The 72,089-nt window shown below is 40.9% G+C and overlaps 1 protein-coding gene across 2 annotated transcripts; it reads left to right on the forward strand.

Moving 5' to 3' along the window:
- Nucleotides 1-17,856: 17,856 nt before the first annotated feature.
- CHRDL1 (chordin like 1) lies at nucleotides 17,857-56,733 on the forward strand. 2 transcript variants are annotated; one of them, XM_017815775.1, is made up of 12 exons: nucleotides 17,857-17,913; nucleotides 20,762-20,907; nucleotides 22,811-22,923; nucleotides 26,886-26,979; nucleotides 42,227-42,372; nucleotides 43,129-43,222; nucleotides 45,305-45,372; nucleotides 46,643-46,817; nucleotides 50,094-50,288; nucleotides 51,947-52,114; nucleotides 53,194-53,283; nucleotides 54,114-56,733. In XM_017815775.1, exons 2-12 carry the CDS (start codon nucleotides 20,811-20,813, stop codon nucleotides 54,242-54,244), a joined length of 1,371 nt encoding a protein of 456 aa, XP_017671264.1. In that variant the 5' UTR covers nucleotides 17,857-17,913; nucleotides 20,762-20,810; the 3' UTR covers nucleotides 54,245-56,733. The 2 variants fall into 2 exon arrangements, with proteins under 2 accessions (XP_017671264.1, XP_017671272.1); XM_017815783.1 differs by having other exon boundaries at nucleotides 51,950-52,114.
- Nucleotides 56,734-72,089: the final 15,356 nt, after the last annotated feature.

A 72,089-nucleotide genomic window follows, 5' to 3' on the forward strand; every position in this document is an offset into this window, starting at 1 on the left:
AGATTCTTCTAAACTCTGCTACAGGAGTAACATCAGATGATGCTCATGTTCAGAAGAGATGACTGGGACACTCTTTACTGAGATCTCTGTTGACCCCAGTAGTCACCTGCTCATTGTGGTGAAACTTAACCCTGGTAAAATTCTGGTGCTGCCCCTTCTTCCTTGTAGAAACAGTGCAATGGTCAATGATGCTGACATCTGTTTTGTCCAGTGGCTCATTTTGGACCTGTCATTCTGGGCTGTGCAGATTCATTTCTGTGCTCAGTTTTGTGTTAAACATTTCCTTCCCATCCCAACAGCAACACAGTTGCTTAGTCAGCTGCTGCATCTGTCTCACAGCCTCAGGATGTCTGCAGCCTCCACACTGCCAGGGGATGGCTGAACAGCCACGTCAGCAGAAATGCCCTCTTCCAGGCAGGACTGGCCAGAAGATTGCACCTCATCCTGAGGAGTGCACACGTGGACACACTGGTGCATAAATTGTGTCTTGCAGTTTAATTACTGCAACTCCCTGTGCTTTGAAATAAACCACAGCTGGTGTTAAAATACAGCAGATGTCTGCTTAGCAAGAGAGAGCAGCCTGGTGCTTTGCTCACCCTGGTTTCTTACTAAGTACAGACTTTGGTCCTCTTTTCTGATATCCAAAGCCCTTCATAATCTTCCACAGCCAGCTCCTGCTGGAGCACTGCAACCATTGACCAAGGGGTAAGACAAGACTGTGGGAGTTTCATCTTTCCCAGGCAGAATTTCTGTACTGTGGAACTTACTTTGCCTCATGGAGATACAAATAACCCGGATCTCAATGCAGGCTGAAGCAAAAGCAAAAATTCTCTCCTCAGCTTCATTTCTTCACACAAAAACATGCAGAGAACGCTAGTACACAGCCCAACAAACCCAAGCCCTATAAAGTAATCAAGCTATTCCTCTTAGTGGCTAGCTAGAAGGAAAGGCAGAGAACAAAAAAGCGTTTTTCTGTTTTAAAATACTTGGGAGGCACACAGGGACCACAGAGATGGGAACCATCTAAATATATATAAAGACAATCCATCTGTTGTAATCCAGCAGTTTTATAAAACCAATGAAAAAAATTGACAGTTTCATGAAACCACTAAAGCACTGTTGATACTTTCAAGTTTTTTAAATTCGTCTCCAATGTGTATGAATGTAGGAAATCAACCATCTTCTGTCAGATTCCTGAACTGCACAGGAAAAGAAAAAGACTGTGCATGAAGCTGATGCAAACAAATCCATGATGTAAATTAAAGCAAATTGCCATTAACAATCAAACACAAACTATTAGAAATCGCTGTTCACACCCCAAAATACATTTCTGATTTTCATATGTCAGCGCACACATCCATCACTACCCCTCTTCCATCCCATGGATCTCAAAGCATCTCACAGATGGTGCTTAAATGAAGCCTTACAACACCTCCAGTCTTTCTCCACAGGGAACAGAGAGGCACAGGGATGTGCTTATTGTCTAGCAGGAAGTATTAGAACGACCGGAAAGATGTTGGTGTCCTATCTGCACATAAGCCTTGCTCTTATTACTAGATAGCACTTCCAGTGCTTGTCTGCTCATAATTATACGAAGTTGTTCCTTTAAAGACTGCCCTGAGCTATCCACTGACAGCTTTGCAGGCAGAGCAGGGCACAGAAGCAGTTTTGCTTCATCCCAATGGGTGGTGCCTCTTCTCCGCTCTGTGTCTGAGGAGTCACGTAGCAGCTATGGAGCAGCACTCATTAATATACTGTGAATTTACACCAGCTTTGGTTGGTTTCAAATGCTTGTCTTTTGGTACAGCCAGGTGATAGGTATGGGAAACAGCTACAGGTTTCCATACATCAGGGAATCCTACAAAACATATAGGAAGAGTATCAACCACCATCTCACATGTTGATGTGTGTTCTGAGACCTCCCAGCAAAGCAGGTTCGTCTGGGAAGTAGGAAAACAAATATGCATTAGCCAGAGAGCTGTAGTAGCCCAGTGAAGTACCTTGAAAGTATTTCCCATTAAATGTTCAGGCAAGTTCAGCTTCCTCCCTTCCCTCTCCTCTTCAATATATGCACACACTCCATCTCAGTGTGATTTATGGTCCAGTCCTGCTATGATCTTTCTTTGGGTAAACCTCTGTGCCCAGACTGCAAGCTGAGAGCACAAGTATGAGGAACAGGCAGCACAGAAGATCTGACAGTTTAGCCCCTAAAAATGTCTCCATTTAAATTACAGAGATACTCACAGACCTCAGAGAGCTACCAAAGTATGTGTCCACCAACACTACTTATTAAAAAGGCACCAGTGTTCAAGTGAAAGTACCCAAAAATCAGTCTCCCAGCCCATAACCAAAGCCCTGCCTCGGTATGATGGTAAATGGAGAGCATTACATATGGAATATGAGACTACTGTGGCTATGGACATCATATATGATAGAACAAAAGAGGGAGTTGGCCATAGCTGGTCACTTCTGGAGATCATCTCTGGGTTACCTTTGTAATATCCTCTTCTACTTTCCTGGTTTTGAGTTTTTCTTCTATAACTTGGCAACTGATGTCTCACTGTTATTATCAGTATTTTATTAATGATATACTGTCAGTGTCTATAAAAAGTACGTATTTCAAATGATAAATGCTACAATATGAAAAAACAATCTGCTGTTAATAAAACACAGATAAATTCCCAAAGGAAATAAATGGTCTTAAAACCCACAAACTTGAAGTAAAAAACCACTCTGCTGCGTTTGAAGTAATTACAAGAGAAAAATGATGAAGACTGTTTCTTCCCAAAACTTGGCAATTTTTATGTCATGCTACTGATATTATTATTGAAAAATGGTGCTTTTATTCACTACCACTTCTTTTACTTTGGCCAGTGCTGCAGCCAAACATCTGCTTGTTAATTTAGCAGAGTAAATTGATGGTTAGTAATTCAGGAGTTTCCAAAGAAGATCCCCACAGACATTTCCTAAGGAAAATCCTCTCTAAAGCTTTGTAAGGATGCACTTAGGAGGGAAGAAGAGTGAAGAAACAGAAAGATCCAGACAAAGCATCCAAGTGAATGTTTGGACAAGTTGGGCTCTTCTCCCGAAATGTCTCAGTGGAGGTTTGGGGACAAGTTTTCAGCTGAAGGCATTCCAAAGCTCAGAGTGCAAGCTTCACACTGAACATGCCACCGTGACTGAAGAAAGCTGTGAGTGCAGGAAATGAGGCTAAAAGCAATGATGAGGTAGCAGATAGTTCACTGCTCAAAGGATTCGTTTCTTTCCCTTCTGTCTTTAGAGAGTGGCAGAGGAAAATTAATCATGATTGTTATAGTTACACATTGTGAGCCTGTTCCTGCAAGCACATTGACCTGTCTCTATGCTGGAAAAATTCTCAGGAGGCAGCCCAGCTTCACCAAATATATCCCAACAGACGGAATCCTGTATATCCAGGATTTAAGAGACAAATCCCCCAAAATCCTACTGTCTAAGCAGATACAACCCAGACAATCGTCATCAAGCCTCCCAGGTCCTTGGCTTACACTGTCTCTACGTGCCGTGCCAGGGTAATGGAGAAGTGTCAGACCTTGGGATCCTCCCGGAGCAGGTACAAAAAAGGCACATTACATCACCACACTCTGGCAGCATTCCCACCAAATGCCCTTTCATTCATACTGCTGACAATCAGTTATCATGCAACAGGGTTGAGACAAAAAAAAAAATACTACTGGCAAAACCAGTGTATTCACAGAATGATTTTAAAAAGATCTAAAAGCAGCTGCAAAAATAAAAGTGTAAATAGTCTTACTATACTCACAAGGCAATTGCATCTGTTAGGCTGAACAGATAAATGTAAAAAATTTTTAAGTAATAGTGAGTTTCTTGCAGGCTAACTACACAGCCCTGGAGACTGAACCCTCAGACTATCCACAGACCATGGCAGCATAGAGGAAAAGAAGCATCTTTCCGGCACTCTCCAGAGCAGTGCCTGAAGCCCAGGAATGTCTTCTCCCAAAGGCAGTGAGGAAACCTGGGTACTAAGAAGAAAAATTGTATGTTTTTTTGTGCCTGCGACACACCTGCCCAAACACGCTCCAGGTTTTTTTCAGCAGTATGAACTGAAGGTGTTATTTTCTTACAGTATGAGGGTGTCACACTGTGAGTTCAGCAGCACTGGTGTAAAAGTGAGGCATTCACTGGGGTACAAACTATGTCAGGATCAAATTCTGTACTTTTCAGCCTGTTCTGAAAATAAACAGCCTCTGAGTACTGCTGGCCTTCTTTTTCCAGACTCCATTAGTTAAATGTACAATGTTAGGACATAACTCAAGGCTTTGCACTCTCTGGGCTGCTATTTATTGCTAGCAACAAAGACATTCACCACAACGTGCACAAGTAATTGTGCAGCTATTTCCTAAGCAATACTTCCTCACCACCACTAAGGGACAGTGTTTCCTACATTTCTACTGAAAGGAATGCCATATCTGCAAGTTTAGTTTTAATTATCAATGGGTAATGCCTGCTTTTAGTGCTTGAAGTGTTTTACATTCTATGTTAGGTTTGTTTAATAAGTAAGTTGTTCATGACACAGTGAATTACAGGCCCATTTATTGTACTTTCACTACTGCTAGAAGGTTACACTGACAAAACAAGTATCTTAGGGAAAGTAATTCCTCCTATGAACTTCTAAGCCTAAGAGGATGGCTAGTTTAAAGTAAAAGGTTTACAGTGAGGTGTCAATCAAAAGGAATAAACGGCTTCACAAAACACATCTCTTTTTGCATATTATTATTTTCCAAATACCTAATTTTTGTCTGTGAAAACCTCTTAAACTGTCCTCATCTGTGCTGACAATTCAAATATTGGTAAATGTGCAACCTGATTCTCTTTGATAGGTACTGATTCCTTTTCTATTTATACCAGACACACTTCAGCCATTGGCTTCACTCGGAGTGAAGATAAAGCCTGCTATATTCAGAGGCAGAACTTCACTAGCAGTCCCATTTCTTCAGGCATATTTTGTGTTTTGGAAAATAGTTTAACCAACTTAAAAGACTCCATTAAGTAACTTTCTCTCAATTTGTGTTTCTGAAAAATACTCTGAAAGTCCCACTCTCACCAGAAAGTAATTCATGTATGGAAAGGCTCTGGCTTATTACAAAAGGCCAAGTTTTTACAGGACAATATAACAGAGGTACCTGGTTTTCCTTATTTTCGTGCTCACACAACTAAGGAATGTCCATGAAGAAATTGTTACAGTGATAACAAATTACTGTATCAAGCTCAGAGCTGTATGATTTCAAGACCATATCCCAACACTCTTTTTGGTACCTCAAATATTTAAAGACATTCAAATTTGATGGCTACAAGATTAACAGCTGTACACTCAAGCTGATAGTGTAGCTGCACAACCAAAATCCAATTCTCTTTGTTTTCTCTTCAGTGAGAGAAAGCACAAGGCACATCATAACCAATTAATAAAGAACAATTAAAAAAAATCATGAGTCCCATGAACAGAAGTCTTCCCATATTCTGTACTCTGCTGAATAGTACATCTAACCTTATCTGTGCAGATAATCCAGTGCAATTAGCCCCAACTGGTGCTAGCAGGGGACAGTGGCATAGCCAAGAAATGGATATTTTTAGTACCCACCATCTAGCCCTGCCCTGTAATTAACTGCAGAGCCCCACAGATTTCTGCCTGATTAGCTGTTCAGCTAATGAGAGGCTCCAGACTCAGCTACCATGAACCCTGAATTACCTGCCATTCATGGACCAGTCTCTGTGACTGCCCAGAGCCCAGCACAGGTGCAGAGCTGGGCTGCAGGAGGGGCACAAAGAGCAAAAGGGGGCCCCGTGCAAACCGTGCAACTCCTCTGACTCCAGTCACACATATTGAATGCTTTGGATGGTTATGCACATGGGAGAAAAACCTGGCAGTTCCTGTATGGTCATTACCCAAGATATAAAATGTTTGGCTTTTAATTAAGATCTACAATATCAATGTCACAAAATGAGTCTGAAATTACAAGAGCGGGAGCTGATCTGATTGTAAAAAGCTCAGCTATTCAATTGAAGGCCAATACTTGGTCATAACCAGAGAAAAGTTGAGGTCAGGAGTCCAAGTTCAGGAGTGGAGAAAATAAGAAGCTGAAGGAAACATTATATCCTCCAATAATCCTCGCAGGAGATATGATTTCAGCATGAAAGGATGCAGTTCAGCTTTCAAGTTTCCAAGCAAAAATCGTTCTACTATAACTCCACTGTGAGATAAAAGCAGACATGTGATCTAGCAATACTGGCCTCTTTCACTGGTGTTTTTATTGGTGCTGCCCTCCATATTAAAGAAAACAAACACTCTGCTTTTAATATTAAAGATAACTCCAATAGGTCTCCTTTAGAGAACCTTTCTTTGTTAATCCATGCTTTGTAATACAGTGATCCTTGTGTTAGTTTGGAAAGTGGCCTGTAAAAGGAAAAGCAAGCACAGGATTGGCTTTTTTAAAAAATTCTACCCAGTTTGGAGGCTTTTGTTTGGGTGTTTTGGGGTTTTTTTCTGTATCGGCTTCTTCTTCTTTCTCTTTTAAAGGGTCATGGTGGAAGAATAAATAAGGCTGTCACCTCATATGTGGTTCTCCTATTTCTTAACTAAGGAAAATGGAGATTTGGATCCTCCTGAGACCTGAAATACCCAAAGGAATGCATAAATACATGAAAGAGCATGTTTTTTAATAGCAATATCACTTGGTAGCACACTAAGATGAAACTCAGGAGACGAGGTCTGTGGTAATTCTACTCTGAGCTGATGGGCACCTCCACAAAAACCATTTCTGTGTCTCAGTTTCTAAAAAAGATAACCTGAAATGTCCACAAGTTTTAAAGTTTCTTCAGATATGACAGTGCAGTATAATAACAGTGCCAGCCATGAAATCATCAGATGAGCTAAGCTGTGGTACCCCCCGGTCAGCAGAGCCTTCTGTCATCACATGGGGCACCTACATTTGGGCAGTCCAACACAGAACACAGAGTTGCTGAAGTCCTGCTCCCTGCTCTTGCTTCATAATGTCTCTGGATTCAAATGGAAAGGGTTGTTAAGGATGCAGCATTAATTTTGCTCTCACTGTACTGCCAGATGGCAGTTTTTGTAGGATCACAGAATGGTTTGGGTTGGAAGGGACCTTAAAGACCAACTCATACCAACTCCCCTGCCATGGGCAGGGACACCTTCCACTAGCCCAGGTTGCTCAGAGCCATATCCAACGTGGCCTTGAACACTTCTATAGATGAGGCAGCCACAGTTTCTCTAGGCAACCCGTGCCAGTGCCTCACTATCCTCATAATGAAGAATTTTTTCCTGATATCTAATACAAACCTGCCCTCTGTCTGTTTAAAAACATTCCCCCTCAACTTATTAATTTTCTTGTATTTAAATCAAATATTGTTAAACATTCCTTAAACTAGTTCTGTCAGTTAGTCAAAAAATGTGGCACAGAAGAACCAAAAAAGCAACTAATTGCTGATGTTAATGAATTCAAGTAAATTGAACTGACACTTTCCTGCCTGCTTACACTAGCCATGAATTTTGCCTGTAAAATGTCTCATGATCAATCAATGGTATAATACTTGTAATTCTGAATGCACAGAATAGGGTGGGGCCCTTCAGTGATAGAATCACCTCATCAATTCTCCTCCTGAAGCAAGATGAACACACTGACCGATACATCACTTTTGCTTTCGATATGATCCTGCCAACAGGAAGTCTTGTTAATAGTTATGGATGCCAGTGTCAATAGGAAAAAAAAGTGTATTTGCTGAAACAGAGGTTAGAAATATTTTCATTTCTCTTTTTTGTCTGCCAGCTGCTTATAGCAATGGATATCACAATTTACATCACTGATGCATACTTGGATGAGCTGGACCACAAGATAGGATGCTGTTGACCTGATCATTTCTGCAACCAAAATAGGTCACACATAACTCTGCAACATTAGTAACATCCAGATTCCTGTTTCCCACAATGGAGTCCTCATTACTGCCTAAAGACAGCGTTTAACACTATGTATTTACCCATCATGACAACAATCTGGGGAGAAGGCAACAAATTAAAAATGAAAACACTGAGGAAACCATCTCCTCTTTGATTAGAGTGCCACAGCTACTGCCCCGAACCATATCCTCCTAAAGGAGGGAGACATTGGCCTTGGTAATTAGCCAGACATCAAAACCTTCCTAGGGAACTCCTCCTCCTGAGAGGCACATGAAGATCAGGACAGGCTGTCTAAACACAGCGAGCCTCCTCTCCCTTGCTGGGTTATTTTCCTTCTCTGTAGGGGAGCTCCAGCCAGGGGAAACTCCAGCTTTAACAGAAGGTGGCTTGGTTTCCTCCCTGTTTTTATAGCAAGAACAAGCTACAAAGGCACCCTTTCGAAAATATCTATTTCTTCAAAGTCAAGTTCTCCACGGTAATGAAACATTTGAAACTTCAGTTCTGCTTTCACTGCAGTTTTATTCAGCTACTGTATTTCTAACACAGCTGGAACACCAGTACCCCAATCTGAAGTGTACTGATGTCAAACAGCAAAAGACACCTCATGACTCCATATGCTCTGCTCATTCCAAGGAAATGTCTAGAGCCTCACTCACTCATGAAATACTGTTTTATGTTCAACAGGTCAGAGATGCAACATCAGCAGGGACCAGAGACCCAGTCTGGGCTTTCCACCTCTAGGACAGACAGGGACCCAAAGGAATAAAGGTCTCATCTGCTGGGACCTGGGCTCCAAACAGTTGAACTCCTGCTCACTGCAGTTCAGATGCCATGCCTTATAGGTACTTATAGGGAAATTGTATCAGCATTAAAAACATCAAAATTGGATTATACTTGGACACATGCTGGCAAAGTATTTGCAATGGATTCAGAATAGCTGGAGATTGGCCACATCCACATAATATTCCTGAAGCTGGATAAAATTTAACAGCAGTAAATTAGGAAACTTTGCCAACTCCAAAGCACTACCTCAAACTTGGGCCAAAATGATGCACTGGCACTCAAATGCTCTAGAAAGATTTTTCCCTTCTGCCAAAAACTGTTGATCAGATAAGAAGATCTGGGCTGTGGACCACAGGGATAGGGATGCTGTTTCTGGAGGAGGCTGGGCTTTGGAAAAGGGCCTTTTTGGCAAAAACTAAGGAAGTTGGAAACAAAAACCTAAAATATTTGCAGAGCTCTTTGTAGAGGGCAGAGGAGTGGGGCTGTTGGGGCATCTGTAAGTCCCAATGAAGAGCACTGGGGACCATGGATACTCTCCCTAACCACCACTCTGTGTTTCTCAATGATGAGGAAAATGGAAAACTGAATTGTTACAGTGCATAGAAACATTCCTTCCAGAGAGATATTTAGAGCACAATGAGAAGTGAGGGAGAGTGTAGAAGACAGAAGGAACAAAAAAGTATTAAAAGGGTGATACAAGTTGTTGGCACCTCTGTCTTTTGCCACATCTCAGTCCTAGTGCCTATTGAGCTAAACTGTGAAATCCGTATTTATTTCACAGACCTGTGAGGCTGCTCACGCCTGGCAGTGCTCCCCCCAGGCACTTCCACACTGCCCTGCCTGGCCCCCTGGAACCCCACAAACCAACGAGACCATATGCAACCACCCCGGAGAAGCAGCACAGCCTGAGAGAACCATTCTCTCTTCTTCGGGATTGTTCAGTGCGATATTTAAAAGATTCTCCCCATCTCTTAGAAGTGAAGCGGGGGGAGGATCTGTCTGATTGTATCTGTGACCCTGGCAACTCTTCACAAGCGGAGACAGCTGAGTCACTAATATTTAGAAAAATAACATAATTGACTGTATTCAGGCCTGTGGAGGACCCCTGCTGGGTATTCACAGTTAAACATTAGCAACTCGGTCATTCCTGGCAGCCTTTGTGAAGGGTTGCCAGGGCTGTAGATTCAATTAGATGACCTCCGACAAACTGATTTCCACTGCAAATATCTTTAAAAAAATATATTAAATCCCCAATAAATACAGTGAAATTGGAGGAGACAGCCCTTCCTACCTCATTGAATGTCCCAAATCACCCCACAGCCCCAGCTAGATGCCTGCCTGGATGTTCTGCATGCCCGGGCTCTATTATCACTGCTGCCTAATGTGATTTAGCCCTGTCTGTGGACTGCACTCTTTAAATCTGAGAATGTGACAGTGTCGCGGTTGGATGCAGATTAGGATACAAAATGATATTGAAAAGGTAAAAACATTTGCATGTATCTTTCTTTTCCTTGTCACTGGGCAGGGGTGACAATTCTTTTACCACTACTTTTTATCTTCAGACAGCTTTTTTTCCATTACTAACCATTGAATCATTTTGATGTAAGAGGAACTAAGATGAATCACTAGATCCAGCGTTTTGTACTACTCATTGCAATACATTGTGCATTACACTGAGCTGAAATATTTGCTTTATTCCCAGTAATCTATACTAAAGGTGATTCATGTGCCACTAAGGCATCTGGGAATGAGATTTTTAAATTCTGGTTTATGCATAGAGTTTTATGATAAGCCCTACAATAAAACAACTTGTGTGGACACTGTTTGTTAACACTATCATAATAAAATCAGCTAACACCTAAATTACACTTTGTAATTGCTTCTCATAATGTCTGTCTCCTCAGACTACAGGATTTCATTTCAGTCAACATACTCTGCCCTGGTAAATTGGTTCTCAGCTCAACTTTTTTGTTTGCTGCTTTTCTATCCTAAATAATTCTGAACAGCCACCAAATCCTCATCTTTTTTGTACACATAAATGTTTGAGGAAATATAAAGAAGCAGAGCAGTGCTGGATTCTCAATATGTCCCTCCAGAGAGAAGCTTAACAAAACAATGTTTTAAAATAATATATCCCATTGTTGGAGTTACAATGAGATATTAATTCAGCAACAAAAAAATTGTAATAGGATAAGAGGTACTATGAAATGATTATCCAGAGAGCCACTAACTAGCATTTTGTCACATGGCATTGTAATTATTCTTTGTACATGGTGCTAAAGAATATACTAAGGGTATTTACAGAGAAGAAACTTTTCTTTACATATAGTGTAAATTGGTATATGGAACAGAGACACTGCATGGAGTTAAGTCTGATTTTTTTCCCCTCAATGTTCCCTGCTGAGCAGTGCCACAATTAATCAAGCTTTCTAGGTTTTAGTTAATTGCTGGACCCCAATAAATTGGTTTGTACTGGCACTGGTCCAGGTCTGATAATTTCACAGCCTTGCAAACTGCTGCATGTTCACACAAGAACCTTGAAAGCAGGGAGCTGGGATAAAAAAAGAATAAAAGAAACTCTTGTTCTGTGACGTTCCATTAATACTTAAAAAGCCAGCCCACAAGCAACAGTGTCTTCACTGTTTGTTTTACTCCATGTGTTTTATACTGATGCTTTTAATGATGAAATGAAATCCCCCCTTTCCTCATTTTAAACTTTTTTCTGTAGATAGTTATTCACAAAGAGCCATTTCTAATTTCACCAGTGTCCTCTTGGACGTTTCCACTGTTCCCATCCTCTGCTGAAAATTCATTGTGACTTTTTGACACACCTCGGCTATTTCCACCCCCTCTCTCTACAGTTTTGTTCATGTGAAAGGATCACCATCTTCTGGTGAAGAAAAGTTCAAGACTGGCTTTATGAACTAAACAAGAGAGATGAGTGGTCCCCCAGTCTGGTCTAACTCAGTGCTGGTGAGTGCCCTCTCAGTCAGTCAGATGCTGCAAGGCAGAGGACAGCGGGGCTTTTCCTAAGCCTGCAGCCAGAACCAAGCAGGCTGGAGTCACAGTTTAGTGTTAGTCAATGCATTTGGGTCTGTTATGAGTAAGCACACAATATTGTCACCAGTGGCAAAGACAGCTCCACAGCTATTAGTTCATTTTACAACTGAGCTCAGTTACACGGAGGCCTTTGCGTCCTCGGCTGTCGCTGGTCGCAATGGGATTTGCGAGTGCTCAGCCCCTGGCAGGCTCTGGCTCCATGCTGGCACATATTTGACTTTGTTCTCCCTAGAGAAGGCTCATTTGGCAAGTTCAGTTTTACTAATGGGTTTCAAAAGCACTCTCACACCAGCAAGTTCCTAAGCAAAAGAATTACATAATACCTGAGGTGTTCGGTAACCTCGTTGTTATTGTCTTTGGCTTACCAAGGCGAGATTAGCAGCACTAATCACGGTTTATAAAAGTATATTTGAATTGCAATTGGAGCCTCATTCAGCCTGCCTTGACTCCTTCTGTCATGCCTTGGGAGACAGGACTGACTGGGTTTATCTGGTGGATCTCAGCTGCAGAGAAATGCCTCAGCAAGTGGATCTTTCTCATGGTATGATCAATCTGTAAGATTTGTTCCTGCTTTTCTCATGCATGGTTATACCCTCAGTAAGTGCAAAACTCCAGCAAATTTCTACCAGGTGTGATTCTAGTCAACAATTGCAATGGCAAAAAAGAATGTCTGTTGTTTTTATGTGGACTATACCATCTTCTGCTGCTTTCAAGAATGTGTGGTAGTGAAAAAACAATGAAGGTGAAGCTGCTCCCAGAAATCAGAAATAATCACTTATACAGATTCTTTGATGCTGCTTTTCACTTGCTGAAAATAGTCACTGAGGTGTTGTTGCATGCTACCTGGATTTACACTTTGGTGGAAGCATTAATTGTAAGTAGTGCAGGCTTCCTGCCCACAAAATGCTGTTCAGGCAGGAATTATAGATGAGAGTTTGGACTGAAGATTTGGACTTCCTGTCTCGAGAAAAAAAATGGCCCTTTCGGTTTTTTGAATCAACTAGGAATTTAGAGCTTTATTCTCAACTATTTTATTGATGTTGTGCCTCCAACAGTCATTACATTCAATACAAGATTAAATAACACAAAAGGAATTCATTACTACTATGAATGCTAGAAAAAGACAAAAAGCCAAATCTGGCACAAATCTAGCTACATAATCTTTTTTATAATAGGTAAATTAGATTAACACAGAGAATAGGTTAGAAATCACTGGTTTCTGTCAAAGATTACAATGTACTGTACCTCTGACAGTAAGATGTACCTGTTAGAGAGTTCCTGAATTGGACATTCAACTCTCTGGGCAAGAAGGTACAAGAAAAGAGATGACAGAGAGGAAAACTTTCTGTGAATGTAATAAAAATCAGCCCTTTCACAATTTCAATGTAGTTTGTGTAGATTCCTTGGGCTCTTTTGAAAGTCTGAGTAGCATTTGCTTCTACATATCTTGGTGATGACACTTTACTACTATTGCACTCTCAGTAAAGCACTGAGTAGTAGTGTTTTGATACACAACAGGGAAGCTCATGCAGCTCATGAATATACCAAAAAAATGTATATTCCTACAAATTGCCTTGCAATCTTTCACATTACAGATATGAAAGAGAATGATAGAATCATAATTACAGCTGCACACACTCTGTGGTGGTAAAAGGTATTTTATTAATATCTGGAATTGTTTAGATTAGATTAGATTAGATTAGAAAAGAAACAGCTGCAGATAAGCACTTCGAAATCAATGCAAAATTCAGGAGGGCCTCACTTCTGAGTGCATATATCTATTCCATACCAACACACTGGGATTCTTGACACCCCACCCAGCAAAGCATCATTTGCTCTATGATGGAATGGAAAATTGTGTGGTTCCCTTCTCCCGCATTTTCATGTTTGCTGCTGGCAGCTCTTGTGACTCTCTTCTCACCTGGGTATTTGGAAGGGGAATTTAGAGACCTGTCTTTTATTTGCATTTTTTCACAGAACAATGAAAGATTTTCAGCTAATCTTCAGTCCCAGCTGAATATATCCACATCAAAGTAATGAGGAATTGGGCTGCAATTTGACATTTTATGTAATGCTGTTGTTGTTTAGCAAACTGAATTGAAATCTCAGGTTCACTTCATCCATCTGTCTCACTGGTAAATAAATTAATTAATTTCTAGTGCTAGAGGACTGACAGCCCACTGCAGATGAAGTCAGTGCTAAGAATGAACAGGAGGGTGGAGAATGCTCATGACCATCCTATGCCATAATCACAAAATTATGCACATCTGAAGCCCTCTTTGTTGAACAGTATATGTGAAGTCTGCTTGGGGAACATCCAGATTGTATTCCCAGTATAATAGTTGGGAGGGTTGATCCAAACCACAAAAACTAATTTAGAATTTTTTATAAAATCCTGGGAATAATTTTTAGCATCTTAAGATTCATTTTCCAAAGAGCTTCACTGAATTTATAGGACTGCAAAAACCAAAGGAATTCATTACATTAAGAACTTCCTTTCATACTTTTTTAGAGTGAAAATTTGACCATATATAAACAGAACAAAAAAAAGGACAGGGAAGTAAATGGAAGTTGTGTCGTGTCTAACATCTCTCAGAGCTCAATGTCTGTTCCAATTAAGAAAACTCCACATGGTGTGTAAACATGTTAGCATTGGCATGAATCTTTTATCCTGTTTTTTCCCCCTCACACAAACTGAGAAATAATAGCAGGATACCTACATGCTGCTCAGTCACTGTGAGGCACAGCACAGGGACACGGACTTCTACTGTCAGTGTCCCATTATTAGCTGCTTAACTTCCATTATCTGTAATGAGAATTACATGGTTAAATCTCTGTGCTTTTAAAAATTTAGGGCATCCTTGAATCTCTAATGCTCACTATGAGGAGCAATTCTTTCCTGTCTGGACAACTAGGATGCAGAGCATATTCAAGTAGTGAGTTCTGGGTAGCACGAAGGGTAACAAGTACATATCAGATGCCTTCCAGAGCTGCCTGTGTCACATGTGTGCAGCAGCCCTGAACTTCACACATTGCAGTAACAGCCCACTGCTGAGCAAGAGCATGGGGCAAGGTGTCTGTAAGTCCCATCAGTGCTGTGGTCTAAGGGGAATAAGACAGACCCCCTAACATGGGGTTGTATTAGCTGTGAGACAGGACAAAGCATAACAGGCTGTGGTGAGACACAAAGGGTAGTGGTTTGTACTTGTGCTTACTCCTGGGTGAGGCTTGGGCAGAGCTGGGAAAAGAGGAACAGCTTGGGCACGGGTGCAGCACTACCAGGATCCACGGGCACTGGCAAACCCTTCCAGCTCAGCAAGGATCAGTCATTGAGAGGCCACCTGTGAACATTCCATTCAGGCACAATGTCCAGCATGTGCCACATTATGCTTTGGCCTAACAACCGTAACCCTCGCTGTGACACTACGCCATGGGAAGATGAATGACAAGACACAGAGGCAGCCTTTGTACGTGACCAAGAAAGAGGCAGATCCTGACAATGTTAAACTGCGTCATCACTCAAAAGCCCTCAGGGACATCCCAGCAACTGATGAACAGCACAGCTTGAGCAGCAGGATCAGGACTAGGAGTCAGACTAGGGCAGCTTGCCTTTGGAAGTCTGGGTTTCCCCCAAGATGCCCATTCATTGAGTCCCAAGCCATCACTTCAGAGAAAGGCTCTTTCAGCCAATTCTCTACAGCCTAAATCTGACAAAGAGTGGGAAAAGGAATCTGTTTTGTATATCTCCGTGTTCAGCAAAGGTCTTACACCTGAATTAGTATCTCCAGAAACCATTAGACACCATCATCTTCTGAAATAGTCTTACAGAATGCAGTGGAAAGTGCTGGCATCTGTAGCAACTTTTCCAAAGCACTCTTCAGGCCAAATAAGGAATTTCTTTCCAAAGAATCTCTCTGCAAAAGAATTCAGGTCACACAGTCTATAGAAAATATTTCATTTCTCATTACTACTACACTGACTATGCATAAAGAGTACTGTAACAATTACTGCTGTCTTTACACAGAGAAGTCTCAGCACAGAGAAGGAAATCCATGGGATAACCACCGTCTAGAGGAAGCCTGACAGAGGTGGGTAGCTCTGTTGGGTGAGTTGTTCTGGAGGACATCTACACAGTAAAACTGAGCTTTGCCCAGGCCCAAAGCTGCATCTACCAAAGTCATGTTGATGCTACAAACCCAGACTATCGAGACTGTCTGCAAAGACCTGTGGATTCCTACTCACAAAGATTTGCAACAGCACCATTTCAGTCATAGATCTGAGTGTCTGTTATTCATGCACAATTTATTTCACAGGCTGGACCTGCACAGTCTAACCCAGCACAACACCTAAAGGAACATAACTACAGCCCCACGATTTAGAAGCATGTGTGCACACACTTAATCCTTCCGTCCATGAACATGAATACACCTCTGCAGGACCAGAGCTTGCACAGCACAGGTTCTCTGCTTTCATGTGCAAATTACAGTCATATTTCTGATTACTTTCTCCATTTGCCCGTCCCTCTTTCATACAGTGGCTCTTCCAAAACTATCAGCCTGCAACAGTAGCCATCACATTCAGGAGTAAGCACTTTAAGTGAGGATTTTTCCATAGGAACATGGATTACTGCCAATGCACAGCAAGGAAAAGAGTAGCAGAGTGACACAGAAGTAGGCATGGAGCAGTGTTTTCAAAATGCTTAGCTCCAGGACTTTCTCTTTTCCTTATTTCATATCAAGGGTTATGAAGTTGCATTTGACTAACATACAGCCCTGGTTACTCATGAAGTCACACTACAAACCCCTTAGTAAGTTCTCTATCCCTTTCTCATGCAGTATAAGATTTCACCATACACTGTACCTTCAGTATTTTGTCCAGCTAAGATACAATGGAAGAAATGAAAGTTCTACTCAATTTTCAGCCTTCTGAAAATATCTCTCAAGCCTGAGAGGTGTATGACCTCCTAGCAGTGCTCCCCAAACTGTGCCGTACTCCCTGGTCCCAAACGAGGGGAAATAGGTTGTAATTTGTTTCTCCACATGATGTCTTTTCATACCTCACCCTTTTTCTCAGATCATTTGTCAAGAGTTCACTGATCTCTTCTTATTAGTTACAGGGGCTACAAGAAGACAGAAAAAGAATGTTTGACCAAGCATATAATGAGTCATGGGTTTAATTTAGTTCCACCAGAATCTCAATGTGACCTTGAAACCTTCTAACACAATAAATCAGAGCAGAGGATATCAGCAGAAGGTGTCTGGCAGATCCCAGTGGATGCTAACTCCGGTCGGCTCTGCTCCGGAGGGCACCCCTCCTGGGACAATCCCATTAAAGAGCCGTCTCGGTGTGGAGTCCTCTCTCCAAGAAAGCCGCCCGTGGGGCTCTGTCACCCAGCCCGCAGCTCGTTTGAAGGCACCGGAGCGCGGTCCCGCCGCCCGGGTGCGGGTCCCGCTGCCCGCAGGTGGTTCCCGCAGGAGGAAGGGGAGCGCGGAGGTAGGGCGGGCTCCGAGGCCCCTGTGCGGGGTCGCCCCTCTCGGAGCCCCCCGGGGCGGAGCGGCCCCTCCCCGGCCGTGTCAGTCAGGCCGCGGTGCCGGGCGCGGGGCGCGGGGCGCGGGCGCGGCGGGGCCGGGGCGGGAGGCGGCCCCGCTCACCCCGCCTCCCGCCGCCGCTCCAGCGCCGCCGGGGCTGCGGGGCCGGACCCGCCGCCGAGCATCCTCCGGCCGCGGGGTCTCGCTGCGCTCCCCGCCGGGGCAGGAGGCGGTAGCAGGTGCCCCAGCCCGGGACTTTCCGGAGCGCCCGCCCCGCAGCGGCCCCGCAGCTCGGGAGTAGCGGATCCCCCCCTCTCCGCTCCCGTCCATCAGTCGGGGGTCGGGGGCTGGCGGCGGCAGGACCCCGTCGTTCCCCTGCTCGCCCCCTCGCCACCGAAGCGAAGGAGAGACCTAAAAGCCGCTGGAGAAGACGATGGCAACGTGAGCGGGCAGCGGAGCCGCCTGTCCGGAGCCCCGCCGTCCCCGGCGGAGCGGAGCGCGGAGCCGCGCGGTGCCCCAGCGCTGTTCGCGGCGGTCCCCGAGCGGAGCGGAGCGGCCTCCAGCCCTGCCCAGGTTTGTGAGCTCTGCCGTCCGAGGCGCGGCCCCGGGGAAGGCGCGGTCCCGCTGCCGGAGCTGCGGCACAGGCAGCCCAAGCGGGGGCACCCGACGCCTCCCGGGCTTCCCATCCGGCCCGTTTCGCCCCCCGGGGGCACCGCGGGCACCTGGCCGGGCCCGGGGCAGGGGGGCAGCCCCCGGCCCGACCTCCCCTCCCGGCCCCGGGCGGGGCTGAGGGCGCTGCCCGGGCAGGCGCCCAAGGGGCGGCTGTTCTGTCAGAGCAGCGGGAGCCGGGAGGCTCCGGCCGCGGCTCAGTGCGAGACCCGCCCGCTCACAGACACCCCGTCAGCCACCCCCGACGGCAGCGCCGGAACTCGCAGGGAGAAAGCCTCGGGGAGAGCGGAGGGAGAGGGTTCGCGCTCCGGGTGATGCAGGGGGAGCGCGGCCGTCGGGGCAGGACCGCTGTCCCCGCCGCTCCATCGCCGCAACACCGCGCCTCGCAGTGTCTGCCAGCTACCCTCGGCACTGCCTTTTCTGGCTTTTTTCGTTTTTTTTTTTCTCATTAATCATAAAACGTGGCGAGACCGGACACTGCCTCTTGCAGTTACCAAACTGGGATCTTTGGAGGGCGAGGCGTTAAAAAGAGCCCCCATCCGCCTTATTTCACTAAGTAATTTATGTAAGAAGAGGATCACTTTCATTGTTTCTACTATGCAGAAAACACACCAATAATTAACAGGTTAATCCTAACTGAGATTATTTAAATACAGGAATATTTTTAGGACATTGCCCTTTGGGGAAATAAAGGGAGTGTGCTAATAGTGAAAAGTATGTGTTTATATTTGGAGTAACAACAATACATAAATTAAAGAGAATTAAGAAAGACATCAAAAGTCTCCATCCCCTTTCTGTTATTAACTCCTCCATCTCACATTACCGTGCAGCATTTCTGAGCGTAAGCAGTCCAAGTTTTAAAATGTTCTTCCTTTTGAAGACCTGACATTTAAAATGGATGGATTTCTGAGCCTTTCTATTCCAACTAACCAACCTAGCTAACAGGTAAAGTGCTGCACAAAGAATAATTGTGTGCCATTGATAATTATTGTTTGCTTAAGCAACCCCCAAGAAGGCCAAAATATTTAAACATTCAGATTTCTGTTAGTCTCAATGATGTGCTACTGTTGTTCTCAATGTACACATCATGTCCTGGGACTAAATTATGAGGTTTTAATTTTAAACAGGTTTTTAAAAGGATGTTTGGCTTCAGAATGTCCTATGTGATTTGAATATGTTGAAAGGAAAACAATTATTTAAACCTTTCTTCTGAAATTGAAATATTATTCTCAGCTTCCAAAGTTGAAATGGAAAGTTATGTTTTGTTACTGCACAGGGAGTGTGCTTTAAAAAAAGTGCTTTTGTGTTGGTTTGTTTTTTAATATCTTTTCAGAAGCAATTTGCATTATTTTGAATGAGATTTCTGAGTACAGACAGAGTAGTTGCACAGGCTTGATTAGTTAAGGAAGATGTCCATTTTGGTTGTGTTTGGGGAATATAGACAAAAGGCAATAAAACCACTGATAAAATCAGATCACTCACCCTTTATTACAGTATCCTAGTTCTCAACAGTTATAATAGGAAGATTTTAATTTTAAGGGCTCATTAACTGTTCAGTGAGTTTCTCTAAGTTATCCACAACTTAGTCTTGACTATACATATATAAATTATTATTTCTGCCTTGATTACCTGTGACCTGAAACACATTCCTGTGCAGTTCTGTTATTTACATGAAATCTGAAGAGGTCCAATCAGTTTACAAAACACATTGTTTATCTTTCCAATAGTGAATCTTTTTGGTTTTTTGAAACTTTTGTAAAACTAATAATGAATCCATATCAAGGCTCTTAAAATCAACCCCAGCTCTTTCCAACATTGTAAGTTATGGACAAGTGCACTCTGGGAAGATAATGCTTTTGTAACGAATTCTGATAGACAGCAAAGCCCCAAAATAGTTCTCAGTTTAGAATTTTAGGTTTGCTATCAAAAACAAATTCTACTTTAGTTAATTAGTTTCTTTAAAATAATTCAACTTCTAAAAACCAGAAACAAAAGATAAACAGAATGGCACATGCAGCAAGTACAATACCACATCTGCACCACACAGAGAAGAATACATTAAGCTTTGCTCCATATACAAGATTTTGACATTAAAGATCTGCAGGAATGAAGATGACTTGTCATTCCCCCATTCTACTCTCAGCTATCAAGGCAACGGAAGGGTTAAGTCTAGAAAAATTAATTATACACAGTCACAGAACAATAGTGGTTGGGAGAGGGGCGAAGGGGCGAGTTGAATAGTGGTGGAAGCCTATTAGATGTGGTGAGGAAAACTCCCAGTGACTGAAGCGTGTCCAGGGGCTCACCCTGAGCAGGGATTCCCATAGTGCAGGGCTGGGACTCCAGGGACACCCAAAGTTAATTTTACGATGAAGCAAACATGTCACAACTGAGACTTGTATGTCCCGAGACACACTCAAAAGACATGCTCTACAAGAGCATCTTCCAAACTAGTTTCTTGGGGAAGAGAACTTTTAAGAATTTAGGTTGCTTACTTGCCAGATTTCTCTGCTTTGGAATAAAATAAGGACTTTTTTAGAAGTAATATCCAGTTTTCAGCTTTCATGAATGGGAATATGGCCCCTTTTAAAAATTAAATGATCTGAAGGCAAAGCTGTTTCCATGAAGGGAAGATCCATGATACAGACAGATTTTATTGTTCTGACAGTTTAGGATTTCTGTGTGCTGGATGAAATCACTAAGTATCTTACAAGATTTTATTTTAATTAATTTAATCTTTTCTTCACAACAGCTCAACATTCTCTACTTGGAGGCTCTTTCTTTTCCTTTTGCTGATAAAGATGAGAAAAAAGTGGATATTGGAGGATTTTCATTTTATCTTTTTTGGCGTGCTCTGTCTCCTTTTCATAGATGGAGGTAAACTAGAACAAGTAAAACGTAAGTAGACTTCAAACAAAGCTGTCATATTCACCTAAATTGGACATTTTCCTTCTATTTTCAGATGTCATTCAGAAAAGAATGTCCTGTACCTTCTAACTTTCTTCCTCCTTCTAATCCTGCATTTAGTAGAATCAGGTCACACCCACATTTGGGGCAGTTTTCTAAAGCTGCACAGGTTACACTGCATGATAAAGAACATAAAACATCAATTGGAGAATCTGTTTTATTTCAAATATTCTGAGTCAAGAGTGTGCTTGATTCCATTTTAGTAACCTCTATAAACATCTGACAGATTATCTGGAATCTGTCCCATGTGTAAGACTGTTGTGCTCAAGTTTTCAGCTAGTGTAAAGCTCGGCCAAGACTGTTCTGTTGTGTTGTAAAAACAACCTCATATGAACTGGATTAGGTACATCCTTTGAGAAAATTAAGAGTCTAAGCACTGTCAAAAACTTGATGAGAAGAATTGAAAAGAATACAAACAAAACAAAGGGAGTATTTCTACAAAGCCTGTTATCCGCGGGAGATGTTAACACATTTCAGAAATCATGGCAAGGAGGAATAAATACCCAAATAAGTCTAGGAGTTATTGACTGCTCCTGTTAATAGCTTTCTGGAATGCTCTTCCAACATGCACAGGTTGTTTTTTGGCCTTCTTCTTACAAAGGACATTTTTTGCCCTTGAGAAGTAATTAAAATTTTTAGCCTCAGTCTCAGCAGCTTCTGCTTCCAAGGAAGTAGATTTGGAGAAAAAAAAAAAAAAGGAAAAAGGAGAGTGAGTTGCAGAAAGGCCCCCTGCCCTGCTGAACTCACTCACAGGGAAACCATGTGCAGGTATCCCAGTTCAAAAAAAACCAGAGTCAGAAATTATCAAACTCCACTTTGGCTGTCTGCTTTTTCATATCCTGCATTTCATTTGTCATGCTTCTGTGTGAAGGGAAAGCAGATCACTTCACAGTTTCTAACAGTTCCTAGCTCTTGCTACCTTCTTCTAGCCCAGTAAATATGAATAATGTCCCTTGCTTGGATTATCATGTAGAAGACAAGTATTTTGTTAGATACCCTGAAGTATCATCTATACTGAGATTAATGAAATAAACTGAATTTGAATCATAGAATCATAGAATTGGGATATCCTTAAGACAACAGGAAGGAATTCTCACATGGAAACACACGAGAAACACCCTTTTATTGAAGAGATTTGAGTTTTCAATGTGAAATCATAATGTGACAGGGAGAGACAGGACAGTAATGTCTGACAGATATATCGGTATCTGCAAAACTGCACCTGCGAGATTAAAAGTGCTTAATGAAGAGAAAGATCTTAAAATATTTTGAAAACTGATGCATAAATTATTTCACAAAAATGAGCAAAAATTGTTCTGAAATACTAGCACAAACTTATTACATTGTTAAAATATGGAGTTACTGAACATGCAGTGTAAGCATAGTGCATTTATCTTCCCTTTGCAGGCCCCTTGTTCAAGATCTCTCTGTGGTACAAAGTGGGATATCCCAGAGTTGGGCCAATTGCTTTGGGTTTGCCCTGAAAAGGTTTGGTTTCCTATAAGTCTGTCTGAGTGATCAGGCACTTTAATTTTCTTACATAAACAGGATCTTAGCCTGAGTTTTTGCAGGTGGAAGGATAAACTCACCTGTATGAAAGCCATTTTTATCAGCTGTTTCAGGAGTTGAAATTTTGGAAAGATGGGAGGCCACATCATTTACTTTGGTTTGGGAGGTTAGAAAAAACAGCACGTGAAACTAAGGATGTTTCCACTGTGTGATTCTCCAGGGAAAGAACAAATAGTTTAGAAAACTCTGCATGCCCAAATACACTTTGTATGAACAGAATGGAAACATTCATTCATAGCTCTTTCAACTCTTTACTGTTTTACAGATTCAGATACATACTGTGTGTTTCAAGATAAGAAGTATCGTGTAGGAGAAAGATGGCATCCTTATCTAGAACCCTATGGCCTTGTTTACTGCGTTAATTGTCTTTGCTCAGAGGTAGGACTGCTGACTTATTGATCTTACAACTTATTCTACTTGCTTCACTGACTAGAATCCTTTTTGTTGCAGCTACAATTTGACAAAGCCCAAACCTGTTTTCATTAGTGGGTCCTGATCATGCTACAGGAAATAGAGGCAGGTGATCCTAGCAAAGGGAAAAAATTAACAGAGAAGGCCAATACTGGCAAAAAATACTTGCATGGCATAAACAAAACAGCTCCTTAACTAGCCAGAAGCCTTGTCAATGCTGAGCATTACATATTGACTCATCAGGCCCCACTACCAACATACAATCCTTGCAGTTCCATCAATATGGATGATTATGCTGAACCTGAATTTGGTGGTGCTTTGATCTGTGTACAGTGCCAACATCTTCAGGAGCATTTCTGCCTTAAAGTGTTGAAGGAACGGGCTTGGATATCGCTGTTAGTAAAGGTCAGTGAAAGAAGAATGAGATGATGAACCATGAGAAAAGGGTATGGGGAGCACAGAGAATTGGATAAAATGTGAAAGGACAGGTCCTTGACTCCCATCAGTAGATGGCTGATGCAAAAACACAGCAGTCAGAGGTCCCCATAGTATGTAATATACAGCTGGTGGAGAGAGGCAGGAAAATGAGAGCAGAATATGTCCCTTGGAGTACTTTAAAATAAATAATAAGGGATCTTAGTCACTAACACATGAGACACTCCAGATGCTGAGTTTTGTCTGCTGTATTTAATGCAAAATAAAATATTCCTGGCTATTTTCCCTCCCTGCAAGTGTAAAATATTGGGCCCCTGTGCAGTTTTTGCTCTGAGGGAATCTGCTACTACAATTTAGTGCAGAGATGCACAAACAGTAGTCCCACGAGCTTGGCTGCAGCTCAGATCTATGCAGCAGAATGCAGCTGTAAGAGCAAAAAAAAAAAAGAGCAGGAAGAAAAGGAAAAGTCCTTATTTAGAGCAAAAAAGGAGTTTCCATTCATCTTTTGCTGATGTATATGCAAAGTTGAAAACTCTCTCAAGAGTCTGCATGGAGTAAAATGCTCATTAAATTGCTGTAAGGATATGTCTTGAGTGGGGATTAAATTAACTGGAAACCCTAGAGATCTGGATACAAATCATTGCTTGGTGATTTTTAGGAAGATGCCAGACAGTCTGGAGGGATGGGAAAGTGCATGGTGTGCTCCTCTAGAGAACAGCACTGCTGGGACCCAGACATACCCACACACACCCACGCACCGTGAGGCTCCAGCAAATGGAGTCTGTTTTATTTCTTTCCTTCGCACTTGGGCACAGAAAACAAAGTGACAGTTCAGGGCAGAAGGTTTAGTAAAGATGGAAACTGCTGATGGTAGTCCCCAGTACATGCAGCTCAGGAGTGAACTCGACTCTACTCCCTTGTTTGCTGTGTTTTACCTTTGGTGTACTGTGAGGATGCAAAAAGTGACCTGGTGTTATTTCAGCAGTGAAGATGCTGAGGGATCTCTGGGATGTGACTCTTGTTGTCTGGAAGGAAGACTCCAAATAACAACTGCAGCATCCAGCCACTCATTTGAGCTTTGTCCTGGCCAAAAACATGCCCTCAGAACATTGACCTATAGTAAAAGCTCCTGATTCCTTCAGGGACCCTTAACAGTTTATAATTTTAACAAAGTAAAGGCATTAGAAAACATGCCATGACATAGCACAAGCACAGACCGTAAACCATAAACCAGCATAAAAAATTAAAGTGTGCCACAGAGAGCAAATAAGAGACACTTAAATGTAACCCACCTATGATTCCCTCAGTTAGGCAAAGGGTATGTACAGAGTGTGAAGCAGCAACTGATTCCCTCACACTGCAGAGAAAAGCAAAAAAATCCCCAGGGATCTTCATCATCAGTGTGATCAAAATGTCTTTGCTGGCCTCAAAAAATGTCTTTGCTGGCCTCAAACCTCATGATCCAGATGATCTCTGCACAAAACAAGTCATATCAACCAGGCAACAGACCGAGATTTCCGATCCATGCTCCATCTCTAAACAACAGTCTGTCTGTCCATCCCCCAGCACACACAATTATGATGTTTAAGAAAAAAACGAAACAAATTAACTAACTAAACAGAGACCAAATTATTCAGCCTGGAATTTTTAAAAAAAAAAACTTTCCTGTTTTTGTGTGTATGTAGTATTGTATTTTTACAAGTTAGAATTTACATACTTAAGCCAGAGTAAAACTAAACATAATTCAGTGTTCTCACTCTGTTCCCCCTTTCTTTTACAACCCCTCCTCCCACCCCCAGTTCACAGGGGAGCCTGTTGACTGTTACTGTCAGGTAAATTTGAGCACTCACAATTTGTTAGATCATTATTTTACTCTCTAAAATACAGCAATTTTTTGCTTGTGTTCATAGTCAGATCTGCAGACTTCAGGAGCTAAGCCAACTGCTCTCCACACTCACCACTGATAGCCCAGCTCGGGAAGAGGTGCATTGGCACTCTTTGTTACCTGATGCAGAAATGCTGATCATGGCCCTGGCTCACAGGGACCAACAGGCACTTGAGCCCTGCTCTGGTCAGTAGGGCTTGGCCTCCCAAACACCACTGTGAATCCAAGTGTAAGATCAGTCTCACTAAGCACAAGATCAGTTAAAACAGTTCTGTCCTGCTGCAGACAGTGGAGTCCTGCTGGCAGACCAGAGCAGCAAAGTTGGCCTGCAGAATTTTGTCACAGCTGATCATGCACAGAAAGTAAACATTCACCTCAGGAGATTCTGCAGGACGTAAAATGAAAAAGGGAGTGAGGTCATGGAACAGGACAAGTCAGCAGCATGGAGCCAGGTCAGCAGGCAGTGCCAGCCTTTCTTCCACAGCACTGCTTTACAGGCTCTCAGGTGAGAGTCTGCTGGGCAAGGAGCTGTGTGGACCAGGGATAGTCCCTATCCTGTGAAGGTCCTACAGCCCCAAATTTACTCCTCCTCAACAAAATCAGTATATTTAATTTCAGTCATCATTGGAAACAGATGGTGATACCATTTTTAGTGTCTCTTTCCAAAGCAGATGCACAAATGTAGCTCATGGCTAGCAATGATCTAACAGTATGATTCCAGCCTGTGGTCTGCAGATATTTAGGAGTCAATGAATTATTTTGAAAGAGATGACTAGAAAGGCCTACACATCTGCTGTCTAAGGAAGTCTGCACCTCCCCTGGAAACATTTCAGTGTTCTAGAAGGCATATGAAAATGAAGTGAGTTTGGTCCTGACACCACCTAAAACTAGTCATAGCATGGTATCAGTGTTCATGCTGAAAGATCTTTCTTGCTATAAACATGAGCAACTCAGAGCTAAATTAGAAGGATGAATTATAGATGGGAAATAGGAATTTGAAATGGATAGTCTTTTCTGGTGACACACACCAGAGAATGAAAATTCCCTGTGTTTTAATTATAAATCAAACTTAGATGTGGTCAAATAGAATATTATGTTAATGACATGAATAATGAACCCTATTCCCAAGACTTACTCATATTTCTTAGAAAAATGGCTACTTACCAACTGGTGTTTTTGTCTACTGGGAAACCCATAAAATGAAAACAAAAGACTCTCCACAGTTTTCAGGAACAATTACAGACACTATTGTCTCTTGTGGTCTTGAACTAACCCTCAGTAGGGGATATCTCAGAGACCTACCATTAATTATCCATGTCTTAGTTTTGGAAATGCAATTCCTAAGCGTAATCTGCTCAAAAGAAAAAGACAAATTGAGATTGTTGCAATCCATTTTTAGACACTTCCTCTGATTTTAAGGTTTGTATGGATTTCTGACCTTCAGCATAAATTCAAAGGCAGTAGAAGTAGTCTGGGCTTAGCTTGGCATGAGTGAAACCAGAATGTTGTAAAAAGTCTTTTTTTTTTTAAATATCTGGACATAGAATAGAGAACATAGAAATTTGTAAGACATTTCATTAAAGTATTATGCATTATGTTCCACCTACAGAATGGAAATGTACTGTGCAGCAGAATAAGATGCCCAAGTCTACACTGTCCTTCCCCTGTGCATGTACCACAGCTGTGCTGCCCACGATGCCCAGGTAATTCTATTAATGACAAACAAACAGTCCTTTCTGAAATAGTTATTTAATATGTTGAATAACAGCAAAATTAAATGTATGTGCTGGAAAACTTCTGTGAAGTAAACATCCTCCTATATCCACTAAGGTCACGAGAGGCTTGTCCTACATAAGTTATAGTATTTCCCATGGTGGTTTCTTCATAGGAAATCAGAAATATAGATTTGGGATGGGATCAGGTAAGCTACCAAGTCCAGTGCCCTACAATCCAGGCAGAAGATAGCAGAAGTTTCATGGACTGTCCACTCCCCACTTTTATCTCTAAACTCCATCACAATAAAACACCCTCCCACAAACTTCCTGAGTTTCTGCTTTTGGTGCTTTTCATAAGAGCAGGCTAAAATATATGGTTATTTGCAATGGTTCTCTGTTAACAAGCGATTGAAAATAGCTGTGGCAAATGTGCATTTGTATAGTATCACTGTACAACCAGTCTGGTAACATTTGCCTTTTACATCTCAAGTCCAGGCATAGCTTCATAATTAGTAGAGACTGTTGTAAATCATAGAAGCAGTGCTGTAGAAGTTTATGACTATATAAATCCAATTGGATATGTATAGTAAATTCTTCCAGACTGTACATTTATTATATGCTCATTATTAAGAGCCACTGTATGAAAGAGGCTAAGCAGAATCTTTCACGAGGCTGTTACAGCATTCCCGACATGGCCTAATGGCTGGTAGATTTGATTGGAGCTTTTCCCCTAAATGTCTGTCTTAGTGGCACCCCACATTTCCACTTATAAAAGAGTATTCATGCAGCATCACAGAAAGGGGTTTTATTTGACTTTCTCCAGAGAGTTTCATTGTCTGAGGAAAAGAGCTGTTCCCTGACCAAAACCTGTGAGCTGAAGGCAGGAGGCAATGGCGGCGGGACGGGAGTGCACAAGAAGGGAGCTTTCAGCTGGGATGGGAGTGTGTTCACTGCACTTACTGGGTAAAAAGGGCATCCACCCATCAATTTGGGGTAGGATTCATCTACCCTGGCAATTATATACACTCTCTCTCAGATATGTATATCAATATCTGATCTGGGTATCTAGAATCCCTTTTTAATCAGTGACAAGGAAGAACCATTTCAAGCATATAACTCATCTGATGCCATGATGCCACTGTGGTGTCCTAGGATGAGATTGAGCCCATTCAACTCTAGATCCAACACTTTGGCATTTAGTTGATGATAGAGTTCTATCTATGATGGTCTAATACGTTGGAAAGAAAGTTTGTAAGGCAGTATGCTTTCTTTGGCCAACTACTACTGTTAGTTAAAATGGTAAGATGCTGGGAACACAAACCCCTCTTCTGTTTCCAGATCAAAAGCAGGACTGGTGTGCCCAAAATCTGGCCTGTTTTTCCAGGTAATCTAGGCATTAGTTGGCAAGGGAATCATCTAGATACCCTTTATAGCTGTTGGAAACATGATGTCTGAGAGGGTGACATCCTGTTACCCAGAATGAGAAGACTTTTCCTGGAGATGTCTGTCACTCTCCACTGATTATTGAGGGAGCACAAGAAAATAGCTTATGCTAGAGGCTTACTTTTTTGACAGCTTAAGATAAATCACAGAAGTCCTATTCAGTATGTAATTGGCATCTGTACTCAGGAACTTTTTCTTTTCATTTTTTAGTATCTTTGCAATAGAAACATAATTCTTCTAGATTGACTGTTTTTTCTTCAAGTGCTCTTTGGTAGTGAACTGTTTGGCTTTTCTTCTGTTCATAAGGTTGTAAATGCCATGATACATACCAAGATTTTAAAACATTCTACAATGGCCTAGTAAGGAAGAGTAAGGGCCCCTGTAAACTCTCAAATCCATCTTATCAAATTAAGTTCTTGCTAATAATAGTCTTCAGCTGGAATCTTGTACTCTGTGTTTAAACTGATAAATACAGAAAATTATCAGAATGAGCCTTTCTTGAATTGTGACCCATTATCTTCTCTTAGCTGCCCCTACAGTCTATTGGCTACCTATGATGGGCCATTACATTGTTAACTGGGCACCATCTCATTAAAATGAGAGTCCCGCTAAGGTCTATTTTTACTCTACATGAATCTGTAACTCAGATAGATCTGCTCCAACGTTAGGCAAGAGAGAACCAGGAATCTCCTGTGATGTCAGGGGTTATTTGCATTCTGCTTTCTGCAGTGATTATGTGTATCATATTTGGTGCTCCATCTTCAGTGGTAATGTTCATGCCTGATCTGAACAGGAATCTCCAGCATTCTTGCACATCTTGTGCCAGCTTTCCATTCCTGTGTGTCTGGCATACAGTGTCTTTTGTGCAACCTCCCATGATATGCAGGAAATTCACTCCTCTGGTTTCCTTGGTTATTTTCTAATAGAACGTGTGAGAGCTCTGGCCATTGGCCATCAATTGGAATCACCCTTGTAAGTGCTCCTTATATTCTGTCAGGTGATGTTTCCCCTCGGTTTCTCAGGCTGCATTTCAGAAGTGAGTAGCGCTAGTCAGAGTGACCTTCTCTTCTCTTGCCTCTCTGCAGGCCCTGTAGAGTGTAACTGCACAAATCACTGCCTCCTTATTTAATGAAGCAGAGGTAATGCCAGGAGGCAGCAACTTTTATTGGACACCAAACTTCTTAGCTGCCTAAGTGGAGGAGCTGTTGAAGGGATTCCTTTGAGAAAAGTTGGCACTGCTCTCCCCCTGGAATTAATCTCTCCTGCATCCATAGTGACACTGGACTTGCTGACACAAAGAGATGCAGTGTTTGTATCTTGTCTCCCTGGCACCAGACACTATGAATCTTAAGTAGTTGTCAGACATGTTATGAAGCATCTTCTACTTTCCCCAGTGGTTCGATCCTACGAGCTTCTACCACAGATTCACCACTAACTTTTTCTTTTTTTTGGAAACCTATTCTTTCTAGAATTGGCAAAATGCCTTGTATCTTGTAGATCTAGATATTCCTTCCTTTTGCAACTCTGCAAAGTATTTTACCATCTGAATTGCATTTTTATCATGACATGTGTAACCAAAAATACTATGTTCATATTCACTGAGACTCTTTTTACACGGTGATGAGACCCAAAAGGACATCACAGGCTTCTGAGCTTGCACTTCTTCCTTCCACCTTTAGGATGCTCCAGGCATCATCAGAGGAGAGGTAATTTGTAGTCAGGGAGAGAATTCACCATCATTCTTAGATCTGGATCAGCTCTTGATCTAGAGTGGACTTCAGACCTCCTGCCTTCTGTCATGAAAATAAACTTCATGTGCAAATTCTTCAAGCGTTTATCTGCTTCTGTCTTTTATGGCACTGCTACAGACAGTGCCTTTAAAACTGGAACATTTATTGTAGATTGTATAATTTCTACATACAACAATTCCAAATGAAAGCATTTAGAGTCTGGTCAAAGATAAAATTTTTGAGTACACTCTGGAATATGTAAATCTAAGATGGGAAAAGCTTACATCAGAAGCAAAGATTCACGACTGCAGGATTTAGAAAGGCTTTCTATATTCCACTTGCTGGTTTGATCTCTCAGCAGATAAGGCTACATGCTGATGTATGAACCAGTCCATCTGGCTCCAGTGTTTTTTAAGCCTGCTGCCCTGACTAAACACACTGGCTTCCAAGAACATTCATTATTAGTAACACATTAAAGTGTGAGCTTCTTTGGTACTATGATTTTTCTTTATCAAATTCAAACCACTTTTGTGATGGACTTTTGTTGTTCTTTAGATATTGAAATAACAACAAAATGCCAGGTGGTACCTGTATGCATAGCTGGTCTAAAGATCGACCAGATGAGGTATCTGACAATAGTGGTCTGAGAATATCACCTAAAAATAAGTGAGGCTATGTCTGCATAGTAGACTGCAGCATGACTCAGTAATACCTGAGTCTTTGAACTAGCTACTTTAGATCCTGGGCGCAGCCTAGTTAGGACAGTGCAGAACTCACTGCACTGCAAAACTCCCTTAAGAAGCAGGAAAAATGCGCCTGCCATGAGCTCAGTGCGACCTTTGCTCAGCAACTCCCAAAAACTGAGCTAGTCCAGGGGACACCCTGCACTCTGCAGGGTAGATGTGCTCAAAGACTCAGCCTTGCAAGGTGCAGAGCATGCAAAGCACCTGCTGACCTGATACACGTCGTGTAAGCAAACACAGAAGCATGTGTGTGATGCAGTGCATCTTGCACTGAATAACAACCAAAATTCCAACCCTGGCAGCTGGAGTGCTCCAGTGGAGTGATTTTCCATTGCAGAATGCACATACAATAAAGCATTTGGTGAAGAGGTTTTGGGTTCCAGCCAGGTCACACACCAGAGCTCCCAGGCTCTCAGTGCTGGTCTTCTTACCCTTCAATTCACTAACATTTTTGGGATGGAGGAAGGCATATTGTGCCCAACTCTTCCATTCTTTATGCAAGTCTTTTTACTACCACTTATCCTTCTCATATCACCAAGTGAGAGAGTCCCAAAAATGGGTAGTTGTCAGATAGTTCAAATAAATTAATTATTTGGAAGTAAATCTGATTTAGAAATACAATGATACTGACATTCCAGGGAGATGTCGAATTTTTTCCTATTGATGTGTGCTCAGATAATTCGGATTGTTTTGGGATTTGCCTTTGTCACCAGCTTCATAAGGAATGTTTGCTATCACAGCCAGATTGAGGTTATCACTTGTTTCCATTCTGCTTTTCTGACCATAAAAACTCAAAAATCCATCTGTACATCAGCATCCAAAATACACTGAAAAATACATATCTTCCCACATGGATGACAGAACTTCTATTCTTTGGACTGACATGATAGGATAGGATAAGCTGCTCAGAATTTTTCCAAGATAACTTCCAAGACCTTCAAAGAGGATTCAGAGAGGATTCAAAATGCACCAAAGCTCCACTCAATTTGTTCCCTTGGCGGGAGAGTGATTGGTAGACTCACATAATAGTTCAACTTGAGAGCAGGAATTAAAGTAGAGCGACCTAGAAAGTGTTTTATGAGTCCTTCAGAGTTGCTGGGCAATTGCTGGGCAATTTTTTATGCCACTATAAAAGAAAACACAGGAAATTAAGCTGCAGAAAATATATTAAAATAATGTGAAGAGCTTGACTTTAGCCCTAGAAAGCTAAAAAACAACCAACAGCTTTTTGAATGTTTTAACTGAAACTACATCTTTGCCTTGAATCTGTATGAAAGTTCATACTGTCTAGATAAGGTGCTACTAGTTCCTTCAAGCAATGAATTTCATACACCTTCTACCGTCTGACCATATTAAAGACTAGCTGTGGTGATTAACTCTGAATTACCTTGGAGTTTTTAGAGCTTAACCTGGTCCTTGAAGTTATTTTAATGCAAAGCATTTTGTGGCTTAATATCGTTGACACCTGCACCTCCAAGAGGCACATATGGATTTTGTTTAGAGCTTGTGTTTGCAGTTTTTGGATAGTGCACAACTTTTCCATCTACATTTACTGTCAGCCTCAGCCACTGCTTTTAAAACAACATCGTTGCACTGCTTTTGTGCACATTCTCTATGTTTTTTTAAATCACAGATTTGTAATAATTTGGATTCTGATGCACGACTGAAGGAAAAGGCTAAATGCAGACAGACTGATAGTTGATCCACTAGTCAATCAACAAATTTCTATTAATATTGACAGTCTTTGGACTAAGTCTTCTATGAAAACAGATGCAGTTACTGACTGTGATATAGTCACCTCTCTAGAAATACTAAGTAATATGGTAGAAATATGAGACAGGAGATGAACGGGGAAACTGCCTTTTTGCTATACCACACAGAGTAGGTGTTTGGGCCAGGTTCCAAATCTATTTAGTTCAATGGACTTCAGATCAGACCTTGAGGTGACATGTTCATGTAGAGTGGAAACAAAAGCAGAGAGAAGAAATTAAGCAAAAGAATTTTTCACAGGAAAGAAATCCATTTGGTCTCTTACTCTGTGCTATAATTCCCCAAGGACCTCCAGCCACAAAGGTTACTTAAAATAACAGCTGACCCCTAGAAGATAACCTTGCATCAAAACAGTGTAATAGGTTTTCAGTCAGAGGTTCCTGTATTTCCATGAGATGATGAATAATGACTTCATTCTGGTGATGAAGTAGCTCTAGAATATTTGTGGTTTACCCTTCTTGATGTGACAGGGGTAAAAACATCCTTTCAGCAGGTGGTAGTTTTGACTTTGAAACAGCCAGTGTGCAATAGCACTTTTCCCCCCCACGTGTTGATGGCTTTCCAGGCTCAGTTTAGATACCCAGCCCTGAAACTGCACTAGGAGCAGGTCTGGGATTTGTAGAACTGAGTCTATGGTGCTCACAAATTTCCTGTCTTTCTGAGGCAAAGACCTTCACAGATACTGAGGAAAGTTCAGTAAATCAGTACATTTCTGGAGAAAACAGCATGTGTTATCCCAGCTCCCATGACACTTGTGCTCTGCAGTGTCCCTTGCTGCCTGTGATACAGAGATTCCTTACTCTCTTCTCTTTATCCCCTCTGCATTTGGCCACTCTCACCAATTAGTCCCAGCATAGCACACTCCTACTGTGCTGGCCAAAATGTGATCACAGAATGTCTCCTGCACTGAAGGCCTTTTTGGAGAAGTGAGCCACAGCAGCAGAATGGGGTAATCTGTATTCTCAGCTATTTGCTTCTTTGCACTGGCCTTCTGGTACAAATGGGTCAGCATTAGTTGGATCTCTGGGTACAAAGGAAACCTACTGTTGTTACTGTACCTTAGTTTCACTGGAACTGCAGGAAAATAGGCAAGTTCTCTGTATTATATAATTTCTGCATGAAATGCTCTGCATAAACACAGAAGAATATAATTTATGCAATCCTTTTTCCATATAAACACAAGGATTTTTTTAAAGAATTTTTTTAAAAGAATTTTTATAAAATACACGTTTGAACACGTAGCATCAGGGTTAGTTCAATCAACAGAGTTGTTCCAGATTTATTTAACATAACTATGATCAAAATCTCACTGACTGTCACTCTCCCAGTGAGCTGCAATAATCCATTTCTACAGGATGCTTCCCTCACCTCTTTAAGTCTTAGGCTGCTCTGTTTTGAATTTGTAAGGATCAGATTATCAACACATATTTATTCCTCCATTCCAAATACGTCTCATACTGAATAGCTGTTTCTTATATACAATAACCATGTTCCTTTAGCTTGTGTGTAGCAGAGGGAAGAGCCTAACATGGATGACTTCTGCCTGGAGGCAGGCTTCTTTATCTTTTACTTGGAATGTTACTAGCACTTAGATTTCTCCAGGACTGGTAAGATCTTTGGCTGAACCCCTTGGAATGTATCACCAAGGCAAGAGTGGTCAAAGGACTCCTTACCACTTCTTCAGAGCTCTGATTCCTTTGGTGAAAGAAGGCTGGTTCGGTCACTGTTAATCAGAGCAGCTCCAGGGCTGCTCGCATCTTTACATGCTTATCTAGCTGTCAAAGTGGCCGTTCCAGCAACAGGAAGGGGCACATATCATTTTAAATGCTGGAGAGAGGAGTTTAGCCCTGGTCCTCTCAAAATGAATGTTGAAGTAATGTGATTTACTCGCTTTCTGTTTTCTTCTTGTACATCAGGGTGACAGAGGATCCAAACATGTTCCAACTGCCTGTGCAAGCAAAAGTAACTAGAAAAGTAAACTCACAGAATCACAGAATATTTGGGTTGGAGGGGACCTTAAAGATCACCCAGTTCCAACCCCCTGCCATGGGCAGGGACACCTTCCACTAGACCAGGTTGCTCAGAGCCCCATCCAGCCTGACCTTGAATACTTCCAGGGATGGGGCAGTCACAGCTTCTCTGGGCACTGTCCCAGTGCCTCACCACCCTCAGAGTTATGAATTTCTTCCTAATATTTAATATAAACCTGCTCTCTTTCACTTTGAATCCATTTCCCATTCAGATAAAAGCTGTTGCACTGGGAGGCACAGTTCCTACTCTGCATGTCTCTGGCTCAGTATAGGGCTCCTGCTATGAATGATAGTGCTCAGAAGTAGCAACTTGGGAAAGTCTCGTAATACACAAACACAAAGTGAATTTCATTGCACAACTCCTGTGGGTGACAGCCTGTTTCATATTAAACACATTTAAACGGTGGAGGAAAACACAGTATTTTTTACATTGCATTGGCCTTTGAGAACCGAAACCTGCATTCTGGAGTAGCTGAAGAAGGCTAGAGAGGTAACAAGGTGAATAACATAAAGAAAGCTTCCAACATTTTATCTTCAACTCTTTCTTCCCTGCATTTCATGCCTCCAGCTCCTCGCAGGAATTGCAGTCAGTGCAAGGTAGCCTTTTATTCTGCATTGCTACCTGGATTTCTTTCAGTCCACTTTGTAGATTGTAACTCCACCTGCAGGTTTTTATCCAGAAATGTAATTTTCTACACATTAATAACTTATCCCATTACTGTTATTACAGACTACTTCAAGTAGTATTTTGGGACCTCCTAGAATTAATGTTTCACAGTGGAGCATGGAGCCCATTGTGCTGGCCTTTAACATTGCTATGAAAAACACCAAAAGTCTCAGTAAGCAAGAATCATCCCTGTATCTTTCTACTGAATTACATGTACATTACCCTTCAGAATGATTTGCTTTTAGACAAAAGACCTGGACTCCATGAAGGAGGAGAATTAACTATTTTTTAACAAGGATACCTAGGGGTATGTGCAACTCCAGCACAAGCAAAGAGTTTTCCAAAAGCAGATGTCAGGTCATCGGTGCTGCTCACTTGTATTGGACAGTGTGTGTGCCTGAGCTGATTCAGGTCTTATAAAACTTTCAATAAGCAAAATGGGGACAAGTACTTTTCATATTCTAATCATGTTCCCCTCTGGCATTAGAAATGCTCGTGGTCTGCACATTTCCAAGAATTGGGTTTTATTTTGATCTTCATAGTTGCTCTTTATGTGTGGCTTCTGAAGAGGTAACCTGTAATTCTTAGGCCAGTTTTAAATATGCAAGCAAGTAATATGGCCTCATGTGATGTTTTTACAACTTGAGGTGACCTCATTTCTGTACAGAAGCAGCATGTGAGATGACCAGTTAGCTGGTGTCCAAAGACAGTTTCCTGCACCAAGATAAAGTCTAGAGAGCTCTGAAGTACGTCTTGCAACTAAACTGACTCTCCCAATTGTGTTCATTAAGTAGCAAAACTCCTGGGAATACAAGTGAATGTACAGGAGAGATGTCAGTGCAAACCAATGTCCTGGAGTTACAGCAGAAATCAGTTGCTTGTCTAGTGAATAGGGTTCCAAAACAATCTTCAGCCTCTTGGTCTGTACATGCTCAGTGTTGATTCAGAAAACATGTTTCATAAAATCCTCTCTGGATTCAAATTCATAATCTATCATCTGTCTGCTTAAAAAACCCCAGACTATCTGCAAAACAGTTCCCAGTATGGTAAGTTTCTTAAGGCATTAGACCTTGTGATTGATTTCATATTGTTTAGCACTTGATTGTTTTTATAAGGGTGGTTAATAAAATAGACAAACTGTAAAACCCAAGCCAGGCTGAACGTCCAGCCTTTCTGCTGGATGTTAAAAGCCTATCTTTTTCAGTAAATGACATTAGGTGATTCTGAATGTTGCTGTTTAAAAATAGTTTTTAAGTCAGCAAGCCAAGAGTCTGTAGGATTTTTAAAAAATGTTCTTTGCCAGATGTTCTGATACTAAAATAAGCAATGGTGAGAGTGTTAAATACTAACACGAATGGTCAGAATATTGTATAAGAAAGTACCTCACAGAGATGTAATAAAACCTCACAGACCCTTCGTGAGGTGCTGTGCAGGTCCCAGCAGACCCTGCTGAGGGTTATGCAGTAGCAGGAGCTTTGCCTGCACCTTCCTTGTCTAACTTGTGCAGTCCCCATTTCAGGAGGGCACTCACTGCCACTGTTACTGTCTGCAGGTCAGTAAAACCCAGCACAGTGACTTTCAGAAAGCCAAGATGCTTGGTCTCATTGTCCACAATGGCAAAGACACCCAAAAGCAATTGATTTTCTCAATTTGAAGGTCATGTCACATCATAAATACTTCACTGACTATCATGCCATGACTGTACTGATTCTGAGGTGGTTTTACCAGTTTGTTAGTTAGTGTCTAAATTGTTTGTTAGTAATTGTACCTGCACCTCTTGTCTTTGTCCAGAAGGATCCAAGTTCAACACTTAATTGATTGTAGTAAGGCCTGGATCCTAAAGCCCTTCCTCAAGCAAGTCAGCCCCCATTTCCCAAAAGGCTACTTTGCCCATAGCTCGTCACTGCTTTTCACTCTCTACACATAAATACTTTTACAGAAGTAACCACTGTTTCAAACATCGGGAACTGCTCATGGAATTTGTCTATGCTATTCAAGGGATTAGTTGTAGATAAATGATGCTCTTCTGCTTCATATCCAAGTAAGGGTAAATCATCTCAGGATCAAGAATTTATAACAACCCAAGAAGGAATAGAGCTGTAAACAGAAAAAGCTAAAAGATGATGTTTCCAAAACTGACTGTGATCCATGTGACGTGGCTTCTGTTTCTCCCAGGAGACTGGAAAGTTCCAGAAGCCAGGAAGGCCTGGTCTGTGTACATGTATGACTGCCCTCAGACCTTGGCCCTTGGACACCTCAGGTCATGGGCAGACTATCAGGAACCCAGAAAGGCTTCCACAAAAAATCTGTGATTGGAGCAGATTCCATTAAACCAGAAAATTTCCATAACGTGTGGTTTATCAAATTCATATCTAACACTGTTTTGTCAGACTATCAGGAAAGCACTGGTGCTGCAGTTCACACCACGGTGGCATCCCTTCATAGCGAACATTTTGCCATAGTGTATCTTCACAGGCTCTGTCAGATGAACCACAATTCATGAAATACATGCACTATACGTTCGTAGTGAACTTCCACATCAGGCTGTACAACAGATCTTAGTTGATACAAATCTTGTTTGTATGGATCAACAGTTCCTCGTAGTTCAAGCATCTATCTCAATCTCAAAAAGTGGCATTCAAGCAAGTACCTTGGCTGAGTCCTGAAGGAAACCTTTCTACTGCCTTCATTGGGGCTAGAATTTACCTTGAGTGTGTGGGACATCAGTGAAAAACAGCCAAGGTAGGCAAAAGGAGCTGGACAGAATCCCATGTTTGGAAGAGAGGAATGGTTGGATATAAGGTTTCAAGCATAGCCACTGTAGTCTCCAATTGCTTTTAAAAAAAAATGTTTTTAAGCTAAACCATTTTTTATACAGTTGTATTCTGTTGTCTGTTTGTAAAATCTGAAAGATTTCTTCAGCCAGGTTCAACCTTTAAAGTTACTTACAGGATAAATTCAAACCCATAGCAAGTCACGGGAAGCCCAGGTCTTACAACTTGGCCCCTGCAGTTCCCTCATGCTCATGCTGGTGAAAAAGGTCTGCTCTCCATATTGCAGACTCATGGTCTTATCTTGATTGTGCTAAAATTGTAGGCAAATGTAAGTATGGCCTCTCAGCCTCTATACAGAAGCCTGAGCCCTTATAGAATAAATGCCAATGACAGAAACAGAGATAATTCCTTTTTGATTGAAGCTATAACATCTTTACTCTGCATGTTGTATGTTGCTTCCACTGACGTGCGAAGAATGCCAGGAAAAAAGCTCATATTGAACCCAGTTAATTAAAAGGATTCACACAGATGGTTTGCCTGGTACTTTACAGAGGCAGCTAATTAAAGCAATGTTAGTCAGCACCATTAAAATGCCAGATAAAGCTTTTGGAACAATCCTGATTAGGCAGCAAGGTTTACAAATAGAGCTTTGAGCAATGCAGTGTATTTGCAGTTAATTACTCTAATTCTAACCTGTCTTAACTAAGGCACAGAATCGTGCATGCTGATACCAATATTAATGACAAGATTTTTTAAAGCTCAAATGTGGCACTTATTAAAACAATCCACAATGACTCTAATTTCACATTCTACAGGAGAATATGATATCATGGGGGAGTCTGAACTCCTCTAATTAGCCATGATTTAAAGAGCACTAGGAAAAAACAAAGGAAAGTACTAGTTGAAGAAAGTCAGTCACACACTAGCGAAGTGAGAGAGAGAAAAACTGCACCAGACACAAGTTATATTTAGACACAGAATATAAACAAAGCTTCCTTGCAGGTTCAGGCTGATGCTGTGTTTGGAGATGATCAGTTGTGCTCTCCAATATGCTGTCTCCAATATATGACTCTATATATTTTTTTGCAATAGCAGCAGTGTGGTCTTGATCTGAAAACTTCTTCTAAACCTTATTCTGAGCAATGAAATAGGTCCTGTCACTTAATGTGCTAATAGATAATCATATGGACAGGTGTGTGCAGCATAAGACTTAAACCATGGTCTTACTCCCTGTAATTGAAACTTGACTTTTCTTACAATTATTTCATCAAATAAGGCTTCAACTCCCTGAAAGGATGTTGTAGTGAGGTGGGTGTCAGTCTCTCCTCACAGGTAACAAGTGACAGGATGAGAGGAAATGGCCTCGAGTTGTGCCAGGGGAGGTTTACGTTAGGTATTAGGTAGGATGTTTACATGGACAGGGCTGTGAAGCATTGGAACATGCTGCCCAGGGAAGTGGAGGAGTCACCATCCCTGGAAGTGTTCAAAAAATGTGTGGATATGGCACTTGAGGACATGGTTTAATTGTGAACGTGGTGGCGGTGCTGGGTTGATGGTTGGACTTGATCTTAAAGGTCTTTTCCAACCCCAAAGATCCTATGATGCTATGATTCAAAATAGCAATAGAATTTCATCCCATATTCCAAAGATAGGGAGATGCATGTGTGTTTTAGGCTGCATGACATGATTTAGCTATTACAGGCCTAACTTCTATGGTCAACTTAAAAGAAATATAGATGAAAACAACTACCTAGTGCAACTCTCTACCATCATTTTCCAAGCAATAGAAGCTTCACCATCCTCCTTCTTTATTTAGAAGCCACAGTTTAAAGGCATTTGGTGATTTCATACTGAGCTGAGTGATGTGGCATATACCAAGGTATGTCTGCAGTAAAATTTACTCTCTTCATCCAATACCCAGAGAAGTCACTATGAGTCATTCAGGTATTGGTCTTTACAAATGTCAGACCACAAGCCAAACACTGCTTTTGGACAGGCATCCCACATGGGCACAGCAACGTCCTGCAGAGGCTGTGTGAACAGGGCCTCATATCCAGTCAAGAAACATCTGTATTCTCCTTTCATTTCTCCTTCCATTTTCATTTCTTTCCAGTTTTACTGCTCTCCCAGCTGCCAAAGGGGCAAGGAGATAACTAAAGGTTTGTCTATCTCTCCTGCTTTCTGTGAGCTGACTCTCAGAAAGCCCAAGAAACTATGGAGATACAAGTTTTGGGAGGTAGCACAGTCCTGAGATGTGCCTCTTTATCCATGTTTTCCAATATTGTGCCTAAGTGGTAGCTGAATCTGTCACTGGAATCTTTTGCTGATGACTTGCAAAGGATGTGTCTTAGTCGGAGCACACATCTTGCCATTCCAGAATGTTCAGTACTAGCAAACATACAGAAAGGGTCAAAAGCACTGCATTTCTATGCCAAAAACACAGGTGTTGTCAGAGCTCCGTACTCTTTATAAGATTTTGGAAAGGTACCATTGGACACCCTTTATTGCACTTGAAATAACGATGTATGTGATGTTTCAAAGGAGGAAGTGCAAATAACATGTCAGGCAATGAAATGTCAGGCAAGGAACACTGTAGTACATGTATGTTCCACAGCCAGATTTGACATTTACCATTCAAAATATTATTAACATTTGATGGACCAGTGTAACCAGATATATGCTTTTATGGAAAACTAAATGTTAATGTTTAATGCCAGTGCATGGCAGCAGAAAACTGCTCTTTCACTTGAGCTCCCAGCTGAAAAATGGGCATTCTGTGGTATCATGATTTCACAAAAAAATCTCTCCAGGTTTATCTGATAGGTAATGAAAGGAGCTGTAGCAAAACCTGAATTTTTAGGTCAAGTTTCTTTTACATGAAAGCCCAAACCCACTGCATGAAATTTCAGCTGCATTCCTAGAAATTTGCAGTGATTCGGGCTCCAGAGAACAAACACTTCACTGTTACTTCCATAAAGCTCTTGTTTGAAATGTTTTTTCCCCTGCTGAGATACTAAATTCATGTGAATGTAAATGTATAGTGCCAGGTTCACTGCCCAAGCGGAATCAAGTGGCTTATATTTCATAGGTAAAGTGTAATCCCTTTGCACAGTTTATCAACTGCTAACAGTTAAACAGTCTAGGGGATGTTTTAGCATAAGGTATGGATAGCTTAGTGTCTTAGAAGAACACTTAACCCATGTGGTGCAAAACTCAATGTGATACTGAGGTGAAACAGGAGGTTTCAGGGTTTGAATTGACACTGCCACATTGTGCACTTTGTCATATGCCCTGAGTTCTGCCAACAAAGTGCACTCATTTGCACATCTGACATTAAAACATGCATATCAGAGGAAAATCAGCGTTCAGGTGGCTTTTGACATCTGCCTTAGACAAGTTTTGCCCATTTTGAAAACAACAGCAGCAATGAATAGTGAGGACGAAACACTTGGTTAGTGCATAAACTCTCTCAACATAGTTCCATCATCAGTACTGCTGCTCCTCTACCAGAACTTTTGTGCCTATGGATGGTGTGGAACCATGCATGGAATCATGCATGCCCTGTGGCACAACCTGCTAACCTGCAATTAAGTCTCCTATGGGCTACAAATCATTAAAAAAAAAGACACCAGTACTAAGAAGGGGGAAACCATGCCAGAACAGTGCTATTGATAGTGGGATTCTGTGTGTATACAGCACCTAATGCCTTCTACATTAAAGCCTAAAAGAGCCATGTAAATGTAACAAGTGGGCACATAACTGCACCCATCTGTCCTGATACCAAATGCTACAGAACAAGAGAAAATACTGCAGCATGAGACAGGGCCATTAGTGCTGGCATTGCAGTTGATCATCAGCATCCTAAGATTAACTGGGACAGTCAACTCAAAGTGTGAATTACTAAAATTCAGCAAGATAGCAGCATGAGAATATCACTTGTACTTTGTAGGATGACAAAACTTGTCCTTCCTTAACAAAGAGAAATGAGGGAGAAGGGAAGCTTTTCCTCCCCCATATTTATGATATTGCAAGTTATCAAGAACATTTGCATGAAGTGTTCCTTTCCCATTGCTTCCAGAGGACTCCCTTTTCTCAGTAAGCAGCAAAATCACCGGGAAATCCTGTGAATACAATGGCACCACCTACCATCACGGCGAAATGTTTGTGGCTGAGGGGCTTTTCCAGAACAGGCAAGCAAACCAGTGTGCCCAGTGCAGCTGCTCAGTAAGTAACACAATTTGACAAAGCCCTGCTCTGTCTATGCTCCAGTTCTCCTTTCTAGAAGACATGACACTGAATTATAAGCAATACATAGCAAAGGCTGGGAATTGAGAATTAATGCTGAAACTCATGAGAGTGCTCAGAGCCAGTGTGCAGTACCTGGTAAATGACAGGCGACCTCTTGCACACAGAGCACAAAGCATACCCTGTCAAACATTGCTCTAAGTGAGCTTACAGTGCAGAGGCAGCAGGTAAAATATTGCTGCTTGGCATATATAGAATATTTCGCTTCAACCTGACTGGAAAATGTAGCACTAAGCCAATGACTGATTTCATTTGGACTGAGCTGATAAGTAAAGGGCCTCAAGGCTGGGAGCGGACAGCTCTGAACTGGCACTGGGCCAGAGAGCCATTCCTGAGATGTCACCAATTCAAATCCAGTAAATTTGAGCACTCACCCAGTGACTCTTCAGAGCCAGTGTCTGAACCATGACATCCCTACCAATCCAAACAGCTCTTCAGTATCAACTATTGGCAACTCTGTACCTCCTCTTATCAAATCACCATCATATTCTTCATTAACTAAGAATTTAACAGGCCAAGTAGTGAACAGACTGTTCAGACTTTTCATTGGTTTAATATTCTGCTTTTGCACAGAGTGGCATTTATGTAAACATGTATTTAAGCGTTTCCATAAAAAAATGAATATACAAAAAAATCAATGACTCCTTCTAAATTCCCCTTGTGTTTTACTGGCAGGAAGGAAATGTGTACTGTGGGTTGAAGACTTGTCCCAAATTAACTTGCTCTTTCCCAGTTTCTGTTCCGGAGTCCTGCTGTCCAGTTTGCAGAGGTAAGTTCAAGGACAGGCTCTGAATTTACTCCTTTCCATGTCAGAGCCCTGTCTGTGCAGCAGTTCTGTCACTCAGGACACTATCTGCAAGTTTCCCATGTAATTACAATCCAATGCATGTTGGGAAATTAAACCACGAGTGCCAGCAGGGTAACATGGCTACCTTTGTTCTCCTAAATTGAAACAAGGAGAGAACTGATGATAAAGTTGCATCCCCATAATGAGGTAAATCAAGGCTTCAAATGAGGTATTGAAATAGCTGCCATTACTCTCGGTAGAAAAGCTTTATAATAAAAGATGAGCTTCTATCTGACAGGTTACAAGACCTGCTCAAGTTGTGCAGAATTTCCATTCAAAGGCAAGGGCAATTACTCTGGTTTAAATTAGGTGTCAACCTATATTCAGGTGACTTCAGTATTTTACTAGCAATTGCATTTTAGATCTTGTACACACAGGGAAGTTGATTCTAGGGGCCTTCCCAGCCTTTCTGAATGTATAAACCTAAATGTTTGTCTAAAAGCCCATCAAAATGTCTGAGAATTTCTAAATGTATTTTATATCTGTATTGTGGCATTTGAATCATCACTTCTAGGGTATCTAAGTATCTATGGCCTGTTCTCAAAGATGCAGATAAGCACCTAAATGTATCTTTGGTTTTCAGAAGTACCACTCTTGATACCAGTGATACCAGGATGCTTTGAAAAACTCTTGCACCTCTGCTTGCACTTTTGTGCAGCTGTACTCTTTTGATATTCTGCTTGTCTGAACTCACTGCTATTGCATGGTAAAAATAAAGAGTATTATATGGTTGGTTGTGTAACATTTGCTGTGGTGCAAGAGTTGTGAAACACAAGCTAGCATAGTCCCAGAGTTCCTGACCTGAGGAGTTGATTGAGTTCACACGCTGGACCAAAAGCTCTGGGCAGGGAAGGGCTGAGCCAGCAAGAAGGTACTTCAAAGTGCATCAGTGCTGATAATGCAGAACAATGCAGAGGGAGCACCACACGCTCTGAGGGAACAAGGTCCTGGACAGAACAAGGTCCTGGACAGAAGCTGTGTAGTCACGTCAGAACAGCAGGCTGTCACCGCCACTCACCCTGGGGAGGTGCAGTGCTAATTAACTTACTGTGGCACCAAGTAGGACCTGAACTAATCCCTCGGGAGGGCAGTGCTGTGTGCTGTGTAAATATGTCAGCTCAGTCAGAACGAGCAGGAGGATCTCTGTGCAGTGCTCCTTTGCCCAGAGATTGTCCCTCAGTCCCACTGCTTTGCTGTTACTGCACAGTATCTTCACAAATCTTGAAATGTTTTGCCAGGCAAACTGCTTATAAAGCTTTCTGTTCTCAATCAGGCAAGGTGATAGCCCTGGCTTCCCAGGGTGAAATACAGTGATACACTGTTTTAAATGTAATACTTTGACAGTTAATTAAAGTAAATCCTTGTTAATCATCTGATTTCTCTTCCCATATAGTTATTTGTGCTGTATTTGAAACCAGACTCTTCCATTTACAAAAATCAATTTGACTTTCAAAGTATAAACTGTCAGACATAGCTAGACAGTAAACCAGCCTTACACTGGAGAAATCAGTCACTTCAGCCAGTCACTAATGAGAAACCAGTTCATTTGCATTTCCATATGAGAGGTGAGATTAAATCGAATTATGCAGTAGAGGCGACCCACTGTCTCCACTGATGCAGGGCTTATTTAATGTATTCTTCTGTCTACTACGCTTATTTAAAAATGTTAAAATGATTATTTATCTCATAATCAACTTTATCCTTTTCAATATGGCATAAGCTGTTTTATCTCTCCTCTGTGATTCTTATGAAATGAAAAGCTAAACCAAATGTTTGCATCAAGATCTAACACAGCTCATGGGGAGGAAACTGTGAGTCAGTTTCTGCTCCCTGCATGCCCAAATAGATTAATATATTGAAGTTTGCTGATTTTCATATTCATTCCTCTACCACTATTCAGACCCTAAATACAGCTGTAAAGCCACTTGAGACTTTTCCCCTCTGTATTTCCCAAGGTGTCTCACAGTTACTCCTCTAACTGACACTGCTCTGCTTCACGTACAGGAGATGGAGAATTATCATGGGAACATTCTGATGGAGATATCTTCCGGCAGCCGGCCAACAGGGAAGCTGTAAGTGGGACCTACAATTTAAAGACATATTTTCTTGCTGTGCTGTGCATGACAGTGCATTGGGGGAAAAAGAGAAAAGGATGATAACAGGTCTGAATACCTATTGTGGGGGAAAAAGAGAAAAGGATGATAACAGGTCTGAATACCTATTGTTTCATCCTGGGTTCTGTGAATCTAGCCCAAAATAGGTTTCTTCCACTCAACCTGAATTCATGAATCCTGCTGAATTATAAACTCCCATGAGCTCATGTGGATTCTGGATTTGGTCTTATATGCTCTATAAGAATAAAATTCAACAGCATTTTGTTTGCTATTCAAGCATTGTTTTTAAATCCTAATTGTAAACACTTGCTTCCCAGTTTACATACATATATATGTATTTACTCTAGAGGCTTCATTATCTGTGGGGCTAAGAGTTTCCATTAACAACTTACTCCTCAAGAAATAATTTTTATAACAGCATTTGGAGAGAATCTGAAAACCTTTTGAGCACTACCCAAATACATGAACCAACAGGTCTTTAGATGAGTGGGAAGAATCATGCCTGATAAAAGGAGTGCTATAATCTACACTATTCCTTCAAGTCCGTGGCCATTTTGAAAAATGATTCTCTGAAAACAGTGTTTTTGCTCTAGAAAGCATGCTGTGCACTACTACTACTACTACTACTACTGCTGCTGCTGCTGCTGCTGCTGCTGCTGCTGCTGCTGCTTCTTTCCTTTGCAAATGGAATGAGATTTCCTAGTCTGTAAAACACATTCTAGTAAGGCTCTGCTCAGGCTCTGCAAGGCTAACTTGGGCCTTGCATGAGAGTTTCAAGCTGCAAGCAAAGAAGAATCTGGGCAGTCATTTTGGATGTGCTCTGCCACTGGAGCCATGGTAGAAAGAAATTCTTCTCATCTGCTCTTAAAGTAGAGTAGAAATCAGTAAAGTAGATACCTAGCTCTGAACACCATTTTGAATAAATGGAGCAAAATAGGCACATCTGGGTTGTGGTTCTTCTTATGCTCTAGAGATCCACACCAGGTTAGGTTCTAAAACTGCTTCTCTGTCCATTGACAATTAGGGACTTCAGATGACCAACTCAGATAAAGACACCTACATTGGCATACAAGACTGGTGAGATGAGTTAGATCTGCACGTGTGGTTAATGATGTCTGATGAGAGTGGCCACACTTGTTGCCTGTGTTAAGCCCCTAGTACAGCCCCTTTCCCCATGTTCATTGGAATGAGACATTTACTTTCCTGCTCTCTTTCTGTCCCCAAACAGAGACACTCATACCATCGCTCCCACTACGACCTGTCACCCGGCTCTGTGAGGCAGGTAGTCAATATTCCACGATTTCCCAATGCCAGGAGTAACCGCGGAGTCCTGCCGGATCCCCAGCAAGCCTCGGGCACAATAGTACAAATCGTCATCAACAACAAGCATAAGCACGGACGAGGTAAAGACAAGTGCTTCTTACAGTATTGCTCTGGGTCAGGAATCAATCACCTACAGCTCAGAGAGACTTCTCAAAATATACAGCAGAATCTTGGGGATTCACACTGGTATCAAGAAAGCCAGTACAAATCAGGGAGGCAGAAAGCAATCAGCTATTCAGGGTATGAAATTCCCTCATGAGCGAGATCAATTCTGCCTGCACAGACAACAGTGCATCTCACTCTGCAAAGGCACCACACAACTGTGTTGCTCTCTGAGTTACTTTGTGGGATTGTGCTACACAATTCTGAGAACTCATGCAGTGTTTACCAGGGGAGTGAGTGCTTTGTGCCCCAGAGGGCACCACGATGCCTTTAGATTCAACAACTTGTTCACACAATGGCTCGTCCCATAGGAAACTGTTCATGGTTATTTTCTTTACACTCTGTCCTATTTTGTAACTTTACTGGTCATAAACAGCTTATATTTAAACTGCCCTACAAATCTCAGACCGTAAAGTATCAGGGGGTTTTCTGCCTCCAAGGATTAGCAAATTATGCTTATGAAAGATAGTATCATGTCTTCCCCCACCTTAAACTTCTTGTCTGAGACAGTGGGATGGAAGGGATGCTTTTTGTCCCCCATGACTGATATAAGAGGCAGAGCAGGCAATTAGCCTGTACTTGATGCCTGAGCTGTGAAAAGGCAAATCTAACCAAGGTAATGAATCTCACTCTAATAATCCTTTATTGCCCTCTGCTAATAGAATATAGGACATACTACGTTATGTGGACAGCAGAATTTTGAGCCCATATGGCAAACCATATTCAAGTTATATTCCTCATGCACTAGAGGAAGGACAAAAATAAAGGGAAAATACCAATTCACCAGTTAGTGGGGCAGCAGGTTTTGTACAATAAAAAGGGTGGGATGCTCAGTTCCCACAGTGGGTGTACCTTGGAGAACAGAGGTTTGCAGGAACAGGTCTAGGAAGACATAAAAAAAATAATTGTACAAACACATGCTCAAAAGAGCATCTGTCCACAAATACCAGTCAGTGTGCACTTAGAAACTACCCACAAAGAGTTAAAAGCCCTTGTATTAGGGCCAACTAATCTTTTAAGGTATTAACTAACAGAAGGAATGTTGGCTATAGGATCTTTGTTATCCACCTGAACAAGCATGAAAAAACATTCAGATCATGCCAGTGTTTTATGCTGAATCTAGGAGCAGGAATCTCCATGCAGGGCAATGTCTTTGACATGTAATTCACACATGAAGACATCATCAAAGCAGTTTCTAACTGACTTGTTTCAGCAAATAAAGAGCATACAGACGAATAGCATAGTTCTGGATGCAGCATAATTTCAGACACTCACTGCCTGGAGAGTGTCTGAGAGATCCCCATGATGGAAACAGGAATGCTGACCACATGTTTTCTTTTGTTCCTGTGCAATTAACAAGTGTTCTATTAATTAATGCACATGCCCCTTGAGACGCATTTCAACAAGTTAAAAAATAAACACACAACAACTCTCCTGACGTGGAAATACTGTGTAGTTGTGGGGATACAGATTTACCATTCTGAACATGAAAAGCACTAAAAACAGGGTATCAGGGAACCAGGAGTTATTTGCTGTATTTTGTCTTCTACTAGAGGCTTCATCTTCTCCCTTAATTATTTAACTGTTCTGTGCTAAACAACCCTTAAAAGACAGAAAATATGTATCACACAATGTCCTGTATTATCCCTTCACCTGTCAGGCAGAAACCATGGAGTATTTATGTCCATAAAGGATCTGGAGAACTCTGGATGGGGGAAAAAATCCCTATAAGCATAGATATAACTAATAATATGATATTTGAGCATGTAAGAAGCCTGCTGAGCAGCTGAGTACTTACCGTTTTTCTCATTTATAGTTTTTTCTCCCATGTTCTTAGTACACAGATAAAACATGGCTTTTTATTTGAGAAACAAAATTGTTTCCTACCTCTAAAATAAAACCATGTCTTAAGAAAGAGTTAAAAAGTAGCAATTTGGAAACCAAATGATAGCATAAGCCCATGAAAGAAAATACATTGCAAAAAACACTCCCCATAAATCTCAGTAACTCCGTAAAGTATAAGGCAGTTGGTTACATCTGTTACCAGTTAGATATAAATTTCAGATTACAGATAAAAATTAAATTGCTTTTGAAAGTTACAGGCAAAATTGGAACATATTTTACAAATAAAAACATTAATAAAAATGATGGCATATTAGAAGAATTGGAAATATTTACAACATATCCCAGCTTCACTTCAGTTGCTTTTAGAAATCAGGCTGTGTCCTTTATTTCACCTTGTTAGGATTAGTTTGCAGTTTTCTTTGTGTTTATAAAATATTTAAAAATAAAGAAGTAGGGTTTATAGGACAAATGCAAACATGGTGTAAAGTGATATAATTCCCATCAACTGCTGGGTGACCCAAAGTGGCTTCTACCAGGCATAGATTTTTCCACTCTCCTTGTGTCAGCTGTATTTCTCTGACTCCCAAGGGCTCTGATGAATAAATATTCTGAGGCTCTTAGATGCTATTAGAATGAAATTTCAGTCCCATATGCATCCTTTCATGTTAATGTTTTCTTGTGATTCCAAAAGCCAAATGGCTCTATATACCTATAGACATATATATTTCCACAGAGGACATTAAATTTCATTTTGCAACATTCCCTTGCTTTGTTCTGTGTGTTATGTAGCAGAACTCTCATGCAAAAGCAATAAAAGGCCCAGGTGGCACTAATCCATCCTGCTGATAGCATGGCTCTCTTCAGCTTATGGCTGAAGCCGTGCAGATGACTCAGTAGCAAATAACATGATTCTATCATCTGCAAATTCAATTCCGGCAGCCAGAGCCACTGTAGCAGGCTGTGTCCTGTGTGTGGACTGAGATTAGGAGGGGAAGGAGGAGTGAGTTTTACGAGCTGGTTAATGGTGCACAACTGAAATGCATGGGGGGGAGCCAGTCAGATACTTGACTCAGCCACCTTCACTGTTTTCCTCAAAACAGCAATGGACATCAGCATCAGCAGAGTTGAAATCAAGGCAAAACTGCTCAGAAAAGGGTGATTACAGGCTCAGACTCATTTTAAGTAACAAAACTCCAAGTTAAAATTACCAAGCAGAGAAATGAGCCAGACACTAACAGATGACATATGGAGACACTGCTTTAAACAAATGTGCATGAATCAAACANGAGGTAGGCAGTGAACATACCTTTTCCAGTTGTACTTTTTCTTCTTTTTGTTTTCTTTCGTAGTTTGTGTTTCAAATGGCAAAACATACTCTCATGGTGAATCTTGGCATCCTAATCTCCGGGCCTTTGGAATCGTAGAGTGTGTGTTGTGCACCTGCAACATCACCAAACAAGAATGTAAGAAAATTCACTGTCCAGAACAATATCCCTGCAAATACCCTCAGAAAGTAGAAGGAAAATGCTGTAAAGTCTGTCCAGGTAAAACAAAGTTGATCACAGACCATCTTTTTGCTGTGCATGTTAAGGGGCTTGGCTCAAGCCTTCCGGTCACAATAACTCTGATGCAAACGGCAGGAGCTGTGCCCATTCTAAGGTGTGTGAGAAGTCTCACTGGGGGACAGGCAGAGCTGCCTGGCCAGCTCTGCTCTCACTGCTGCTCCTCAAACAGGGGTCATGCTGCCTGGCACATGTGTTCTGATCAGTCACTGCCTTTCTTCCTGCTGTTAGCACGACTTCCTTAGCGCTCATTTCCAAAGAGAGTATTGCAGAAATGTATACAGAAAGTTCATTACTGTCATAAGACTCCTGTCCTTCCCCCACCACAGTGCCCACAGAACTTTCAAATCATTTTATAGCTTGTGAAATTTGTGTGGAGATAACATCATTTCTGCTTTTCAAAACTTACCAGAAGGATTCAAAACTCTGGTGTCAGTTACGTAACTTAACCCATAAAATAAATACTAGCTTATCACAGGTTTAGCACTGTGTCTTTTCTGCACTAATGATAAAACTTATGTAGACATTACTAAAATAAATGCCTACAGCTAGTGAAAAATCTGCTAACAGGAATCTGCTGAGGGTCTGCCAAATGACCAGCCACGTTGCATGTGATACAAAGGGTAAAGGAGTATCCAGTTCCCTTATGTGCCTTTAAACGTCTTCTCTAATCTGTACAGCCCATTTCTGTGTTTGTTTGCTGATGCACTGGGCAGAAATGCTCAGCCATATATAGAATGCACACTTCCCATCTTTTGCTGGCCTTGCTTACTGGGGAAAAAAGCAGTGCCAGTAGGCAGGCGGGAGATGTGTTATCTAGAGCTTTTGGAAGCAGAGATCTGCAGCTTTCAGTAGAAGAACATCCAACAGAACCTGGCTAACAGGCTTCAACTGAAAATTTAATGGCCAAAAGAAAGTTACTGTCTTGTTCTTTGAGATTCTGTGTGCCCATTTTAAAGAAAGCTGAATCTCTTCCTGCTGTCTGTCTTGTATGTGTGGAGAATTATTAGGTATTTCCACAAACAGAAGTCTAAGCCTCTGAGTTGCATCATCTCTCTTACATTCTTGTCCAACTTCCAATTGCAAACAGAATAATTACAATTTCTACTTATATGCTCTACAACTTTACCAGGTGGGCAAAAGATAATGTGCCCTGTGGCTAGCCCAGGCTTGCACTGGCCAGCTGGCTGCTGCTGAGCAAAGTTCAAACCTCCTGGATTCTGCCTGCCCTTCTCTTCAGCAAAGCATGAATTTGGTTTTCTTCACTCTGACCAACCACCAATTTTCATTTAGTTATGACCTCTGAGATTTCTGCCATTATTTCAAACATTCTTGAAAAGGGGACAACGATTTAAAAATTGTGAGGAGTCTCCCAGACCACATGGTGTTACAGCTCATTTCCTTAGGAGACTGGATTATAACTATGAATACTGTCTTGCCTCCATGAACAGGCCACCAGAACCAGAATAGAACACTGTTAAGTGTCTGGGGCTTAGCTGGAGATGGATTTGAGTGGCCATACAAATGAAAATTCTACATTTAAGCTAAACCTGCTTGGCTATTGGTGCCAAGTAAGTTCTGGAGGACTTGATTACAGCCGTAGTAGGTGTTTTGTGCTTTTTTTTTTTTTTTTTTAACAGAAGATGTGCCAAGTCAAACCTTTGACAACAAAGATTACTTCTGTGGGAAAGAGACATTTCCTGTCTATGAATCCGTTTTCACAGAAGAAGGAGAAACCATCAGGAAAATTGCAATAGAGATTGAAAAGCCACCTCAGATAGAAATACATGCGTGGACAATTAGAAAAGGTGAGTTGAGCAAGTTCTTTCTTTAAACAGTGTATAATCTGCCATTAAAATCCCAGGATAGTTTAGAGATCCAAACATTTTGAGACTGCTGTTCTTCTGGCTCTTTAGGATATCACTATTACAGCCACTTCCAACACAGACAAGTTTTGCTGAATAAAACCCATTAGAAGCACACAAAGCTGTAGTTCTGCAAACTCCTACCCTCTTTGGGAGCAAAGGCACAATGACAAACAGGTTGTCAGCAATACTCTGTGTAATTTATTTCAGAGAAATGGGTTTGAACCAAGAGCCTCGAGGCTCTTATTTAGGATGGACCAAAAAGCTTTCCATTGAAACCAGTCTATCCTATCTGTCGTAGTGATGCTGCATCCATGATGGCCTAGAATATGGGCCAAAAATGTGTTAAGGATGGAAACAATATCTTTTTCTAGACTAACTGGTAAAATTAGAACAAAATAGAAAAGCATCGAGAAGCACTGGTGCAAATCATGAACTTTCAGTGTAATAAAAATTATCTTCAGCCTCCTAAAAATCAAATCTACTTAATCTATTTTGAATAAAGAGCATATGACCCTCATAGGAAATCCTCACATAGTGCAGCCCTGTACATGGAAATGATACATCTCTAGAATGTGCTTTAAAGCAGAAAGCTAAGGCCAAAATGGGAGCAGAAAAGAAGTCACAGAACATTGGATGGTTCACACGTACCATGAGTGTTCAAGAAGCCACAAAGCCTCATAATGATTTGACAGTGGTGTTGTGTGCTGGCTCATGACAGGCAAAATGGTATCTGCAAAATGATACTGTTTTTCTCCAAGACACTGGGATTTTTGGCTTTTCTTGTAATCTTACATTTATGCATAATAAGGAAAGATTCAGCTATTTTGGAAAAGAATTGGCTGATTCTCACACCCCTCACAATCCATGGAAAGATTTACAAGGGAGTAGCAAAAAAATGGGTGGGGGAGGGTGGAAAACAGAATAAAAAAGAAAGAATAGTCTGAAAATTTTACAAAAAGGCAGGTTTAGAACAACAGGCACATTTCCAGTAACATGCATTTCTCATTTCTTTGCTGAAGGGATTCTGCGTCACTTCTATGTTGAAAAAGTGTCCAAAAGAGAATTTGAAGAACTTCCTTACTTCAAGCTGATAACAAGGACAACCCTTAGTAAGTAAAATTCTGACCTCTTGAGGTTTCTACTCTTCATATTATCATAGCAGTGAAAAACATTCTCTGTTACTCAACACAGTGAAATGGATGTACTAACTTTTCCTCCTCGATTTCTTCTTTGTATTTCATCGAGTTTGGGATTTTGACAGTAGCTGGCAACTAGTAATTCAGCTGATTTAATAGTTGAACTAAGATACAGATATTTTTATTTCCTAGGTCTTTTGCATTATAACTTGTAATTTTTTCTGCAATTTTTTTTCTAATTAAGAAGTCTTTTTCCCAGGGATAATATATTCTTAATAATATAGGCCTACTGAGTTACAGTAATCTTTTCATAGAAGAAGTTCCCTAATTTTTTGCTGTCAGCCTTCCTTAGCTTGCCATTGTTATCTGTAATGTAGTATTCTAGTTATCAGGACAGCATGCATTCATATCAAAATTATAAAAAATGTTAATTACAGGCACGTAGACAGAGTTCATAGCACATAAACACTTAGACGTGTTGCTTCCCACTTCTAAATACTTTGGTTTGCCAGGATATCCATTGTCATAAGTGGTTGAATAAACAGAGCCAACTTACAGGACTACTTAATTAAAGAAAATAATAATAATATTCTGGTCCTTGTTTATCATTTTTAATAAGGTTATTTTTCATGGAATATGTTACGTGATTGTAAGATACTTCGAATATTTTCCGTGGGAGGACTGGACATTCCCTCTTTGACTATTGTGAATCAGTTGGTTTGCAGAGTGCTTATAAATGTCTTCAAAGTTCCCTGTGCCCTTTTCTAAGTCAGTATCTGTCTCCTTTGTGTTTTTGTTTTCAGGCCAGTGGAAAATATTTAGCGAGGGAGAAGCTCAGATCAGCCAAATGTGTGAAAGCAGAGTGTGCAGGACTGAGCTCGAGGATTTGGTAAAGGTTTTGTACCTTGAAAAGTCTGAAAAGGGTCACTGTTAAGGGAGACAGCACTGGAGGGAAAAACACAAGAAAACTTATGAAAACTTGGATCTGCAGCTGGACTGCAGGCTTATTTTGCTTAAGTCAACAGTTGCCCTAAAACCCAAAACTATAATGCAGTAATTATTCACATCATGCACAGCAAATTTGCTGCTTTATGTGTAGTGGTCTGTGTCAACCATTCAAATATCTCCTCCAAAAGACTAGGAGGCTCTGTATTACTGGTGGGGGAAGGAGAAAGAGAGACTGTGCTTTCCCAGAGTTGCATTTCTTTACGAGTTAAAAAGAGAAAACAGAACATTATTATTACTATTATTATTTGGCAAATTATTCAAACTATTGAAAAGAAGGACACCTAATAAATGTGCAGGAGTTATAGAGAGCATTATTTCCTGTGCTAAATTTATACCATTTCTGGTGTTGAAATGACTCATGGATTTCTCTTAGTAGTGGAGGAAAAATACAAGTGATACAATACTTGTGCTGGAAACATAAAAAGCAGATTTAAACTAACAAACTCCTAAGCAGCCTGCCTTTGGGATGATGTCTTGTAGTTGAGCAAACAAAGTCTATAAACTGAACAGCAGGTGTTAGTGGCAATCACTGTATTTTTGTAGCAATTAGAGCAAATGTTCGCTTTTAAGTGGTTTTCACTGTTTCCTCCACCCACTTCTCTAAAAAATGTGAAGTGTTAGCTCCCTATCACAGCCCTAATAACTTCATTATTCTGGGCCCTATTAACACATGGTCTTGGCTGATAAACCACCTTCTAAAGTGATGGGGCAGAAGGTAGTGAAGTACTAGCAGTGTTTTCAAAACACCTAGAGCGTTAAACCTCACAATTAATAACTCCTCAAAAGTTGTGACAGGGATTAATTTATTTGTTCTGATTTGTTAGAAACCTAACGTTGTGCATTTTTCTGACAATGACCTCTCACTTCTCACGCTTCAAGGACATCTCTCTGCCATGACAAACACCAAACAGCTACAGCAGGCCTTTAGAGCACAACAGCTCTGTGACAACTGTTGTGAAGAAAAACAAATCTGAGTCTGTTAAATTTAGCATAGCATGTGTAGAGTGTGTCTACTTATTCTGCAGAATAAGTGTAAGTATAATTTAAAAACTGTTTTCTCTGAAGAGTCACCAAAATCCTGCACTGCACTATGGATGCAATGTTGGATTAAATCCCAAGATGCAAGTGACTCTGCCTGCTTTTGCTCCCATTTTCTACTCCACAAGCAGACAGGAATACTGCTGTTCAAACACATGGTAGGAAACAAAGCTTTATGGAAATGGCCTGAGCCAAGGGCTGGGGCTTCACAGGGAGTAAAATCAACAGTGAGAGCAAAGATTTTGAGGTTTGTTATTCTGCCAGTGACAGCACTCCAGGGTGTCCCCATTCCTAAAGGGATGAAGGTGTGGCAGGGGTTGGTACTGGATGCCAAAAGCCTGCTCAGGCAGAGCCTCACCATCCTGAGGCGATCCTTGGCTTGAGCAGCAGGCCCTGGCAGCCTCCATCAGCACCACAGGCCTCAGGATCAGGCTTCTCCATAGCACCCAGGTCCTGCCTGTGCCGCCTGAGCCTCGGGAGGAGTGGGATACAGGGCTTCTCAAGCAAGAGGAGCAAATGAGGAGAACAGACATGAAGGTGAACAAAAGGCTGAAGGGAATTAGAGAATACATACAGGGTGATCTCAGGACCACCCTGCTGTCCCTAGGCCTGGAGAGAGAGCAGATACAATCTGGGAATACTGGCCATTTGAAAGTACAGCAAGTTGAAATGCAGGAACACCTGGCCATGAGAAGTCCTCTATCACTGTTCATTAAAGGAGAGCTAACTGAACTGTCCCACCACCTTTCCACGGGGACTGTAGCTTTCATAAATCCTGTCCTGGTGTTGGACAGGGGTGTAGCATATCCAAACCAAGGTCCTAAGACCTCACTGCACCAGTGTAACTGTGGAAGCAGCAGTTTGCCATCAGCAGCACGCATTGCAGTGGCATCTACTGGGTTAAAATGTGCTGCAGAAGTGTAGAATTTTATTATAAATCTTTAGGAAGAGGTTCTGAGGAACTGTAGCATCTGGTGAGAAAATCAGCAGTTGATTTCTCACCTAACAGGCATTGTCTGTTTGTAGCAGTAGCTGGTGAAAAAAGACTAAGTGGAAAGTGTACAGTGTTTGTAATTTTTTTTAATGAAGAAGGCAATCTGCTTTTTGTATTTGTGACAGGACAGGTGGAATCCAGATTGTATATTTATTTTATAATAAACAGTTTTTAAGAAAAGCAAAAACAATCATAAGCATAATTTAGTAAAATGTAGCGGTGCATTTTTCCAGTTTCTGTTCACTTAAGACAACAAAATACACAGTGTCATGTTTTTCATTCTCTTCATGAGATGTATGTCTGTTACAGTACTTATTTATGTACTTGTATCACTTTGACCTGGTTTGATAAATTAATAAACCCTGACGTTGATAATAAAACAAGATGGTTTGCATATGGTGCTGTTGTGTCAAGATGTTTGGTTTCAGTGACCTGTTTGCAGTCTGGCTGCTGCCACCTCGGAGAAGGTGAAGCCACATGCCCAGCTGGGTGCAGTGTGTGGCTGCCTGCTGTGAAGTCAGTACTGAGCTATGGAACGATCAGATTGGGAAATACCCAATTTAATTCAGCTTTAACCTACCCGCCATGCTAAATTTTAGAAATCAAAGCACTGACATTCTTATGTGGAAACCTACTCAAGAAGAAATCTCTCTGACAACAGAGGGAACAGTACAGGACATACTGCTTTCTGGGCAACATATATTCTGAAGCTCAAAATAATTGGGGAAATGTTGATGGAATCAATCTGCTGTAATGACTAAAATGAGAAGGCTTTCAGAAACATAAGAAAAAGATGTAAAACATTAACTCACATATGGCTAGCAGTGTAACTAAAATGGAGAGTATCAGCCTTGGCAAAGATGAGTGTTCAAAGTAAATCACTTTGTACATCAATTAGTACATCAAATCTGAAATTCAGGATGTCTCTGGAAATTCCTAATGAAATTCATTTCTGTTATTTCATGACACCCTTCATATTTATTTTCACCATCTTTTCATTTTAGCAAGGAATCTGCTACAAGAATCCTTTCCATGAGAACACTCCTTAGGGACATGTACTTGCTCTGCTTCCTTAACTATGTGAGGGGTGTTCTCCTTCCTGCTGGTTGCAGATTGAAAGTCAGTAACACTCAGGGTTGCACAGCTGCATCCCCACCGAATGTATACTCTTGATTTCATAACATCCAAATGCTTCTTAGCAGCACATTAAATCTTATTTCTCACTTCACTCCTATCCCCCTCTCATGTCACAGGGATCACCTCTGGCTCCACATGACTCCACAGGCCAAGAGAGGCAGGGTACTGAGACCAGACCCCTATTCACTGCTATGTTCTTCTGAAAATACTTTTAAATGTACCTACACGAGTGCAAGAGAAAGAATGTGTCAGCCTAACTAATGCTCTCATCTTCCTACACTCTCCATTAAAAAAAAGGTCAAAGCATTTCACAATTCAGATGATGACTCCTTCCAAAATAATTGATAGCACATGAAGTATTTGCGTAATGTTGGTGTGCTCTGGTGCCTATTGTGTTATCCATCTAAGATAAAAGCCAAGATTTTTGTAATTTATTGTGGGAGGGGTGAAAATTTACAAAGTTAATCCTTATTTCCATTTATTGCTTTTGTTTGAGGTTTGAAAAATGTCTTCATCTTCTGATCTGAGGTTTTGGACCGTTTTACTTCTTGGGTAAAGTATGTCTGCAACTGCATGAGTATATTGAACATGAACCCACAACCCTCCCTTCTCACATAACACCAACCCAACTGTGAGCAAGAATGCAAAGCATCCAAAGCAAAAACAAATAATTGATTTTAACTTGGCAAAAGAGTTTTTAATGTAGACACACTGGATGATAGTTCAGCATGTTCACAAAGTGCAGTGAGCCTGACTGCACTACCACTTAAAGTAAAAACTCCCAGTCTGTCCTCAAGTGACCTCAGCTCAAGAGACACAGATAGTACATCACACTAAGCTTTACGTGTAGCTGACTGCTACAATCGCACCCATAGTTAGTTCATCTCCACATCAAAATCAAATCTATCTCCTATAGCTGTACTTTCCTTTTTCTCTCTTCTTTATTTGTTTGTTCAGGATGAACACCACAAAATCAGGTGTGTTAAGGCTATGATGACTTAAAACTGCATTCTATTCCCATTGATGTAAACAGCAAAAGTCCCAGTCTCTTTAAGAAGGGTCCCTGGAGGGCTCGTACCGATACACACTGTACTGGCATTAAACCCACTGTAATGTGCTCTAATATTTAATGTGTACCAAAGGTACATGTTATACTTTTCACAGGCAGATTCCCAGTCACTTCATGTTCCTCAGCCAGAACTGTTGCTCTAGCCTGTTCCTCCCCAGCCCAGTTCTCCCCTCTGTCAGCAGCTAGGATGGGACAATGAATTTGAGTTCTAATTCTAGAGGCATAAATAGGAGTCAAGTGATGCTTAAGGTTTATGTACTGGGGTATTTTTGTTCCACATCTCTAAATGGGAAGAGTCAGACTTTCCTCTTAACAAATCCAGCTTGACATTAACATGGCATTTATTATCATTTCCTGTACTAAAGTGTTGTGCAGCACAGCCAGGTTGTATCCTGCTAAATACGCAGTTTGTGGTAGCTGCAGTTCAATAGAGACTGAAACAGTTCCTACATAAACTTTTCTTAGTGTACCCAGGGTGGAATGGGAAGTGCTGTAGAAGCATCAAACAAGAAAAGTGAGCTCTTGGGCCAGCTTTTTCCTCAGTGAAATAAAAAGACATTATGTAGAAGTATTTATAGTTATGGCTGCATAACTATCCATAAACTAAAAGACAACAGCCACCAACTAATCAATCTTCAGAAAGGTCTTCCTAGAAAAAGGAAGATTTGATTTTAAATGCGGTTATTTAGTTAACAAAAAAAATATTCTTAGAGACACATGTACAGCTCCAAGTGATGATATGTTCCAGAAGGCTGGGTTTTTGTATCTGAGATCATATTTTCAATTCTGTGCTATTAGAAAATATTTCCTTGCTTTGAATGCCTTATTATATATTCACATAAGCTAAGTCTCACAAAATCTTTGGGTTTAGGTCTAGCCAGACAGTGACATCCTTTCAAAAAGGGTCCAATGACAACATTAAAAAGCATTAGAGGGTGTTTACTATCAGAACTGATTATCCACTAAGTTTAACTTTGCCATTTATATTAATGCAAACCAGGTGTAAAATTATGCAACCAAATCCTACCAGTAGCCCTTCTCACTCACTTCACACTATGTAAATTATGATAACCAAGTCAAAATTGAAAAAAAAGTGATTTTGAGCTTCAGCAAATGTGCTGGAAATAAAACCCCTGCTGCTATTTTGTTTGAAAGACTTAGTTTATAAATTATGGATTGTCTTCACAAGTGAGAGGAAAAAATTGCAGATTCTTGTACTAATTCAGCCTAGAGTCTCTTATTTTGCAATCATAAGCAACTGAAAGATTCAATTGATAATAATGGTCAAAGCCCATGGAGACTTAAGAACTTACAACAGCTTTTCCCACCCTGATTTTTCTTCTTACTTCAAAGTCAGACGTTTTTTAAAGACCTTTGCACTGATGAGTCCCTGCTGAATGGACTGGGCGCTTCCCATGACATCAGCTTATAACAAGCTCCCAATTTCTTTATAGTCTGCATGTGTTGGGAATTATTTACCCCATCTAAATCATGTCCATGATGAGATCACTCTATCATAACATGAGACAAAACTATCATAACTACCATGCTCATGATGATCACGACTCACACTAATACATAGAGTGCCTAGGAAAATGCAGTCACTAACTTATTTCTCAAGTAAGAAGTTAAGCAAACCCTAGAGAAACTGAGGAGTAGAGAAACTCCTGACAATTGAAAGACTGCATTTGAACACTGAATGTTGCAAACTGCAGTTTTTTTTACTGGCCTCTCAATTATTTTTTTTTTTGTTGTTTTGGCTATAATCAAAATGTTGAAAGGATCATTTATTAGAACAGTCGCTCTAGAATGAAGCTCCGGCAAAATCAATCTACTGAAAGATTCTTGAAGCCATGAGTCCAGTAACAGGCAAATGGGCTTTCCCATTTCTTAGATTACACAGCTCAAACATACCAGAAACTCAACTGTTCCCCTAAAATACATTTCCCTGTAAATCTACATAACAGTCTCTGAAGGTTTTTGTGAAACTCAGTAGAAAGAGATACATCAAGTAGGATTTCAAAGAAAATTATCAGATCAAATTCTGTGTAACCACATTAGAGGGACATCTGACCCAACAGAGGAATGAGCACTTCAATCTGGACAGAAGGCACATGAAAAAATTTAGGGAAAATATGATATTTTCTGTTATAAGTGTAAGGAGAAATATTTTTCTCATCTTCCCATTTTCATTTTAAATTGCAGTTTTCAGAGCCATTGCATATCATTCAATGCTTCTCCTGCTGAACAACTTGTGAAATCTTAATAGATTTCCAAACTGAAGTTCCCAGGGGACTGCTTAGCCCAGAGGATTAGTGAAGAGGGTAGAGCAGTTGTCACTTTGAGTTCTACTTCAGGGCAGTGGGCTGAACCCAGTAGACCAGCTTTTATTTCCATCTCAGAAAACACATTCAAAGATCTTGCTTGTGAAAAAAGATTGCTCTGGTCTAACACATGAAAGGTAGTCAAGGTGAAACCCAGGACCTCTTCTGGGGCTGCCTCAATCAGCCAGTGCATCTTAAATCCACTGCTACTGTTCTACAATATGTTACCTAACATATATTACCAAATAAATAGCTAAAAACTGTAGACTTCTCACTGGTATCAAAATAACCTGATTTCTATCGAGCATCTCCTCTCTATCAGCAGCCCTCCAGTCCCAGAGCTAAGGACACCTTCTTGTACCTATTCCACTCTGAAAAAAATTCTGGTAAAATGAGATTTTGTAACCCAAAAATGCAGGAGAGCCAAAATCTGCTTCCTAAGAACTCTTGATGACCTAGCTGGGAGAAACTCGGGAAAATTCCAGCACTGCTGCCAGGGAAATCACAAAGGATCCTGGCCCATTTCTGCAAAGAACTTGTGAAAAGCCAGCCTGCCCCTGCCAACAGCATAACTGTTATTGTCACTAATTGCCAACTGAGAGAGAATCCCTAAAGAAAGTTGGTGATCAGGCTTTGGAGAGCTCAGAATGATGTAATGTTTGACAATAAGCTTTTGACTCAAAGCAGGTAGTCCAACAAGTTGAAAGTGCATTTAGATAAAATATTTTATAGATCAAAAGCTTCAGGTGCCACATAAACTCTTCAATTTGAAGATTTGACTGTTGTGTAAGAGATGCCAAAACTGGGGAGGAAATGAGAAAATTTGACATAAACCCTTCAAAATGAGCTTTTAAATAAGTTAAAACAGACTGTCGTGCTCTTTCTTACACCTTTAATTTTGCCCTACAAGCTAACTACTTTGGATATGCTTACATCTCTTTTCTCCATTATAAAATCTCATTAACTCCTCACTGGAAACACATCGTCTTCCACTATCTTGATAAAACTCATTTTTCAAAAATAATAAATAAAAATAAGGTGAAAACAAGCTTAAGGCAGTGATGGAACTCTTTTATGAAGTGAATAGGTGCTGTCTGTGCCAATACAGTCTGTTTAATCACAGCCTAACATTTTAATTATGTATATAGCTAAGCAGATTTGCTTGCATTGGCTTAATTATTCTGCATGATAATATGAACAAAGGGCCTCTGTTAAAGTAATCAACAAGAATTTTAGCTGGCTGAGTTTCCTCAAATGTTCCAAGAGCAATGAAAGATCTGATCATTAAGCATTTACTGCCCCTGAGAGCTATTTTAAACCTGTTCCCTTCATATCACAGCTGGCCTCAAATTCTTTTTATCTGAAAGCCCTAGTAAGACAGAACAAAAGAATGTTTCTCGTTTGGAGTGAGCTGTCTGTGTCATCTGTGTGATGTTCACTAGCAGGAGATGTCTATCTTAATGAGCTTTTGGCCAGGAACAGCGCTGCCACTTTCTAACTTTTGTCCAGTTCACAGGGCTCCTGATGCAGGGTGTGCTGGATGTGTTAGAATTGTAAATGAGCCCCAGCAACTGCACATTGCCTGAGGATCCCACAGTAACAATTAAGCACCAGAGTCTGCTCTTGGGGGCCTCTCCTGCCAGATAATTGACCCCGACGGGAGCTATGCAGAGAACCCACGCTGAAGGTGAGGACGCAGAACAGAAGGGAAGGTTCATTATCTTGCAATGAAAGGGAAGTTAGCACCAATGGGAACTGAGTTTTAAAGGACCAAAGGGTTAAAGCTTTCACTTTTTGGAGTCATTTACCATTAATTTCTCCTTTGCCCAACAGAAGCCGACTGTTTTGAAATACACTCCTTTTTTAGTGGGCCCTGGGAAACAGGTCAGTGCTAGCCATGTAAACCCTCCAAATCTAGCCATGTATATGGAAAAAGAGTCCAAGAATGCTAGAAAGTTGTGCAGAATAAGACACAACAATAATAAAGACACGTCTTGATTAAAAAGCTAAACATCCTGCCACTGTAAAAACTTTCCACATAAAATATGGAAGCTCTGAAAGAAAACCAGCAGTCAGTGTATTACAACAAGACATGATCCCTCTGGTACCCTGTGACAGCTGAAGTCCAAGTACTTTCTGATCCCATTTGCCAAAATGTTGGTGATAAATACAGTAAGAAAGAATTCAGGAAGTTCTAAAAACCTGTTAGCTTATTATGTGAGAGGTAGGTTTACTGGGGGGAACAGGGAGGACTGCTCCACTTGCAGGCAACCCCGTGGAGTATATGTTTCATCCACGTGACTGAGCAGAAGCTGTAGCACTATATGTCACCATGTCACCACCCCACCTAATTCAATTACACATCCAGCCTGTATCAGTGTGATATTTCTGCTATTCAGTAGTGTTTACTCCTGAATCTGCACTCTTGTTTTGCTCTCAGCCTGCTGCCTCTGGTGCTGCCCAGCTGTCTCAGCCCTATACATTCACCCTCATTCCCTGTCCCTATTGCTCCTGGTAACAGGTCTTATCATTTTCCTTAGGCTTATCATTCCTCCTTGCTTTTCAGTTCCTCTGCCCCTCAGACTGCAAAGCACATTCCTTTCAAACTTCTTATTTATGCAGTTGATCATATCAGTGAAAAGGCAGTGGTGATGGATGATCTTTTTGAATAAACTTGTGCCAAAAAGAATGAGCACAGCTGAAGGGAGAAAGTGTGCTGTCACATTGTTCAGTGGGGAGGCATCAATCCCACAAGCCTGTCCTGCTATTCAAGAAAGCATCTCTAGGTGACAGTCACATTGTTAACACACTACATCACTAAACAAGTCAATAATAAATATGTATTTTTCAGTTCTCACTCATTAACAAAGTCAAAGCCATGCTAGAACTGACTTTTCACAGGATCTTACTTCCTTCATCTATATTCTAGTCCAGTCTCTGAAGCTTTTCCCTTGCCTCATCTGCATTCTTCCTCATTATTTTCTCCTTCCACAAATTCAATTAGTTTTGGCCACCAACTCAGAAATACCAAAAGCTACTGGAGAACACTGTGGGGCTTTTTTCTGCATCTTATTGGCAAGGATTGCTGTTTAAAAGCCTGAAAAATAAAAGGAGAAATAAAATGAGGCAAAACAATGACTGAAACTCCTACAATGCACCTGTGGTTTTAGAGAGCTGGATGTTTGTGAGTGGTTAGTTTGCTTTCCTCAAATCTGCCCTTTTGAGACACAGACATTCACTCCTGGTAGGAGATGATCAGAAGGAAGGAAGCAGAACTGTTACAGCTGTGCAGATGGCAAACATGAGGGAAGGCTCTACAATGGAAAAGAAAGGGTGAAGAAACCACCACTCCAGTCTTGTCCTGTGTCTTGCTGCAGAACTACGGTTGAATGACTTTGCAAATTCTTGAGCAGTTTCCTGTGCAGCACTTCATTGTTTGCTTTCATGCAAGCTGTGGTCTTGGCTCCCACGTTTGGTTTACTTCCTCTGTAGGGTGAACCTGACTTCCAGACATGTTTCCATTACCACAGCAATTAGAGTGGACCATGAAATATTCACAGCCACATGCCTGGTCACAGCAAAAAAAACTATTCCCTTAAACTGTTCTCCAATGCGAATATAAGGCCATGGTGCCTCTGGGAAGAAGGGCAGGTAACAGATCTCTACCAGTCCCACCCTAAGAGCTATACTGGGCCAAGCACCAGCTTTTATAGCTCAAGTTTCACTGTTTTCAAGTAGATTGTCCCCAGCACATGGTTAAACAAACAAACAAGACATCTCAAACTTCACTGTGGTGTCACCCCAAAAATGCAAATCCCAGAATTTATCTGGATCATCAGATTTCATTTTGGGGGGTCCAAAAATATCCACAAAGCTCTGGAAACATCAGAACCTCACCAGAAAATGAAAAGAGAAGTATTTTCTCATACTTGTCCATTTCTCTGGCTTGCAATTCCAAAAAACTGTGGCTAACAGAAGAGTTCTCCCACTGAAGTTGTTTTTATGTAATTCACATCCATTTACTAATCCTGGCATCTGAAAATATAGCTCTGTATTAGACACATTCTGATTTTCATTTGGAACCAATTTTAGAATTAATCACCTTTGATTTGGGGGGAAGACAATCCCAATTCTCTGTAGTGGATTTGCCTCGATACGCAGAGAAAGTCAGCAAGAGGTTCCCCAGGAAAACAGGTAGGGATGTGATGTAAGAGTGCCACTATGTTAATGTCAAACAGTTACCACCAGGAACTATCTACACCCCAAGATCTTAACCAAACCTTGCTTTTCTCCTTGTTTGATCTAGTGACTGATTCAAAACTGGTAAAAAAAAAAATTTCTTCTGCCAGCAGTCTTTGAAATCTTGCGGCAGGAGACCACACACAGGAATCCAGAGTGTTAAAAATAGATTAGAAACTTATGTGAGTAAGAAAATCAATATTTAAACCCCTAATCATTTCATTTTTATAATGTGACAGCAAGAAAGAAGCAAATATGAACTGATTTCTGGCAGTATGCAGTGTTAGCATTCTGGCATCATTTTCCATACACAGATCTACCAAAATAGAAACAACAACCATTAAAGCAGTTTAAAAAAATAAACTTGCTTTCACTACAGATAATAACACTTCTCCCCACCCTGAAAAAACATCCTTTTATTTGTCAAGTCAAGAAAAAAGGTCATGACAGTTTTCATAAAATTTGGACAATTTTCAGCCAGCTCTAACAACGACAAAAGACAGCTGAGAGCCGTAAAGCCGGTGTAGGAGGGAGGGAGAGCTCTGCACTGAGGGATTCGTGCTTTCCAATATTTGCATTTCTGTATTATTGCTATTTTATGTGTTTAGAAAGAATTTATACACATAGACATCCAGCCCTAAATTTATGCCTGCTTTCAGGCAGTTATACCTCTGTCTCTCCTGCCTGTCCTTCCAGTTCTTTCTTAATAACTCCAGCCTATCCGGGTGTACTTCTGAAAAAGCCCCAACTACAGTTCTCTATAAAAAGAAGTTTGTGAAAAATATTACATTCATCCTGCCTCTCTCCACATCATTTCCTTTTCTGACTGTGCTGGTTTCGGCTTGGATGGAGTTAATTTTCTCCATAGTAGCTGGTATGGCTCTGTGGTTTGGATTTCTGCTGGAAACAGTGTTGATAATTTGGGGATGTTTTCCTGATTGCTGAGGAGTGCTTACACACAGTCAAGGCCTTTTCTGTTCCACACCAGTGAGGAGGCTGGGGGTGCACAAGGACTTGGGAGATGACACAGCCAGGACAGCGGATCCCCACTGACCCAAGGGATATTCCAGACCATACGGTCTCGTGCTCAGCAATAAACTGGGGGGAAGAAAAAGGAAGGGGGGGGCACCAGAGCTGTCCTCTTGTGTGTAATGCTGACAGCAAAATGGAAGCTGGGCAGCAACCACCTGTGAGAACCAATCACTAGGATGCCAATCATATTCTGAAGATGTGAACCTATCTCCCAGAGCAAAATCCAGCCTCTTCTGATGGAGCATGTTGAGTAGCACAGCACAGGGCCACTGCCTGCCATGCACATACTCCAAGTAGCATCCTTGCTGGCAGAAGGGTTTTTCAGGGCTGTAAGATGTTGGTTACACACTGCTTAGTTCTCTTACGGACTATTGAAGTAGCTGCTCGCTGTGGCAGTGAGATTCCACCAACGATATTTTCCTAAGTGAGGAGATCTTCATCCAGGATGTCAGAGCCACTCCATCCCTGCACTAACAAAGGACAAGAGCAGAGTAAACCAGGACAACGTTTACAAGGGGTTTGTCCTACATTTTCAAACTGGGTTTTGGTTGTGCAGATTCAGAGTCACCTGGCAGAAACCTCAGAACACCTTTTATTTAAAAATTAATCTTTCCCCAATATCTCAAATTAGACACCCAAAGAATTAATAAATCTGCAGCACTAACATTCAGCTTCCTATTTTCACTAGTAGCAGCTTTTGCAAGGATCATTTAATTCTTCTGTTTCATCTAGCATTGAGGCTTGTAAAATCCTTTGAGGATCCCTACCAGGAATTCATCAACATGAAGGATATATACTTGGAAGATCATAATCAAGTCAATCAAGGGGAGAAATTCAAAAGGTTTGCCACTAAAGGAATCAAACATAAAAGCCTCCCTGGGGGGAAGAGGTTTATGTACCATGCCTGGCCTATGTTAAGAAAATTAAAACTCGTTTCACAACATAAAAGAGCCAAAGTGTCAAGTCACTAAAACCAGTTTCCAGTACAGATGCCCTTTTCCAGACTGGTTTATGAGGGAAATACAAATTTATAATACACTTAAAGAAACACAACTGACAAAAACATAACTAAGGGATATATACAAGGCAGACAGCACAGAACATAAATTAAACAAGGACAATTTAAATGCAATTTAGCAGCCATCCATGTTGCTATAACGAAGAACTACTCTGTTTATATACATGGCAAACTTCTTACTTTTTTCAAAGGAAATATTTGCAGAGCAGATAATTCTAAGTATCTGCCTAACATAAGAGTTGAGGTTTGCTGTTATTATTTCCCAGTCTATTCAGATAAGGGTAGCATTGCATGAGAAAGAGAATCCAGACTGCTGCTGGGAGATGTGTTTCAATGAATGAAAAATGGACTTGGGTTTGCTGCTTTTTGATTCTGTTGGAATAGGTAATTCTCCTCTTCCCTACCACTCGTTCAGCAATTTTGTTTGGAAAGCCTGAATATTTAAGGTGACACATATTTTAAATACATAGTTCAGAGCGAGATGGAAGGAAATCAGTTTTCTGAAGAAGGTTGTCAGTGTTCTCCAGAAAAGGAGAACAGGGTATAAACTGATTGTTACAGGGTGCTTGTCAAAAAACAAAGTATCGCTTTTCCTTGCATGCAAAAGAGATCCTCTACTAGTTGCTTTCCAAAACTGTCATTCCCCTTTGAAACTGTGTCATACAGAGGACTAAGTAGAAATGAAATAGAAAATTTGAAAAATGAACAGAATAATGGGGCTTTTTAAACTTGAAGGAGTAAGATGACCTCTATTTTCATGTCAGTAGGGTTTGGGGAAATGCAGATATATAACTGGCCAAACATTTTGTTGCCTCCAAGAAGAGCCGTAAAGAATCTGGTGGAGATTTTTCAAAGCTGCCTTAGGGGATGGATGTCTAATCCCCATTAAAATTAACAAAAACTGGCTTCTCAAACCCAGTCAATGGCTTTGAAGAATCAACTCCGTGGGGGTACTACGCAGTATCAAAGAGCAGGGATGAGTTGTATGGTTAAGTGCATCACATGGGAGGCACTTGTTTGTTCATCTGAATAAAAATGAAGCAAAAATAATAATAGAGATTGAGCTAAATACCCAGATAGATTTTCCCAATGGGATTTAATAACTTTAAACATTGTGGAAGGTTTTATAATGGTAACTGGAATTCTCTGACTGAACTCAAGACTCAGATTTTTTTGGTGTAATGATACAATGTAGCAAAGCATCATTGGCTAGAACACAGTTACTTATTTTTAAGTGTTCCAATATTCTCATTTTATTCTCTTAAGGTTAAAGACAAGCTATTAGATAGTAAGAAAGAAACCAAATTAATTAAATGTGAATGTAAGTGGTGAGAACTTCCAACTATCCAAATAACAGCTGCATTAAGGTTGAACTAATTATTTCTTTTTTGTGAACATTATTAATTCTGAACACTTTGAAACAATTTCCACCGACTGGACTTAAAAAGTATTTTTAATTTAAGACCTTATATTATATTATTTTTATGAACTGCTGTTCTTACTAAGAATTGGTAATATCCATGGCAGAAGGGCTGGAAGCAGATGATCTTTAAGGTCCCTTCCAACCCAAACCATTCTCTGATTCTCTGATTCTATAATAAAACTTAGAGGCGGCAACTTAAAAGTTGATAAACTTCAGTCCAGAACAAGAATCACCAGAACTTATAGACACAGGATATATTTGAAGAAAAGGTTTAAAAAAGTACATGAATAAAAATATCAACAGTTCCGTAAGACTGGATCAACAGTTCATATTTAGGAATTTGTTATAATTTCTTTCGGTGGGACTCCCAAAAAATACACTGAGTATGGGCAACCCGTTCTGTTTCCCCAGCATTATCCAGGATAAAACCTTCTTTCACAACTATCTGAAACAGAGATACTTCTAAACCTCTTGAGGACAAAGATCCTTGGTCCTGTTTTGCAGACTGGGAAGGTGCCCCAGGTCAGCAGCAGAGCCAGGAACTGCCATCTCTACATCCACGAGGAGGAACCAGGACAGATCCCGGCGCTCGGTGCTGTCGTGTCTCTCGTGCCTGTGGTGCAGGGCCAGGCACTGTCACCTCTCCCCAGCTCCCCCTGCAGCAGTGCTGGGCAGCTCTGAGAACGATGGGCCTGCTTTGGAGAAAGCTGCAGCACCGACACAGCCAGTTCTGTCAGCCCCACTGAGAGACTGAAGATGAACTGCAATTTAAAAATCACGTGCTTTTGCTTCATTCATAGGAAGAAAACTCTTCCCTAGAAAGACTCCCACAACAAAAGATAAAATGGCTTCTTTTGAGATTATGTATAAAATCTTTTTCTTTTAGCCTCTTTCAATATTTGGAGGTGGTGTTTGTTGCAATGCAGAAAAATACGCACAAAATGAAATGGGAGCTTTGACAGTATTAAGTTTCCTTTTCAGTTAAACAACTCCTGCCTTCTCAGACAACCCACACTTGGGAGAAGCATTTCACTCAGCTTTTCCTCTGACCTCTGGTTAAAGGGTTTTATTTCCACAGAATAAAATGAGAGTGGGTCCATACTTAGGTGCCAAATTGGGGTGAAAGTCACCACAAAAACATGAATAATGTTCAACACTACCAGAAGTAAATTAAGTCTAACTAAACAAGCCATGGCAAACAGAGTAAACTCACACTCTAAGGTGGATGTTCACACAGAAGGCAGCTATAAACTGAGTGTGGCCTGCAAATCAATCAGCCCCCTGCCTCTACCTAATGAGACCCTTTTCTTTATTGCATTTTTATAGACTTATAAAAGCAGCATAGGATGGATTATATGGGCTGTCTGTCTACCCTGTCCATCTGTCACTCTGCTATTGGTGTTCACCCCCACAGACCAGGATAGTACTTGACAGAGGTTGGAACTTAAAGGAATACGGAGGTGATTGAGAGACTTTTAAATAAATAACAAAACAACACCAGACATAGAACCACCTCCCCACTAAAACACCGATTTCAACAATACCAGTTTGTAACAAGGAGTGTAAAATGAAAAGAGTCAACAGTAAAACTCCTCCACAAATGCAGCACAAGGCTTCAATAGCCTTTGTGTGAGACGTGTGTGAATGTCAGTCCTAATTCACATTAAAAACACAGACAATTTCTCAGAACTCTAAATGGAACATAATTACTTAAAAAAACAGGTTATGTCTATTTGGGTAGAATTATTTCAAAGTTCTAGGATAATGACTTCTTTTAACATGTATTACACAAAAGACATTTTTGGAGCTATTCCCATAGAATCAAAGCTTTCCTGTTCACGTAACTCATTTTTGTGATTCTTTATTTTGTCAGTGTTGCTGTAAACAATGTGCTGCCCATGGCAGGGAGGGGAGAGGAGAAATTGTTTAAGGAAAAGTAGTCATCCCTCCACAGAATTTTGTAGTTACATTCACCAGCTGCATAAGTGTTCTGATAAACTGCCAAAAAGGGTCACTATAAAGCAACACTCCTTTAAAGTTTTAATCCCTATTAAAGGAAATTATCTGGACTCTCTCCAGAAACATTTTTGGGGGGGAGAAAGGGGCAAAAGCTTCCGCAGAAGATCAAATGTTGTTGATTATAAATTCATTACCAGCATAGCTGCTAACTTCAGTAAATTAACAAGGAACTTTTATTACATCCAATCAAGGTCTTGTTAAAGATAACAAGTTCTTTTCATTCCTTGTATTTGTATAACAGTCACTTTTCTGGAACTCATCAAAGCTTGTTGAGAATCCATGTGAAAGTACTACTCTCCCTTTTAACTGCTTTTTAAAAAAAATAATGAAACCTTATGATCACAGTGAAAATGCATTGATTATGTTAAAAATATTCCAAAATAGAAGATTGGGAATTATAGAGAAATCTGCCCCAGTATCAGCAAAGAGACTGATATTCCATAGCAGAAGAGTCCTAAAATGATGAGTTTTTCCACACTTATGTTTTATTTTGTTTGTACAGAAGCAGCCTAGTTAAACAGTCTCTTTAGGAAATCTGATAGTGCAACAAAGATCCATTACGGTTTCACTTGAGAGCAGGCATTCATTCAAATATTAATTGCTAAAAAGCTATTTTACATAATCAGTTCAACCACATGATTATGTTAAGAATCCTTTTTTTATCAAATAACCAAAAGTAGGAGGGAAGAATGTTTTGCTTTGAAGCTTCTCACTAATAATACATTTTACAGGAAGTTAAGGATTTTCTAAAAAGATAACTACTTCAAAAGCAAAGATCTTGGTGACAGGCTGTTGTACTGAGTTCCCTTTCTCACATGCCATGCTATAAATACATATTTTTCATGCATTTCATTTGTCTGCTGTCCAACTTTACCAGTGATGAAAGAAACCTTTCTGGAAACTATTTAAGAAAGTTCCAATGCCCACTGAAATCAATGTCTAGACTGGATTAGTTTAATATGAGAAGTTTTCATATAAAACTTAAAATTATCCCTACAATAAAGTATGATAAAAGCACACACAATTGATGAGAGTCATCATTTTAAACAAGGCAATGCAAAAAACCCCCAGTTTTTCTCAGTCCTACCCCTCTAGCAGTACTAGAAGAAAATAAAGTCAAATGGATAATGCATGCCTTTTTAGGTAATCAACTAAAAATCCTTCTAATATACAGTGATGTATTTCCACATTTTTAAACATTTTTTCCTACAGTCAATCAGTAGCTTATTGCTTATTACTAACACTGCTTGAAGCCTTTTGTTCTAACAAGCTATTTAAGTAGAAGCTTTTACTGAAAGTGTAGTTCTTTTGTTTATTTCTTTTCCATGTCTGTTGGCCAAAATGAAATACTCATGCACAGAGAAGCTGAACGTGAAGATTGTCATTTCTTCTCCTCCCAGTAGGACACAAGTTGGATCTGGGCAGCTTTCCATTGTCTGTTGTCCCGGCATAGAAGTGTTTGAAAATCCTCTGTAGAG

Source organism: Lepidothrix coronata, unplaced genomic scaffold (assembly GCF_001604755.1).
Source record: "Lepidothrix coronata isolate B3197 unplaced genomic scaffold, Lepidothrix_coronata-1.0 Scaffold2, whole genome shotgun sequence".
NCBI lineage: Eukaryota > Metazoa > Chordata > Aves > Passeriformes > Pipridae > Lepidothrix > Lepidothrix coronata.

Excerpts from the sequence above, each read along its gene's own strand:
- CHRDL1 (XM_017815775.1), top strand. The coding sequence starts at position 20,811 with ATGAGAAAAAAGTGGATATTGGAGGATTTTCATTTTATCTTTTTTGGC. Across the intron at positions 26,980-42,226 it reads GTGCTGCCCACGATGCCCAG|AGGACTCCCTTTTCTCAGTA; the intron begins GTAATTCTATTA and ends CATTGCTTCCAG. Across the intron at positions 53,284-54,113 it reads GATAACAAGGACAACCCTTA|GCCAGTGGAAAATATTTAGC; the intron begins GTAAGTAAAATT and ends TTTTGTTTTCAG.